Source organism: Pleurodeles waltl, chromosome 9 (genome assembly GCF_031143425.1).
Source record: "Pleurodeles waltl isolate 20211129_DDA chromosome 9, aPleWal1.hap1.20221129, whole genome shotgun sequence".
Taxonomy (NCBI): Eukaryota; Metazoa; Chordata; class Amphibia; order Caudata; family Salamandridae; genus Pleurodeles; species Pleurodeles waltl.
Genome location: NC_090448.1, coordinates 388,375,709 through 388,447,797, shown reverse-complemented (window position 1 = coordinate 388,447,797; position 72,089 = coordinate 388,375,709). Strand labels below are relative to the sequence as shown.

Below are 72,089 nucleotides of genomic sequence, written 5' to 3'. Positions count from 1 at the left end.
CAGGCTGGACATGAAAACTTTCTATCTGCCCTACTGAACTTTGACAACTGCCTGCATTCTGCCACAGATTAGATGACTTAATTGAAACAAAATTCTGATAAAACGATGGATCATGTGAAATGCTTCCTGTCACTGCTTAAGCAATTGGCGGTCATTCAATACTGGCCGTCCTCCTCCTGTGACTACAGTGCAGAACCTTCTTATTTGATCAGTCCTTGAACTTTATTCCTCCAGTAAACAAATATCTTAACTATTGCTTTTATTTGAGAATGTTTAGAAAAATGTTAGCATTTTTTTACATTTTCTTATCAAGTTACAGTTATCTAAGTGGTCAGTGGCTCCCACTTGGACTACGGCACCCCGCTTTGTTCTGGCCTATCTGCATACCTCTTAAATGAAGTCATGCAGACTTCAGCAGTCTGCCTACTGCTTGTTCTTCCTGTCAGACATCTATCTCTGGCCACTTGACTAAGCTCTGTTGGCTCCCTACCGTTCGATGTTCAAATGTCTATTTGGGTGTCACAACGTTGTTAGAGGGTTGGGCCTTACTTTTCTACAGGAACTTTTTCCTTGTATGTTTCACCCAAATATCTCAGACTCTCTGTATCTTGGCTTCTTATGTTTCCTAAAGCTCTTGCATGACCCACTGTGGTAGTCATAGCTTTTCTTCTCAGACTGTCAAACGGTGAAATTCATTGATTAGCTGAGCTTCATACCCATACCAACATTCTTGACTGCTTGTATTCTGCTGGCAACTGAAAACCTAGTTGACTGCTAAATAGTTAGATTTTCTTCAGTGCAGGAACAGCCTTTAAGGGCATTTTCTTGTGTATATATAAAATAGATAAATACATAAATAAGTTAGAAGCTAGAGGGGCAGTGGGAACCCAGGCTATAATGCATTACAGTAGTCCAGAAGGGGTTTGATGGAATCTCTGATTACTGTAGAAAAGTGGTTTTCAGACAATAAGGTAAAGATGAGCTTCAGTTAATGTGTAGCTTTAGGGTGGCATCTTAGGTTTTCAACTTTATTCTGCATGATGAATGGTCAGGCTGAAGGTTTTGGGCAGTGCAACAGATGTTGCTGAAGGCCTGCGTTTCCGTCCAAACATAAGCTCCATCTTTAGGGTACTTAGTTGAAGATATCTAATTAATATCCAATCTTGGATATCCAATAACACGTATTCAAGATCTTACCTAAGTTCGGGATCTGAGAAGACATTAATATATACCTGGATGAGGTTAGAATTGGTTTGAATGGGCACCTGGCATTCCATGTAAAGAGCCAGAAGGGGCATATGAATATTTTAAATACAGTGGGAGACATGGATGAACCCTGACCCAATCCTCAGACTGAAACTACTAGTCTTAGATCTAAATGGCCCACGTTTAACCCACTGAACATGCTTGTTTAGAAATGGCAAAAAATGTTCAAATGTTTCAAATGACACTGAGAGATCCAACATTTTGCAAAAGGAGGCTGGTCATAGGTTGATAAATTGAAGGGTGTCATCGCCAAAGCCTAGAAGGGCTACCTTAGTCTACACTTATATAGAATTGGGCACAGTACTTGATGAATGTCTGGGAAAGAGAGAAATTGCTGAAGAATAAATGTTTCCAGTATCTTGGACTCACAAGATGCCAAAAATTAGACAATTGAAGAACTAGCCTTTTTAACAGAAGAGTGACTAGATCTTGTTTGCAATGGGCCAGACAAAAAGACTGTTTGATGAAGAGGTTAACCGTGTGATAAATGACGGGGCTGAATAGCAAACAATGCTGTTCCATTAGCCAGGCATAAGCTGGGTCAAAGACTGATTCTGTAAGTTTCAGTTTAGACAGAAGGTTTCTTTGGTAGTAGCTTCTTTGAGAGTGAAAAACGATCTGAAGCTTAAGGGCAGAGCTTCCCAAGTCAAAGAACCTGCTTTGTTGAGCTGTGCCCGATTAGCGGTCACACCTATGGATCCCTGAATTATATTTCTATACCTGAATGGTTTATTGTGGTGCATAATTCAGTAGGAGAACAATTACTGCTGCTACTCATTTGAAACTGTCTGCATCTAACTACTAGCTTTATTAATTTCAGACTCCGATAAAGCCTTCTTTGCCACCAGTAAGGCTATTTTTTAAAGGACTTCATGCAGTGACATTCTGTTTAAATTAAATATACCTATGCTTGTGTCAGTTGGACTCTAGCGTGCAATATTTCATTTTATGACCCTTAACTCAGCAGAGAACAAGGAAGCCTTCTGCGATTTTTGCGACTGTTGGTCAATTGCATTAACAAGGCTTTCATCCTGGAGGCAAAGAGATCAAAGGCTTCTTTGTAGTGTGGTCATTGAGTGGCCTGTCCTGATCGTTGGTCCACAAAGAGGCTTGGCGAGGAGAACATCCCATGTTCAAATCTTTTATTAATGGTAACAAATGTAGACAGAGTAAGTGGGAGCATACCTTTGAATCATGAAGCTGAATGCCGTTCTTAAACAATGGAGTTGCCTTTTCCTGATTGATCTGGCCTCCATTACATTCGCTGCACAGGATGACCATGCACCCTTATGTCTCTTTCAGTGGACACCCTCCTGAAAGCAGCATCCTCAAGTGTCTTCCCTGGAGGCGGGACCAACCAGGAGCTGGCTCTGCACCATCTTTCAGAGGCTGGTGGGGACATCCTGGTAAGTTTAGGGAACTCTATTGGAATGTGAAAATGGCGGCCATATTGCATGAGCCTGTAAAGAAGAGGGACTGCAAAGGAGAGGAAAGAGCGGTGCAAGTTGGGATAGACTACATGGTTAATCATTGCATTGAGCCTAGGGTATGTTTCCTAAAACTGAAAGCTTGCGGATGGTTCAGGGCAAAATCAGACGCAGACCCCGAATGTCTAGCACAATTTTTTTTTTGTTTTTTTTTTAAGGTATTTTACAAAGAAGTTGTTCTTAACTTGTTGTCCGGGGACCCTGTGGGTATGCACTGCTCAGAAAATTAAATAATTTTCACAGATGTATAAAGCATTTATAAATTAAGAAGCAAAATGTAAAATTTTACATTTTAAAACGTTCCATATATTTGACACAATTTGAAATTTGGAGGTTAAAAATTTAGTTTGTATCCCAGACTGGTTTGTGGGAGCAGCGCACGTGTATCAAAGAGAATATAATATGGGCAATGGGTGGCCTCAATTCAATTTATAAAAGTGACAACCTTCCCATTAAAATTAAAATGTAGATTTTTTTATATTTGTGATTTAAAGAAAATATTGCATTCTTTGTGTATTTGTTTGATGAAGATTTTTTTCTACTTTTGTGTGTACTGTTTTGTGGTTCAAATCCTCAACATTGGTTAGGCCGGGGCTGCCAGGCTTCCAGTAATGACTCCTTTGGGGTCTTCGGAGTCCAATAATGATTACATGGGGATCAACAGAAGTCAAAATGTTAAAACTCACTGTTATAAAGTGCTTTGTGTTTCATTTTGAACACTTCAGACACACAGTGCAACAACAAAAACTGCAAAAAAAAACAGTGGGGATTAGGGAAAGTCTAAAAAATAAACACTGCATTGCAAGTCACAGGACTGAGACACTTGCTCTGAAAATCTACTTCAAGCATTTGAATACCTCATTCAGAGCAATGGCATGGTTATTTACTGGTAAGATTCATCATGCCTAGTTGCCTCGTCACAGTGCTTACATCCCTCAGGAAAAAAGAATGCGGGCAGGAAATTTAGGACTGTGATCATTAAAACTGTGACTGTGAGTAATGAAGCTTACTGGGGTTACTGGTAACTCCGGCGAGCCGGAGTTACCAAGGGATTATAAGAAGGAGCCCAAGGGTCTCCTTAAAAATGAGATTAAGGACGTTAAGAACTCAAGGACAGAGAAGATCTGTGAATATCTGGTTCAGATTAATTGGTGAAGGAACAGGCCAATTATACAAGCCATGCACATTTTTTAACAGTTCCCGCATGTTGTCAAATATTGAGTGCAAGACCTAGAAGAGAATTCTTGATGGTATGTATTTTTAGTTAAGAAGTTTGTGCCCTTGAGGTTTTTGAGTTTACTGTGAGATTTCAGAGTGTAGCTTGTGCTGTTCACCGTATAAGTATTGGGTGTGATAGGCACAGGACATCGTCCAATTTATTTCCATATATAACCTGGAATTTCATATGTGTTGATATTGTGAAAGATATACTGTTTTTGGTTACTGTGAAAGATATGCTATTTTTGGTCACCTTAATTTTGGTCAGTGGTCTGCCTTTATTCTAGATTCTTGTGGTTAGGCTATGTCCCCTCTCCTGTTAGTAGTGGGATAAATATTCTATTTAGTCTAAAATCCTGGTGATTCTAGGTGGCCCTTGACTTTTGACCCGGCAGGCATAAGACCATCATTACTGGGGCGTGTGCTTTGTTCTGTAATATTGAAAGCATAGCATGAATGTCCTGAACCCTCTGAGGAGTGGGAAAGGCTTGACTTGGTGTGATATCCGGCACTACCCCTATGAATAAGATGTGTTGCGATGCCACCAGGAGGGATTTGAGCTTGTTGATGGAAAAGCCGTGGTTGGACAGTAGAGTTGCTGTGACTTGCTGGTGGTGCAACAACATCTCAGGAGAGCTAGCGTTGAGGAGCCAGTTGTCCAAATAAGGAAATAGTGAGGTTCCTGAGCATCTGAGATGGCAGTAACAAGTGCCATCACCTTCATGAAGGCACCTGGAGCGGAAGTTAAGCCTAATGGAAGGGCGAACAAACTGATCTTCAGATTCTAGCTCAGTCTTCTGCTTCTGGCTCAAGCAACACCTGTGCGAGGGACAACATTATGAACTTCTCCCTGAGGTCTAGGATCAGACAAAGATTGCTGTCCTTCTTTGGGATCAGGAAGCACTTGGAGTAGCAAGGCTGATCTCCTTCCTGCCATGACACCTTCTCCACAGCCCCTTTTTGTATCAAGATCTCTACTTTCTGTTGAAGGATTTGAAGGTGGTCAGCTGGAAGTGAGGAGAAGAAGGAAGAATGGGTGGAGACGCGTGTTGAATGGGTAGGTCATACCTCCTTTTCACAATTTGTTAGATCCATTGGTCTGCAGTGATGGCTCACCAAGCCTATGGAGAGGAGGACACCCATCTGTCCTGTGTTTCAACAAGAGGGAACCATGTCTGCTTCCCTGTGGTGGTTGAGGAAGATGATGAGGAACAGAGTGACAGTAGAGGTAGGGAGCAGCTTCTACACTGTTGGTGTCCCCAATACTGTTTATAAAGTGGGTTGGCTTGCTGGTGCTGCTGAGAAGATTGATTATCTTGTGTGCCTCAAAAGGAAAATCCTCAGTAGAAGCCACAAATGTTTTATACTGATGGCAGTCCTGCTGTTGAGTTTGGAGACAGAGCACCTTTGCTATGGCATTGCTCTCCTTGACATGCTCAAGAGCGCAGTCTGCTTTTGCTCCAAAGAGACATTAACTATCGAATGAGAGATTCATGAGAGTGAATTGCACGTCCTCTGAGAACCCTGAGTTCCCTCAGCCAAGCATCACAACAAAAGGATATGGATGTCGATACCACATTGTATGGCCTGTTGTTTGGTCTGTCTGGTTCTTAATCAGCTTTGTGAAGTGAGGCTAAGGGTGCTCTAGCAAGTTTGGGACTTCTAACTGGGCCACATCTCAGAGAGTGTGGGCATAACATCTTGTGAGGCATGTTGCGTTGAGTGACTTCAGAGCCATGCTACCAGTCCAGAAGCACTTTATTGCAAATACTTCTATTTTCTTGGACTGTATGTCCGTGTGAGTGGCAGGGAATGTTCCTTGAAAAAGTTTGAAAGAGCAGGATGTTTGTACGACAAGGCTGTTCAGCGAGGGGTGTGCACACAGAAAGGCTGGTTTGCCAGGGGATGTCCTGTATATTTTTGCCACTACCTTATTCACAATGGTAGTGGAAGTGGTCTTCTTCTATACAGCTAGACCTTCATTAGACAGTAACAATGGTCCTGCAGTGTAGACTGTAGCATGCAAGACTTCTGTCAGTATGTTTGCCTTGGTTTCTGTGGAGGAAAGTTGAAGGTGTAGGGTTTCAGCCACCATTTTGGTAACAGGTGACATTAGGAGGCAGAATGCTGGTCAGGGAATATAGTTTCACAAGGTGTTTGGGCCACTTCCGACTATTAGCGCTTTCAAGTCTGGGTCCCCAGTGGCAGACTGTACGTCACCCTCCTCAGTATCAGAGTAGGGATCCGCACAAGTTTCAGAATTCCCATAAAAATAGCGTCTTACATCGATGAGAAGCTGTGAATTGCTTCTGGACTTCTGGGCACATGGAGGAAATTCCATCAAAGGCAATGCATGCAACTCTGTGAGCTCTGGCACCGGTGAAGTCAGCTGTGTCGAGTGCAGGTCTGGCACAGAGGTGGAAGAGCTAAAAAGAATAGTGATGGGAGGTTGCATCAGTTGTGATGCGATCCTGAAGGGGGGTGGCATTGGAGCTGGAGCCAGAGCCAGTGTTATAGGAAGCAGAGGAAGGAATGGAGCAAATGGAGCCTACGACTGTGTTGGCAGTGTCCCAAAGTTATACCCCATAGGATCCATTTGGCTCAAAGGTGCTCCAGAGGAGACCAAGGCCCTGCAAAAGATATGAAACATTGCACTTAGGAACAGGGCAGGATTTGCTCCAGGGCTGGGGAAATCGGGCTATTGTTGACTGGGCTTGGACCTTTGCGTCGGCACCACTGGCAGTACCAGGTCCAGGATTGGTGCAGGACCCTTTGGAGGAAGTTCAATAAGCTGTGGTTTCAAAAAGGAGTCTTGAGAAGCATGGCGTATTTCAGTGACTTACCTTTGGAGGAGCAGCATCACTCTGAGTTGTGTCGTCACTTCCTCTTATGTTTTCTCTGGAACAACTTTGATGACAGCAGTAACATCAGAGATCTCGATCTTGGCTGTTCGTTTACTAGATTGTCCCTTCAAGCCTGGGCCTCCCACTCTTTTATAGCCTTGGGGTGTATGCTTCTGTTGGATTGGAGCTGCAGGCTTTGATATCAGGATCTGACCTCAAGCACCAGAGACAGATGGCATGTAGGTCTGTGATGAACATTAGTCCTTCACAGTCCATACAAAGTTTGAAATCTGATTGTTTGGGAGATGACGTCCCTGTACTGCACCTAATTTAAAATTAGATTTCAACAAAAAAGTCAAAGGATTCCCTGAGGTTAGCAAAGCTCTGGATTAACATCGGTGAAATGGAAAAAAGGGAATTGATGTCTGAGTGCTGGTAGGGGAACTCTATGGCTCCAGTGACGTCACAATGCTGCTGCTTTTGGTGCCAAAGTGGAAGAGGTGCACCTCCTGACGTGGATTGATATTGAAACGTTTCCAGATTTAGTCTGATGCGCCTGGGGGTATTCGAAAGGTGAGGTATCTGCAGATAGAAGTAGCCATTAGAATAACTCTTAGCTGAATCCAATCTCTTCTTCAGACATCTTCTGATATTGTAGTTCCCTGTCAAGATCCCATCCCACCACACAAGTTGTTTTTAATCTAGTGGCACCACTGCATTTAAAGCAGCAGTGACAGTTTGGTCTATGAGCTGCTGGAAAACTGTTATGGAAGGAAGATCTGTAAGCACTGCCATATCTTGATCTAACCGGTCTTGTTTTGCTTCTGCTCCAGTTCAGGGGTACCTGCCCTCGCATTTCAGGCTAGACTGTTCTAATTGGAGCAGGGTGAAGACCGATTTGACTATGGCTGAGTCCCAACTGAGGCGGCATGATGTGCAAAATAATGATGGACTGGGATGCGTTCCTGAGTAATTACCAGCGGCTGAAATTAATTCAAGCATTCCATCCATCACTTTTTTGTATACTTTGTCTTGCTCTAAGGCAGAGGATTGTTTAACCTCAATAATATGATTTCTTGTCTTCTTTCCATCCATTTGGCTACACTCAAAATGTGTACTATACTAAACAGCCTGCAAACGTACAAATAAAAAAGTTTCCCTCGTCTGTCACGGTTTCTATAGTGACAAAGCACTGCAGGGCTGCCAGCTCTCTCTAAACTACCGTCCTCATTCGAACAGGCATCATCAACAGTTGGGTTTAAACTAGAGGAGCCACAGGATAGTAAAACAAGAGATCATCTCACCTCTGCTTAGGAGATGAGTGAGCCAAGAAGCTTCCACTGCACTTCAGTAGGGCACAGCCCAAAATCGTCTCCCAATTTTATTAGTGAAAGATTGTATCCCACCAAAAACACATGGGCACTTTAAGACAGAGGAAGGCAGGAAGACTAGGCAGTGGGCACAAACTGCAAACATAAATTGCCTTGTAGGGCAATGTCTTTTCTCAGAGCTGGCTGGAACACAGCCCCTAGGATACCCAAAGGGTAGAAACATTCTTGAAAACAAGCATTTGCAATGCAATTGGTCTCACATTTGCTTGGGTTAGAGTTTTAAAGTGGTAAATTCCTAACTGGACTCTTCTTGCCACTCAAATTGAAAATGAAAAGTAAACAGTTGACATAAGAGACATGATTCAAAGTGCCATGGCCACATGAGCACGAGCGAGGAGGAGAGACACAAAAAGAAAAAGAAGTTTGCTCGCAGTCAAACATATCGGCAATTGTGCAATTATCCATGTAACAGGGGCAGTCTGCAATGCAGTAACAAAACCGCCCCAAGGAGGGACAAATGTACAGCATTCACCAATGATGATAAAGGATTTTTGAAATGCAAGCCCAGGAACGAGTGAAAGTGCTGGCCATGCCGTGGGCGTGGTTAAAAGCCGACAATAGTTAAAACAGGTCAAAGCGCTTGCACGCTTGTCCTAACTATAAATGATCAATAAAAGCTTACCTGAGAAATCCAGCAAGGAAAGGCATGGAGTCGTTCTCACAAGATGTTCTAGGGGTCCAGTTTTACCAGATTCCCTGTGGAAGGAACTATGTTAGGGACCAGTGATATGTTCTATATCTTTTTAATTAAGGCCTGTCCAGGCACAATCTGTCTGTTGGACGAGACAAACTTCACACTAAGGACAGGGTCAAGGAAGCAGGACCAGGACGTAATGTGGCAAGAACATGAAGATGTTCTATCTCTTGTTGATGTATAGAAAATGTTTGGGGTGGGGAGGGGAAATCTGAGTTTAAAAATTAGGAGTAGGCAAGTGTTTCTGAAAACAAAAGTCTAGACTGAGGGCCTCATTACGAGGATGGCGGGCCAACCGCCAGTCCACCAGCCCCGTGGAGAGAAGACTGCCACAGAACTAGTGGTCTCCCCACAGGCCCATTACAAGGTTTCCATTGGGCTGACCAGCGGGAACCTCTGAAATCAGAGGTTTCTGCCAGTCAGCCCAGTGGAAACCGTGTGGCAGCATTGGCCTCAGTTCTTCATGGATTCGAAGGTGATGGGCAGGGGGCCTGCCCTGCCCACGCATGGTTGTGGGTAGTGCAGGGGCCACCCTGTGCCCCCCAAGCACTGGGTTTCCACCAGCCTTTTCACGGTGGAGTCACCACTATGAAAAGGCTGGCGGAAACTGGACTTGTGATCAGTACGGCAACGCTAAACTTAGACCCACCGTGGCTGATTACAATTCTGACTGCTGTCAAGCCTTCGGGAACCATATTCCTGGCAGGGATGGTGGTCCTCTGGCGGGCCGACTGCCAGGATCATAATGTGGCGGCCGGACTGCCTGCAGTGCGGCGGTCCCCGACACCGCAGCATTGGCGGTCCTCAGAGCGCCAATGTTGTAATGAGGCCCTACATTTTTAGTAGGTGGAAGTGTGTTAGCTCTAATCAGATGGGTTTCTCTCTGCAGCTGGTAGAAATTAGCATTATACACAAAATGAGGCTCATCTGGTTGGGTAGTTTTTAAAGTGAAACTGATTTAAAAAAAGCAGGGAGACCGCAACGTCCGTGCAATCCACTGGTGTTGAACCAAAGTAGATCCAAATGTGAATCAAAACCCTTTACAAGGCTATCTTTTAAATTCAATCTCCCCAAGTTCAATTCCTAACTTAGATCACATGTTGAAGCGTGGAATCAAATTACTGCTGCGTCCAAACCTTAGCAGTTTGTTAAAATTAGAAGCGTAAATCACACCTCCATTAAAAACAATGGCAGAGACCTGACCAAAAATACCACAAGCTTTTCCTAACAGACAACCTCTAAATGAAGTAAACACCAGAAACTGGCATTTACTCCAGTATTGGAACTTTCATAGATTCACATGCTTGAATCATTCCCCGTCGTCGAGATGGGAGTCCCCGGTATAATTTACACAAGTAATGTCAAGATATATTAACAGAGAAAAAAGGCCTTAGGCCTCTTCAATTTAACAGTCTATCAGAGTCATTTTGTGAAAAGGACCAAACCTGAGCCTCCACCAATCAGGCGACAGCACCCTTCAGAACCCTCCTGAGAGAAGCTCCAGCACCTCAGATTATTCTACCGCACGTCGTGCTAGGGAGTCTCCTCAGAGCTCTGCTCTGTCTTCACACCTTTTTTCAACTATTTTCTCTCAGAGAAACTGAATTAACTTGATTTGTCAGCTATTTTTCAACTATGTCTGACAAGGAGAAGAAGGGTCTCTTCAGAGACTGCAAGACTTGTGGAAAGAAAAGGCTTCATTCTGAAGACCCTCACCAAGACTGCATTTACTGCCTGTACCCAGATCATTCAGCTAAAGACAAAGATTTGCCGTACTTTTTCTTCTAAAACTTTAAAAGACAGGGAAGGCAGATTATTAATATGGCTGCAGAAACTAAAACATAGGAAGGATCCAGTTTCTGATTCTGAGAGTGAGGAATCATCAACATCTAAGAGATCATCAAAAAGGGCGAGAACACGCTCCAGATCTCCCTCACAACTCTCAAGAAAAGCCCTCAAAAAGACTACTTCAGGGTCTTATAAGGGTTGCAGCCCATCTTCTTCCCCAAAGAAAGTTTCCAGTAAAGAGGGGAAAAGCCATTCTTCCAGTTCTGAGAGGCACAGGAAGTCTTCATCTGTTCCACCATCTGTGCCTTTCAAGAAGCCATCCTCTGTGACTGGAAAAAAGGCTTTGTCGACGGATTCACCGTTGACGGTACCGTCGGTGAGTGCCTTTCCGGCGACGACATCTACTTCTGGGTTTACACCGTCGACGGCATTGTCGACGACAACAAGTACCCCACCGTTGACGAGAACTGCAGGGACAACATCAGCGACGACGACCGTCTATACATCGTCATCGTCGACGGCGCTGATGTCAGTGTCAGCCCTACCGTTGTCGACGACTTCGTCGACGGTAGACACGTCGGCGAGACTTTCTTCTATTAAAATAACTGTGCGTCCAGCGTCGACGCCACGTCCATGACGAAGTCTATTTATACGTTGTGGATGACACCGTCGACGAGGGAAAAACATCTGAAAAGTGTGGAAAAGCTGACGCCAACCCATACATCACCTAGTAAGGTGTCCTCCCTTGTGCCAGTACATCTTTTGGAGGGAGACGAAGACTCAGATGATGAGGGGCCATTTGGAACAGCCCAGAGTCCATCCCAACTGAATGTAAAGTACCAGGAAGAAGAGGACTATGAAGAGGTTTATGATCCCCAGCTTTACTCAGATCAACAACAATACCAACAGGGAGCGTTTATTCCTTCCTCTCTACTAACGGACCTCAGAGCGATGTTAGTTGATTACAACAGACGGTTTCCTCCTCAAGGAGAACAACCTCCTCCATCGCCTATTTCTGGTGTTTCTACTCCGCACCAGAGGCCAACGTCCTTACCTCTCACAAATGTGGCCACTCCGGACATGAGAATTCCTCAGGACACCGACATCTCAGAAGGGGATTAGGAAGAAGGGGAGCTCATGGACACTCACTCAGAGTGGGACGAATACATTATCCCTGCTCCTCTTTCTCCTTCTCAATCGAAGGTGGAATCCCCACCAGAAGACATTGGAGGATTTCACAATCTTCTAGAGAGAGCAGCCAAGCGTTTTGCCTTACCATTACCTACTAAGCAAACAGACTGTTTCCTGTACGATTTTAAAGAGCCCTTTCAGAAGTCTGTACGCTCTATCCCGATGGTAAACTACCTGTAGGAAGAGGGCCTTAAGGTCATGAATAATCCAGCTACAGTTACAGCAGTGCTGCCGCGTCTGGATAAAAAATACAAAGCACCTGACGATGCACCAACATGCTTAACGGGACATCCTCCTCCGGATTCAGTGGTAGCTCAGGCAGCTCAAAGAAGATCGAAGAATCCTTCTGCCCCGATTTCCGCACCCCCAGACAAGGAGGGTTGACGGCTAGATAACATAGGGAAAAGGTTTTCTTCTATGGCTAGCCTAGTAGTTAGAGCTGCCAACTCTAAGGCTATTCTAGCTAGGTTCGACAGACAGCTTTGGGCGGACATTGCACCTTATATTACTCAACTGCCGGAAGATGCGAGATCAGAGGCAAATAAAATGGTACAAGAAGGTCAACGCACGTCTGCAGAGCTTATAGACTGTGCAATGGATATAGCTACCACTGCTTTTAGACAACTCGCAGGTGCAGCTGTGCTAAGAAGGCAAGGCTGGCTTAAAGCCACCTCGTTTCACCCAGAAGTTCAAAATAAAATCTTGGACTTACCTTTTGATGGCCAGGCGCTATTTGGGAAACATGTCGATGAAGCCCTACAATCCATCAAAACGGACACGGCAAGGTCATTAGGGACCCTGCAATATCGAAAATCGTTGTTTCGTCCTAGAGGGCGTGGCCAACCCTCATACAGAGGGGGATATCAACAACACAGGTATTCCGCCTATCCATCCTCTTCACAGCAATATCGTCCATACTACTTGCAAAGGCAGCCGCCGCAGCCAGCCTATAGTAGACCTGGCGGGCGTGGACGTTCAACCCGTCCGGCCAAAGATTCAGCTTGTAGAACCTGATGCTTTCAAGGCTACGGCTACGGCCAGTCCTCCTCCTGTCACTCTGGGCGGGAGGATATCTTTATTCCTCAATCAATGGCAAACTATTACGTCAAACAAGTGGGTCCTACAATTAGTGAAAAGGGGCCATACTTTAGAATTTATCCAGATACCTCCCTCCAACCCCCCCGCAGGACTCCTTCAAGATACCCTCAACAACTCAAAAAAGGAGATCGACAAGATGCTTCTCAAGGGAGCTATAGAGATGGTGCCTCGGGCCCAACGAGGAACAGGATTTTATTCCAGGTTCTTCCTCATTCGGGAAAAGTGGACGGATTGGAGGCCGATCCTCGATTTAAGGGAACTAAGGCCCGTATTTATACTTTTTTTGCGCCGCATTTGCGTCGTTTTGTGACGCAAAAACGGCGCAAACTTGCAAAATGCCATTGTATTTTGTAGGTTTGCGCCGTTTTGCGTCAAAAAGCGGCGCAAAAAAAATTATAAATACGGGCCTAAATGTCTACCTAAAAAAGCAATCATTCCGAATGATCAGATTGCAAGATGTCCTTCTGCGTCTCAATCAGGGAGATTTTATGTCTTCACTAGACCTGAAAGACGCATACTTCCACATACCCATCCACCCTGCCCACAGAAAATACTTGAGATTCACCGTAGCCGGGAGCCATTATCAATGCTGTGTCCTTCCTTTCGGACTGAAATCAGCCCCAAGAATATTCACCAAATGTCTAGCACCAGTCGCAGCCTTTCTCAGAAGGAGAAAGCACCAGGTTTTTCCATACTTAGACGATTGGTTGATAATGGCAAAGACTTACGCAGGAGTGCACAAGTCAACAAAAAAGTGTGTTTCCTTACTAACCAATCTCGGATTCACAATCAACTGGGAGAAGTCCAACCCTCTAGCAGCACGCAATATTACCTTTCTAGGAGCAAGACTGAACACAGAATCCGCCATTGGCATGTCCCACGTTAGAGAGGCAACAAAGATTGCTGACTCTAGTAAGTTCCATACAGAGAAGAGGAAAGGTTACTGTCCGTCTGTTCAAGTCGCTGTTGGGCATGATGTCTTCATGCATACCTCTGGTCCCATTGTGTCGGCTAAAGATGCGCCCCTTACAAGAGCAACTAAATCGTCAGTGGCTCCAAGTATCAGGCACTTTCGAGGACCAGATACAAATAACTCCGATAATGCTCAGAACTCTGAGATGGTGGGCTCAAAGGCATCATCTATCAATCGGCCTTTCGTTTCTACAGCAACCAGCCCCGTGGACCATAACAACGGATGCCTCACTGGAAGGCTGGGGAGCCGAGTCACAGGATCTGCAAATAAGTGGCAAATGGCCACTGCATCTGGCATCAATGCATATCAATTGGCTGGAGCTCAGGGCAGTGCACCTGGCCTTACAAGCATTTCTCCCCAAGATCTCAGGATCGCAAGTGGTAATAAGAACGGACAACACCACTACGATGCACTATCTCAACAAACAAGGAGGCACAAGATCTCTCACTCTCTACAGGGAAGCCCAAGCAATCTGGAACTGGGCCTCGCAACAAAACATCACACTATCAGCGGTGCACTTACCTTGAATAAATAACAAGACAGCAGATGCACTCAGCAGGCAGAAATCGGACTGCCTCGAGTGGGAGTTAGACCAGACAGTATTGAACCATATTTTTTCCCTGTGGGGAACACCAACGGTAGACCTGTTTGCGAACAAAGACAACGCCAAATGCCGGTTCTTCGCAAGTTGGCATCACCAGAAGGGATCTTGGGGGAATGCGTTTTCGTTAGTCTGGTCATACATCTTTGCTTACGCCTTTCCTCCCATTCCGGTGATCCCAAGGGTCCTCACGAAGATGAAAACAGAGCTGTGCACTCTGATAGCTCCGTACTGGCCGCGTCAACATTGGTTCGCGGAACTTCTCCTTCTGTCAATCAAACCTCATATTCCGCTGGAGCCATTACCTCAATTACTGACAATGAACAACGGTCAGGTTTGGCACCCCGATCCGCAGTCAATGCGTTTATCAGCTTGGCTCCTCACCACTGAGAGTGTGCGCATTTGAATATCCCGCAGGACTGCAGGGATATTTTGTCAAAAGCCAGAGCGGATAGCACTAACAAGACGTATCAGTGTAAATGGAAAAGATTCTGTGCCTGGTGTCATCAGCGAAAGATTGACCCACTAGTCTCATCACCAGAGGAAATATTACCGTATCTGTTGCAGCTAGCTCAATCTGGACTATCACACTCGTCCATTAAAGTTCACTTAGCAGCTATAGCTGCATACAGACGTTCAGATGACACACCCTCACTCTTCTCGGCTGATTAAGAGATTTTTGAAGGGGCTTTTCAGAGTTTACCCTCCTTTCAGACCACCACCTCCTTCGTGGAATCTGAATATTGTCTTAGCACAACTGATGAAGCATCCGTTTGAGCCAATCCATCGTGCTTCCCTCAAGTTCTTGTCATGGAAGGTTGCCTTATTGGTAGCTCTTACATCAGCTAGGCGGGTCAGCGAGGTGCAAGCGCTTTCCATCCAAGAGCCATTCCTACAGCTTAAACACGACAGACTGCTAATGCGCACTAACCCGCATTTTATTCCAAAGGTTCCGTCAGACTTTCACATAAACAAACCTTTAGTCTTCAAATCTTTTTTTCCTCATCCATCTACTCTGGCTGAGAGGGCATTACACGACTTAGACGTTAAAAGATGTGTTAAATTTTATTTGGACAGGACTAAATCTTTTCGACGCTATAATCAGTTATTTGTAGCATACAGTGCTCCTAGGAAAGGGTACCCACTATCCAAGCAGAGTATTTCCAGATGGATCGCCTCAGCCATTCGCTTCTGCCTTCAAGCAGCGGGCAAACCTTTGCAATCACCTGTGCATGCTCATTCTACGAGAGCAGTCTCATCGTCAGCGGCACTGTTCGCCGGAGTACCACTACAAGACATTTGTAGGGCAGCAACATGGAAGAGCTGTCATACTTTCATGAGGCACTACTGCTTGGAATCTCTATCTCAGGGAGAGGTAGCAGTAGGCCAGGCGGTTCTCAGGAATCTCTTCAGGTGAAGGTGAGCCATCTCTCCTACATCCCTCCATCCTAGAACAGGTATGCACGTTGTTTATATTTCTAAAAAAAAAAGAAAAAAAAAGAAACAGAAAGGTATACAAAGATAAAAGAACATTATGACAAACACGTAAGTGGTCGGGTTTGAAGAGAACAGTCATGTTACAGTAGTGTCTTATAATAATTTTTTACTGTGTCTCTTGGTATTTCGTCATGTATCTGTACATGTACATATTTATATGTATATATATATATATATATATATATATATATATATATGGGTGTATACTTGTATAGTTGCATATATATGCAGGATGATAATAAGGTTTTGTGTGTCAAAGTGTTTTTCCATTAAAGATGTTGTCATATTACAATGTGCATAGCTACTGCTCTCTACTCTGATTCAAGCATGTGAATCTATGAAAGTTCCAATACTGGAGTAAGAAAATAAGTTACTTACCTGTAACTGTAGTTCTCCAGTATTGGAATCTTTCATAGATTCACATGCGACCAACCCGCCTCCCCGGAGAAGCTCACTTCACCTCTTTCTTTCTTTCTCTGTTTAATATATTGTACGCACTTGTGCTTGGAAAATCTGAGGTGCTGGAGCTTCTCTCAGGAGGGTTCTGAAGGGTGCTGGCGCCTGATTGGTGGAGGCTCAGGTTTTAGTCCTTTTCACAAAATGGCTCTGATAGACTGTTAAATTGAAGAGGCCTAAGGCCTTTTTTCTCTGTTAATATATCTTGACATTACTTGTGTAAATTATACCGGGGACTCCCATCTCGACGACGGGAATGATTCAAGCATGTGAATCTATGAAAGATTCCAATACTGGAGAACTACAGTTACAGGTAAGTAACTTATTTTCTTACTGGAACTCTTCTTCAAAATATATTTGAGACTAAGAGTTTGAAACGGGGGCAATACTGTCCTCATTACACATAAATCATTACTAAGGCAAGATGTCCAACATAACATCTTACCATTAGCCTGCAAAATAGGTTTTCATCATAAGAATTATTCTGTTTCAAATATCAGTGAACATTAAATCTGAAACCCTGATCAACACCCAAAGGAGTGATATACTTGATTTGTGAACTCCTTGAAGATTCTAGTTATTGATTGTAGATTGCAACTGTATTTTCAAGAACGGCAGGACAGTACGTTCATTAATTAACATCCAAGTAATTTTGTCGCTATTTGCCGATATCTACTGCAACAGATGAGTCACCAAAAGGTAGCCCAGTATACCTAGATGAGGAAACCAAAACCCTCACAATTTCAGATACCCTCCCCCAAAGAGGCAGAATAGGTCCCCAGTACCCCATAAAAATAATGAAAACTTTATAAGCAGAAAGGAGATCTCTGGGTGTCCGTGACGTTTCTTTTCTGCTGTTCTCAATGAAATTCTTCTGTTCTTAACATATCTTGATCACAAGATGTCTCTGCCATAATAACTACAACGCCATAGTTAATACATTGATCTGTTCCTGGGGAAGCCACTAAAACAAACGTTTTATTTAGAACCTAGGGAGTCACATATTTTTTGAATACCACAAAGCAAAATTACCTTGCTCAAAATTTAATGATTTAACAGTGCATTATCTTCCAAATCAGTTTCCTCAATTCCCTTTTCAAAAGCTTCACGTGAATTGTTTTTAGATAAGCCTATGTCCTCTCAAGGTCGAAAAAGATTCTAGAGATTTTGAAAGGTCATTAATGACATATTGAAATTATAAGCCATAAGCAAAGGGATAATGAGCTTATTGGTCTTATTCTGTCCCCTGACCCTGCCACAGTTCAAAAGTGTGCACTTCAGTGGTCAGGAAACAGTGCACTTCAAAGCTTCAAGAGAAATACTATGACAGCCAGAAGTCCATGCCACAAGAATACTCAGCGTATGGCCATTTTAAACACATTAAAAAGGACTAGAGCAGTAGAATGTCTCCCACCACGGAGAAGGCCTAACATCCACCAAGCACATTCAGAATTTTAATAAAGACTACTATTAAAATAGCAAAATATTTTGTCAATTTCAGCAGTGGGTTTTGAAAGTAAAATGTGCATGCAAATGGTATTTGAGAGGCCTGTTGGATCCTAATCCAAGCCTGTCTTCTAAAGCCAACAGCTTTACTGCTAGGTGAAAATGAGCCCATGGGAACCTTTTTCCTACTACAGGATTTCAAGAGCTTCTATCAGGGGCCTTCTTCGCCATCCATCTTGACCTCTTCCACAATACATAAATAGTGATTGAAAAAGGAATAATCAATCATATACAGTCAGTATGCACAAGTACAAGCTCATCCAGTTAGAATGTTACCGGCACATATAATTAGTGCTTATAGTGCAGCCATTCATATCTTCTTTCCCATTTGGTCATTAACCAGAAAAGAGAGCCAAGTAGCCCCAATTCTAACATCCCATAGCGACCTACTATAATACAGGGATGGTCAGAACCTATAGAATGCACAAAATTACGCAAAAGTGCAGATGTTCTCAAATTTGATATGTGAGGCTGGCAAAGGACTGTACAATGTGCAAACCTGCGAGTAGTTAAGGAAAGCAGACCTAGTATCCAACCTTGCGGGGTGTGGAGCCAAGTAAGTTGCACTATCCCTGGCATCCTGCCATAATCAAAGTGGATTTCAAAAGCTTCTATCAGGGGCCTTCTTCACTGTCCATCTTAACCTCCTCCTGAGTGTGAGGAACTGCTTTAGCCAGGGATTTAAAAATATCCAGGAACTGTACCAATCAAACGTTAAGCATTTTGTTCCTTGGATCTAATGACTCAATTATAGCTGATCTACAAGACCTGATCCCTAATGTATTGCATTCTTTTTTCAGCATACTTCTTCACTGTTGGCCTAGAACAGGGCAGATACAGATAACATGCTGCAATGTTTCATCTGTCTGATGGCATAAACAGCATTTCCGATAACCCCCCTTAGACCATCATCCCTTCACTTTGGTAAAAAAAAAAATCTAAGGTTGTAATATCGCCAAATCTCAATCTCAGTAATTTCAGTTGAATCTTTAGGGGGTAAGTGTCTTCCAAGAGGAGTAGATCTGTTGAACATTGTAAGATTTCAGTACCAGCAAGCCATGTAACTGCTTGGCCACTCTGCATTTATCGTCCAGCCAGGTTTGCAATTTAATTGATTTATTTACTGCTCCTCTGAAAGCTTCGCCGGATATATTAAGGTTCCATAAATCACCCAACTCAAGCTTTTCAAAGCTTTTTTAAAGGTACTTTTTATATTCTCCATTCCCCCTCCGAAGGTTAATTTCAGACAAGACTAGATTTGCCGGTGACCCCTCAATTACTGACCATAATTTATGACATTTAATAAATGCTGCAGCCCTGGCAAGTGTCTGCTTTATCAATGAATACTCCAGGCCAACTTGGGTGAGCGTTGCAGATGTCAGTAGCTAGGAAACTTGCTTATAAGATCTTATCACGATTTTATCAAGGAGGTTCGCCTCTTCCCCTATCATTATTTCTGTTCCATATGAGAGGGCAGGTAGAAGTTTAGCCTTCATTACAGCAGCCAGTGGCTGGAGAGTAGGCCCCGGAATAGAATTTGTTAGCGTTGAAAAGATGTAGTTAAGAACCTGCGCTGTTGCCTTAATCGCTTCTCTTTGAGGTGCAAACATAGTCCTTCCATCAGTCTTGACTCCTAAGTACACATATGCAAGGGTTTCATCAATTGTGTCTCCATTAAGGTACCTTTAATGTTTGTTTGAAATGTGGTGATTACATGAGATGACTTTCATCTTTTTGTGATTTATTTCAAGTCCATTGTCCTCTGCATATGATCTAATGCAGGTCAATAATCTCTGCAGGCCTATTCTGTTGTTACTAAGCAAGTAATCTGCATACAAGATATTTAACAGTGGCTGGCCACCAAGGCAAGGGCGTGAGACACCTGGCCATCCAATTCCAAGGAGAGATTTGTAATATATAAATTAAAGAGAAGGGGTGCTAAAACACAACCTTGTTTTAATCCGGTTGATGTTTTCACTTCCCTTGACAGGTAGGTACCATCCCTGATCTTAATCTTAACCCACGTGTCCGAGTATAACAGCCAAATAGCCCTCGGGGTGTTGGGCGGGATTCCCCGGTGCTGGAGTTTTGCCCATAGCTTGACGAACAGGACACAGTCAAATGCTGCCTTGAAGTCAATGAAACACATTTAAAGGGGGGTACCTGTGGCCTTTGCTCTACTAAGGATCAGCCCCACTGCCAGAAGATCTGGTAAAGTACCCTGGGGCTTTTTGTAAACCTGGTTTGGTTAAATGGAAGCCTGCTAGTGTCTGATGCCCATGCTTCCAGGTCATTGAGTAGTAATGTAGAGAAGTACTTAAGATCTGCGTCCAAAAGTGCAATTAAGCGGTAGTTGCTTGGAGAGGATGCAGCACCTTCCTTAAAAATGGGATGGATGCTCGAGCCTTTCCAACTTTCCAGTGGTTATTCCTTTTGCTAAAACAGAGTTAAACATTGTAGTCTGAAAGGTAACCCATCTCGATGTTGAGTGTTTGAAAAGCGATTGTGGTATCCCATTAGGGCCTGAGACGCAATCAGACTGAGATTTTTTGATGATCTTGGTTATCTCCACAGGTGTGTATGCTGGGTATACCAAAGGGTCCGTTGCCCAGTGGTCGCACTGGTGCCATTCTAGGCCAGTTGCATCGTAGGTGCTTCCTTTGAAGTGAGACTTCAGATGTTCAACCCAGTTGCCCTCGCTTATATTCATGTTATAAGATGCCCTTTTTCCTTTTTCAATGTTGTTACTAAGTTTCTAGACTGTTTTGGAGTCATTTGACTTTGAGGTATGTAAAAAAATAGCCCACAGCACTTCCTGTTTATTTCTTTTGAAGGCCCTTAGTTCCCTTTTCAGTAGTCTTCTCTCAATACACTGACTCGTAGTAGGTTCTCATCCTCAGAGGTTTGTTGTAGTTGCTTAAGCAACCTGCATGACTATTCCTTTACAATGATTGATTTGACCTTCCTTATTTGCTCCACTAGGTGGATGTTTGTCAATGCTCCTGCAAATGCATTCCATACTGACATCAGGTTGGAGCTCTCTGCGGCCATATTCTCAAAAATGACCACAGCTTCCTCTGCCTGGTCCTTGATCGTCCTTGAGCTCCACTTTAGGCGTTTCAGATTTTCAGTGCCAGGTAGAGCTGTTACAACCTTGTGCTTACGCAAAAGGTTTATACCATGATTACCTGCAGATGATGATCACTCTCCTGGCGATGGAATATCTTAAAATCCTGCACTTGGTTATATAGTGAAAGGTTCACCAATGTGTAATCTATAAAGGAGACTGACTTGCCCGGTGCTCTAGTCCATGCTGGAGAGGTGTTGCCTGATTTGCAGCCATTTTCAATGCAAACAGGCGAACTAACTCACACTCCTTGACTAGCTTTTTTAAAGTCTTATCTTCTCAATTATAATGTGACATATTCTGGAGAGGGAGGGGCCCAAATATGTCTGTGTGTTCCTCATTTGGATAGTGAAATAAATTCACATTAAAATCTCCTAACAGCAGCCAGAATAGTGGGTGGCACATATTTTTTAGATGAAGCATACGTGGGGCAAGCTTGTCTGCAATTACTGTCTTCCTCTTAAGATTAGCATAGACACTTAAGAAAACCAGGGATTCATGCAAATGCTTAGCCCAAGACCAGAAGACATGGCTCATTCATGTAGATTTCTGTGATCTCTGCCGATACATTGGTATTAATGAAATGTTTCGGACGGCTTTCTAAATTTTACATATCCAATCAGTTGGGTACTGGCTTGGGCCCAGGTCTCCTGAATCATTATTAAATCATACATCCCTAGATATTCTACAGCGGCAGGGTCTTCAATTTTTGTCTGTAGACCCTCTATGTTCCAGGAACAATTAGTTAGGCTGTCCTGATCAGGGACGGCCAGATTGGCTGCTGTTCAATCACTGCTGCCTGGGATGTAGCTCTGGGCAACCACACCAGCTATTTTGGAGTTCATGGTTTGTTATGATTCTTCGTTACTCAGGATGCGAACTCTCCTCTGGTTATTTGAACAGTGACATGTTATTGTCGTGATGCACCTGTGTTGTGGCCCATAGTGTGTCACCCCTCTGAATACAGATACGGTGGTATGTGGAATAACTTCTATGCCCCAGAATTTCAGCAACGTTTTCCTCTCTGGAATCTGGGCAGGAAGTTCTGTGGCAGAAAAGGGAACAAGAGGGTGTCTGTGTGCTGCCTCCCTCTTGCTGGAAAAACCTTGATTGCAAGGATATAGACAGATGCTACATGGTCTAGACCTGGTAATGCCTTTATTAGTTTTAGAATACTTGAACAATTTAATACACCCTGTGGACCCCTGGATTTAAATTCAGGGATCCATAATAGCCATGTCCCTGATTGCTATACTCTGTTGAGGGCATATTTGTAGTCACTCAATCGTGGTTGACCAGTAGGCATACCCTTTAATACAAGGAAACTACTGTCAATTTCAGAGCAGTCCCTTCCTGCCTCTTGTTTCTGGGTTGCTGTTCTTGTTTGTCCACTGGAAGACCATCTTCCTGCAACCATGTCTCTGGAAAGGCCTGGTCTATTAAGACTGAGGTTTTAGTTGCTTCTACCTTGAGGCTTCCAGCCTCCCTCGTGAACATCTTTAACTTGCCTAGATCCCCCTACTGCCAGTGTGGATGACTGCGACCATATCTCCAGAGGAGGCTGATCTGTTAGAACTAAGGTTTAAGTTGCTTTCTCCTTGCACTTTCAGCCTCACGGTCTTCCTTACGGGCATCTTTATCTTGCCTGGATACCCCTATTGCCAGTGAAGATTCGCCTGATTTCACTGGGGCCGACTTGATGGAATTAGAGATGAACTCCCTGACTAATGGTTGGAGTCCTACTGTTAGAACAGGCTCAACATCCAGCGCTTTTAATGTGGGCATGGGTTCTATCACCCAGGAGCTATCTCCTGAGATGGCCGCCACCTAATCCTCCTTACCTTCATATGTTGGGAACGAGGGTGCACTTATAGAGCCTGCAAGTCTCAAGCAGGCTTTATTTCTGCCTACATTTCTTCTCCCTTTTTGTCATTTGAGTTGGTGAGAGAATTCCATCATGAAGTGGTCTCAACGTTTGTGCCACCTCATAATGAATGCCAGCATCTCTTCTTTGGCTGACAAAGGTTTCTCTCTGGACTAATCCTGTATCTGCAACCTCTATTGGGGGGGGTAGATTATTCTATCCTGCTCCTCCTGTTTACCTGATTGGCTACTATCAATGCTTCCATCCAGCGGGGTAGTTAGTGATGTCTTAATCTGAGCACCCCCTGAAGCAAGGCCGATTTTAACTTCCCCCAAAATTCATTCCATGTTCACCGGGAGCTGTACCAATCTGTCAACCACCTCCTTACAACAACATATAGTTAAATTGTTGGAGTGGGTTGTTTGAACCCTCGTGATCAAGGAGTTTAATTATTCAAGTTTACCATCAATTCTGGAGATAAAGACTGATTCAGTGATTCAGACAGCTCTTCATGATGAGGGACTCCAAATCGTGATGGCTACCTACAGAGAGAACAAGTGGGGAAGCAATGTACAAACCAACTGCCACTTGCAGCAGAAAGAAATAAGAACTCCCAATTCTTGAGGAGAATTAGGCAAACAGTATATTATTGACCTGCAATGGTGGGACAGGCAAGCAAGCTAATGAATGGTCCATAGTTCAGGCTAGCATTATACACAAGAATCTGGTCTCTTGGTTTAAGTATGCTGGCTGTTGTGTGTACTGTGCCACCTTCTAAGCTTCATCCTCTACATGCAGCAGAACTCATAGTAAATAGGGTTTCAAATACATGAAGAGAGGCAGAGAGCTAGGTTGGCGATACACAAAAAATATAATGATGATACACTTGTGCAATTTCTCTAACCATTCAGACCACAACTACTCCAGTCCATGAAATAAACTTAATGGATACTCTGAAAAACTAAAAATTTTAACAATAAATGATGTAATTGTTGGTAATATAGTATTACATAACACACTATTATAGACACTCTGGTAATGAGTAGCAATGGATACACTTGAACCGCTATGTGGAGGAGACGTCAGGGAGTGGACTGCAAGTTAAATCCAGATAATTATGTTATAGTTCTATATGACTGCAGACCAAAGGTAAACGGAGGTTTGCTACTCGTCCATGTCAGTAGGTTCTCTTTCTCTTTTGGCTTAGGCAACTCTGGAAAGGCTACTGCTGAGGGATCCACGGTGGCCAACTTCCCACCCTTTGGCAGACTACCATTACACAGGTGAGTACAATGGGAGGAATCTGAAGATACCCACTTACATGGCTCTTTGCCACTCATCGCTAACTTGTCAGCAGTCTCATAGCTCACTCACATGTAAAAATACATCAAGATCCAGCACTCTTGCAGCCTTCCTCACATATCTGACAGCAGTCACAGGCATGGGTTCTACTCATCTGGGTGTGCAACACTGACTTCTGTTTTGTCCCATCTCAGGCAGCGATGTTTGGAATCCCCATGAGCGACGTCTTTTCAACCGAGCCTTTACACTGCATAGGAAAGACTTCCACAGCATTCAAAAGATGGTGAGATCAGGCTTCCTCCTTTTTTCCAAGCAATGTGCTGCCCTACACCTTAAGTACAATACAGCACATAGCCTTAAAGAACGTAAGACATGTCCTTCACTTTTGGAGACGCTCAAGCTTTTCTCTCTCTGTCAAAAGGTGAGGACCAGGGATGTGCTACAGTGTGTCGAGTATTATTACTTGCACAAAAAGACGATGCAGCTACAGCGAAAGCGGAATGTGCACTGTGGGGAAGAGAGCATCTGCCAGGAAGGGCACAAAGGAGTGAGTACCAGGAACCACAACTCAGCATCAGTAGGTTCAACCGCATGAGTGTCACACATCAGGTGCAAATATAAAAGTTTTCGCCCATTTACAGCCATACAAAAGTGTGCATCAGTTTCTGTCGCGCAGAGTGCAGATGCATTACACACCATCTGGCACAACTGAATGGGATTTCCTACTACGTGTGGCAGCTGTATTAAAATAACTGCGGAATGTAGTCATGCAAGAATTTATACCCATTTGCTCCCATTTTCCAACCACAAGGGTGTAATATTTGAAGACAACTTCCCTTTCCCCCTACTGCAATCACACAAAAGTCACCTGACCAGATTGGAAGCACTAAGCACTTGAGAGCCTACTCCTCCCCGGGCACTGGGGGGCAATACATTAGATTATGATGTAGCAACAGCACTTATAGAAATCCCACATGTACAATAGGTTTTGTTCCTCCCTGAGCTATGATAGTCCTCTATTGAGAGGGGTGTAGTTGGAGGAGATGGGGTCTCACCTGGCAGCAGTGTACAGTCTCAAGGAGCTGATTCTCTTCTTGTGGTACAGCTCCCAGTCTCAGTCAAGAGGACGAGGCATTCTCCTGGGGAAAGGAAGCTCACAGCCATAGGGTGGGATGATTTGATTTGTCTTCTTTTGAAAGAGTTTATTGATTTCTTCTTCCTTTAGGTCCTTTCCTGTCCCCCGCTCAAAAATTCCCACCACAGGGGAGAGATGATTCGTGCTTCGTCCTGTGCCTCTACAATTGGATGCTTCCCCTGCAAACAATGTGGCAAGTAAGTGTACCTCTCTTCTTGTATAGAAGAGCTTCACAAACGTTTTGTAACCACGATCCAGTTTTTAGAAGAACAAACTTTTGCGACCCACCTGCTTTAATGGATGAGGCGGTGGCAATTTTTAAATGTTTTGTACAATTGATTGTGTATGTTACAACTTTGACCACTCTCTACGATATTGGACTGTAGCCAAGATAATGATCTGCATAAAAGTTGGAGATGTTGAACTGCACCGGAGTTGGAACACTTTTCTGAATGGCGTGCTGGCCGGTGGCATCTGTTCACTAAAAATCACAAGGCTTCTGAAAAATATTGGTGTTGATGCCAGTGTTTTTACCATATCTAGCATATGGGGCAAGGCCTTATATCAATTTCTGTGTTAAAACGAGGCCTAGTGGATATATATATATAAATCAGTTTTATGTTGCGTGAACATAACCCAAGATCATTAGAGTGCTTTATATAAGCACCAGATTGAATTACACAAGGTCAGATTCATTTTATTTTAAGCGCAGAAGATTAAGTAATGTGTCCAGGATCAAAAGATGTTGAGGCAACGCTGGGTTTTGAGCCTGGCCACATCCACATTTCTCAATTAATATGTGAAAGTCACACACAAGCGGGTTGGTTGTGTATGCTCACGTATGGGGAGTACATTTGCTTTTGAAATGGCTTTGTGGAGTAAAAAAAAAAAAACACACCCGCAACAAATAGTGCATCGTTTACCGCTAGTCTTGCTTGTGAGTACTTGGAAGGGTTTGTTTTAAAACTGGCTAAGGGCATAGTTAATCACCTTTGCACTGGTGCATAAACAAGGCTAATCAATTCAATTCAATTCAAAAGAGCTTTATTGCGGCTACAAGAGCCAAAAAAGCGCGAGCAGTAATAAATACAAATAAATACACAATCAAAATTACAGGTAAATATAATGATAAAAAGGGAGTAAAAGATAAGAGAAAATTGAAAAAGTGAAATAAAAGTGGAATAAAAATGGAATAAAATAAAATGCGCTGCGCAGGATGTTGGGACAGTCTTATTTAGAGTCTTTATCCATAAGAGTTTTCCCTCTGACAAGCCAACTAGCTCTGAGGAATTTGGCGATGGCGATCACTAGCGTTGGCCTGGTGTCTGATCTGAGGATTTGCAGGGCTAGCGCAGAGCAGCGGACTCCCAGTAGTCTGCATGCCGGGCCAGCCATTCCCTACGGGGGGCGGTGTACGCGGGGCAAGCAAAAAAAGAGGTGAGGGAGATTCTCGACGGGGGCTTTGCAGGCTGGGCATGCAGTTGATTCATTGTGTGACCAGCTACTGGTGAAAAGTCTTAATCGGAGTGTTCCAATGCAGAGCTGGAAGTACAGTTTCCTTTCCCTTGGGCCGTGATTAGGTCCCAGAAACCTTCGTACTTGCATGACTCTTTTAGGTTGGCAAAGTCACAAGATAGTGTAGTGTGCAGTGCAGCCCTCGTGTCTTCGTGGTTGGCCATTTGCCAGTATAGTTCCTTTAGTTCGCTTTTCAAGGGAAAGACTGACGTGGCTGGTGAGTTCCAGAGATCATCGAGCCCGAGTGAGTACAGTTGATCCTTGATGCATCGTAGCCAGGGGATTCTGTGAAGATGGTCGGCTTTTAGGATGACCTGTAGAGCTTCAGTGAAGATGTCGAGCTCCGGAGTGGTCCAGAGACGCCGCCAGTACAGCAGGGGTCGCAGGCAGGCTTTGTGACCAATGCGTTTGATGCCGAGATCTTTGAAAAGAGGGAACAGTGGGGTGCTTAGCGGAAGGGACACAAGGTTTCTTAGGAAGTTGTTTTCAGCGGTGGTTAAGTCTTGGGTTTTGGTATAGCCCCAAAGTTCAGCCCCGTAAAGCGCTGAGGAAACGGCCTGTGCTTCGTATAACTGTAATGCTGGGCGAATTGGTTTTGTATGTGAGAGGTGGAAATTTTTTAGTAGAGCCCCTGTTGTTTGTCTTAGTTTTAGGGCTTGTTTTCCTATGTGTGGCTTCCAGGACATGTTGTCAGTGAATGTTATGCCCAGGTAGCTGAAAATGCCCACCTTCTCAAGTGAGGAGCCCTCCAGAGTAAACTTCCCTTTAAAAGATCTGTGGGGATTAAGGGTCATTAGTTTTGTTTTCGAGGCGTTGATTTCGAGTCCCTGTGATGAGCAGAAATGCTCGAAGCACGCAAGGAGTTTCCTTAGACCACTAGGGGTCTTGGATATCAGAAGAGTGTCGTCGGCAAAAAGTAAGACTGGGATTTTTTGTGTGCCAAGTGAGGGTGCGTCAGCCTGCAGTCTGAGGAGGGAGGGGACAATTTCATTGATATACAGGGAAAAGAGGGTCGGGGCAAGTACGCACCCTTGCCGCACACCCCGGGAAACGTGGATTCTATCAGTTAGTTGGCCCTTGTTGCCCCACCTGACAAGGCTAATCATTTTGAATATTACTTACAAACCGGGACTTTCATGACCCACCACAAATCGGCTCCCAACCCACAGTTTGGAAACGTTGATGTGAAGGCTAGATGGCAATGGGCTGTTTTGGGTTTGGCCCCCAACTAAGGTGTCTATGTGAAACTGATAAGATGTGTGTACAAGATAAGCATGGTTTGTACAGTGGTGATCCCTAGACTAAGCAAGAACATGTCACCATGTCCTTTAAGCAGCTAAGTTCTGTGACTGAAAGAGCCACATGCCTTGTCTATTTTGAAACCAGTCTTGTAATTTACAGTATAGCGGATCAGCCATTTCTCAGCTACAGTCTCCAAACCTTAACTGTGCCAGATGTAATGGTATACGACTGATTTGTTATCCAAGGCTCACTTTCTTTTCTTTAACTCTAAACTGTGAATTGTAAACTGTGTTAACGGTGGTAGTAATATAGTTTTACGTTGGAACTATTGTTTCCTAGTTTCTCTCACCTACTATGCCAGGGATAATCCGTAACGTGGTGCTTTTATATTCAGTAAAGTGGTTGACTGACAAGATCAACGCTGAAGGCCCCTCCTTAATTTCTATGGAAAAGAGCGTTGAATGACTGAGCAAATTAGGACCATTTCAGTACTGACTTGCCATGCAGCTAACGACAGGTAGACAGTAATCACTGACTGTCGGCACTGGTGAATATGCAATATAAATGCAGTTCATCACAGGCCCACGTGTAATCACATGGAGACGTTCAAGCAAAACGATTCAATGGAAGAGATCACATTGAAACGGTGCGGTAAGGTGCGTCTGGCACTTTTTATCAATTTATCTTCAACAGTTGAGTAGTTCCATTGCTCATTTTTTTAAAGTGAAGTCAGACTAGATGTCATATAAATTAGGAACAAACTGGCCTGAAGCAGCACAAGACAGTCAAACGTATGTACAGTGCTAGAATTCAGCCTTGGGAGAGAAGATTCGAACAGTTTTTAGCACACCATCCTGCCTAATAAATGCTTAAGGGGATGCAGGCTGGATGGGCTTATGGAAACGCGTTTAATGTTGTGCGAGCTTGAAGGTTTTTGACTGCATGTAAGAAGTCTTTGACATTGCCTGCATGGGTTGTGGACATGTTTGCGAAGGGTACATAACTGGCAGCCTAGGTTAGCTAGCACAATCTTTGCTTCCTGGGCTCATACGAGGTTCTGAAGTAGTTGGTTTTGCTGCTGTAGATAAGATGGAGAGAAAGTGATGAAAGTGCAGTGCCTTGTATGAAGGGAAAGTTTCTGCTATGTTAAATTTCTATTACTGAGTTCACAAATTGCCTGTTAGTTTCATAGTGCTAACAGATTACCTTGATTACAGCTCTATATCCCACTGTCAAGGAAATGAGTACAATCTAAGTAAATAGGTTTTCCACCTTTTGCTGAAGATCAGAAAGTTAGTTATCATTTGCAGTTTCCTGAGGATGGCATTCCATACCTGGATGGTTTACACCACGAAGGCTGTATCTCAAGTTCTCACTTTCCTCTATTTAACAATATACGGCATGTCGCATTTTGCAGGCACTGTATCAAATAAGGAGAACCGGCATTCTGTGATCCGATCAAATTTAGAATGTCCAAACCACCCGAGTCCAAGGTGAGAAGTTAAGGAGTAGCAGACTTTTTCTAAATACGCTTGTATTTGAAGTCCACCTTAACTAAATTTTAAATATGAACTTAATACAGTTAATTATCCATCATGAATCACCAACTTTCGAGCAATTGAATGGAAGTGGAGAAGGACCAACTTAAATGCAGCGGATTTTCTGCGGCATTCCTGATTACACTGCAATAAGTGAGGATGATTTCCGTTTTCATGGGGTAGTTTTAAGTAGTGGATCGCCATCCAATAATTAATGCCCCAAATACTTTTTTGAAAGATCATACTACTGGAGTTGCCAGTGGTTTCTGCTCCATTTTGTGAAATTATTTGTACCTTCAGATGCTTATGTTGGGCACTGAACAATCTGGTCTACTGACAAGACTGAGAAAAAACTTTCAAAAGAAACTTTGAAATCCAAACTCAAAAAAACACACTGCATGAAATTATGTATTAATATATATTTTACAACAATGGTGATCAAATAACAACTAACTGATAGGTTAATAATGAAAATAAAGAATGGACATTTAAACTTCAACCCAAACTTGAAGAAAACCCTGTACACCATTTTCATTTTTTTTCACCACAGGAATACCAGGGTTAAATTTTATTCCACATACTTTAATAGCCTAGCTTTATAGAGGCATCCTCTCCTACTCCTGATTTGCACCCCTATCTCAGCCGATCTCCTAGTCCAATTAACCGAATGAGATTCTCCCCCCTTACTCACCTCGGAGAAATCTGTTCATACCAAGAACTATCAGGGTCGCCCCAAATCCCAAAACCAGAATAAGTAGGTAAAACCCAATTAAAGAATCCAACAGCCATCCATGCCACACACCCTATCGCTTGGCAAGAAATTATCAGTTGACAAGACATGAAAGGTGGTGAATGTCTGGAAAGGAGTTTTTTTTCTAAATCAGTTACACCCTTCTGTAGAGCATAAACACTAAATTCCATTAATATGCTAGAACTAATAGTATACAGTTAAAATATCAAAAATAATTATTAAACATTTTGGATAGTTGTTGCGGTTTCAGACAAAACATCATTACTGCTGAATGAGGAAATTACATTCAATCAGTATTTTCTGTGGGTTTTTCTTTCGCTATTTTTGTATTTGAGCCTTGTTTTTCTATATATTAAATAGAAGTGACAGCCATAGCTTTTTGTTGTCTGGAAAAACTAATTGCTATCCTAATGGTTCCCTCTCTTGCAGAATGTTCTACAAGATCAAAAGTCGGAATGCCCACATGAAGATCCATCGCCCTCAGGAGGAATGGAGGCACAACACCCAGTGTCTGCATCCCGCTGCCCGCCCACCAGAGCTGGCATTGACAGCCGATGATTACAGCCTGTGGAACAGTTTAGGACAGTTTGCCGTTGAATCCTCTGCTGAGCCATTAACCGGAGCCTGTTTAATTCCACAATATGCTGATGACACCAAATTGATATACAGGGGAAGATTATTTTCATGAAGTAGTGGAGTGTTGGCAATTCAGCACTGGACAGGTGACAGATGAGTCTCCCTGAAAATTCAGCACCAAGCAGGTGCTGATGGATCAACCAGGTTTAGACACCTGATAAGGCAGGCAGTGAGAGACAATCCCAACATACAAAACCCGGCCAAAGCATGTGCGGCCAGCTAATAATCAGACGGGTGACAAACCTAGCCTGACACAGGGCACCAGGCTAGCACTACCAGACAAACACAGCCAGGGAATCGAGCACTATGAAACTCCCTTAGAAACTGGGCACCATGGATGTACAAGAAAGACAGCCCATGCCTGGATATTTGGCACTAGGAGTGTGCCAATAGACTTATTCAGTCTGGGAATTGTGCACTGGATACAGTAGTGACGAGCCCACATCGCCTTAGAATCTGATGCAAAGTGTGTACCGACAGTGAGACAGGTGACGATATCTGGCACCATGCTGGTACTGAAAGACTAACTCAGACATTCAAATGTTGCACAAATTGAGAATTTAGAGGAAAAATCTTGCCTTGGCACCAGGCGGGTACTGACAGACCAACCTGACCACCAAGCCCTATCTAGGCAGGCAATGACAGATGGGCTAGGAACAGATATCTGGTACAAAGTAAGTGAAACGCAAACAAGACTTCGATTGTTGGTTCTAGGTGGGTTTAGAAATTCAAAGCTGGCCAGATACTGGCACACTAAACAGGCCTGTAAAGCTGGCTAATGGGAGGTGTTCACTGACTGACCCCCAAATGGGAATTTTAGCCTCAGACAGGAACGGAGCACCAAACCTGCAAATACAGCCCTAAAATATGGCACTAGTTGTGTCCTCGCAAACTACCCCAGGCTGACAGTGGGTGCACAGAGAATTACCTTGTAATAAGGCCTCGGACAGGAGCTGACAAAACAACAATATATAAAACCAGCCACAGACAGAAGAATGGCCAATGATTAGTAAGGTGGACAGCTCCTACCTACCCAATATACCCTATTCTGGCTCAAGAAAGGCTGTATCCACAATGCCATCATGCTTAGTCTATTGCACTTCTAAAATTACATATGGCTGCCTTTAGTGTGGTTTGGGAAAACTGGAGGTAGACAAGCTAGGCCTGGGCACTTCCTGAATGCAACAATGTATGGGCACACACTCTTTTAAAGACCAATCTTGCTGGAGCCACAAGGATATGGGGCATATGCCTGCTGGACACAGTTTAAGGGGGAAGCTAAAAAGCCTGTCGAGTAAAGCAAACTGTGGAGTAGCAGAGTTGGCTGTGCAAGCTGCAGTCCGCACTTTAGCGAAAGCCTCACCTGGCAAAGGAGGTGAAAGGATGCGCAGAACCTTCTGTAAATGTGTACTCACTTCTAGCCTACGTCACCAAAGAGAGGAAAAAAGTTGTAATGAGAAACTACCTGGACAAAGACAAGCCTCAAGCACACATGGGCCTGGACGCCTGCATTTTACTGGAATAGGCCCCAAGATACTTCAAGCTATATATGTAAACATGCACTTGTACACTGAAGCAAACCTGCCCTTCATATGCCACGGGGGTTATGATGGATTTGAATGGAAGTGTAGGGGTTAGTACATTCTGAAAAATAATGCAGGCCTAAAAAAAATATAAAACTTTTACTAGACCTGCAGGTTGAGTAACTTCAATAATCTACTCGACCTAATGTAATGTTCTTGACCAGTAAATGGGTCTCAAATTGTGTGATCCTAGGCGAATATTTTAGTTTACAGAGTCGCCTTTTTCTTCATTCTCACATACGAGTGCACTTTAAAATTTGTGAGCTTAGCATTTCTGCTGTACAAAAAGCCTCTTTTGTTTGATTAAATAGACTTATTGTTTGCTCCATGTATATTAAGAATCTAGCCCACACATAGGAGACATATGACCCATGACTTGCCTCTTAGTTTACTAATAACATTGCACCAGGGCAGGAGTGTGTCTCAGTTTGTTTAAACACGCACTTTTGATAAATATATTAGTAAAGCATGATGTGGCAGCACACTCATTTACAGACAGTAAATGTCCTCACAAAATGTTATAAAACCATTCCCCTAACTTGCAGCTTTAATGATAATACTATATAGTGTATTAATAATAATCAGTGAAAATTGAGTTTCAGAAAACATATTTACATATTTATCATTTGCAAATCACCAAGGAAAGTGTTGGGATTTTTTTTCATCCTTTTAAAATATATTTTTCATCACACAGAAATACAAAAATAAGCTTTCACAACTTCTGAATTCCATTTTGAAATGTTTGCACACACAACATTTAAATAACTCTTTGAACAGCAGGTCAGAGAGTTCACCTTACAAAACCCTGGAACTCTGCAGCCAGAAGGAAAATTAATTGTAAGACAAACTGACTTTTGACCTCTGTATCTGAACATAGAGTTAATGTGACAAGATCACAAGATTTAAAGGCATCTTTTCTTACTGAACAGAACACCTGCTCTTTGTCAACTAGCCAGAAGGGGCAAGTAGGCCCTAGAAATAGCTCAACCTCATAAAATATGACTCGCCATAGTGAATGGGCGAGAAGAATTTTCGAGGCCTGTAATGCACATTATAAAGTCATTATAATGACCTGAATAGGACTAAAATTCCTTTGGTGGTGCCAGTCTTTGGGGAAGAGGAGCAGAAGTGGTGCCTGTATAGGGAAACTGGAGCAGTACCGCCTACATGGAAATCTTTCACAGACTAGAGATATCACTTTTCTAATGCCAGCAAAGCTGTCGCTAGGTTTACACAAAATTTTACATCAGACCTCGATTAGTAGAACCGTAATTCAAGTTGCACAGATTTTAGATGAAGCCTCATATACCACATCTCTCAGGTCACACAGATTTTACATCAGACCTCAACTGCAGAGAGATCTGTCTAGTTACAGAGCTATTACAAGCTCAGACTAGTAGTGAGATTGTGGGCAACCTGGCTCAGATAAATAGCAAGCAGCTGACAGAATATGTACAAAGGCATGCAGTTTCAAAACTGCAGCAAATACTTGGTTATCAATCAATCAAATAAACTTTATTCGGTATACAAGAATAGTATAACCATAAAAGCACACATTAAAATGTGTTAAAATCAATCAATCAATCAATAAAAAGAAAGAAATGTTTTCACAGTCTAAGTTCATACATACGATTACTGCTAACAAACACCATAAAATGTGTACCAGAGGAAACCCCAGTCTAAAAAGAAAGAAGTATTAAAAAAACGTGCTTAGTGCAGACAAAAACATAAAGGAGTGGGCTTTACTCCATAAGCAGAATGCCACCCATCCCTGTTAAACAGCTCCAGCTACAGGAAATACTAGATGCAGATATTTACTTCCCCACCAGCTTCCTCCAGCAGGTGGCAGTGGATAAAAATTTGTAAACCATCAGGCAAATAAACTTTGACTGGAGAAACTGTAGATAGCTGAACGCAAATCTACAACTTCTAATATTCAAATGCCTCAATAAGGGAATCAGGAACTGTTTGAAGGACAGTATATAATTTACAGAAGAAGAAAAAATAGAAAAGAGATGTTTGTGAATGGGAAAGAGGAAAAATCAGGTATGGTTCCATGGACATGGTGTTAATGAGAGGTAAAAATGCCATTACCCACTTCTTTCTGGACTTATGCTCTAGCCTTTATTGGGAAATATAGCAAATAAATCATGTTTGAACAGTTTGTTTTGGGATGGACACTATTAAGGATGGGTTAGAGTAACAGTTTTCTCTCCCCCACAGGGGCAGCTGCTCTCTTACAGAGGATAACCAGGGGAGATTCTGTGCTTTGTCTAAAGCCTTGCAGTCATTAAGGGCCGATTAAGCAAAGTTCCATGTTTAATCCATATTGATCTCCACAGTAATAAGGGAGTTGCTTTAACATAATCTACTAACGGAACAAGTCCCAGTTCTTCATGTCACGATGTATAGGAAGACTATTTGGGATAGACAACAATCTTCGTAGAAATCTATTTTCTGATACCCGAAGGGCATCCACATTGCAATAGCCCCAGCCCCCTGTTCCAAATGTTACCAAGGCAAGGCACTGTGCATTATATATATTGACCATGCTAGTCAGAGGCTTATTACATAGCTTCCTCGCAGATCTGAAGACTGCTTCAGTAGATTGTTCAAGTATTTGTTTCCAAATATTAATCAGGTGATTCCATGTGCATTTGTTATCAAAGGGAACACCCAAATATACGGAAGAGGAGATATATGAAAGTTTCTCACCTTTGACATATTGAGGCACAGGAGGAGAGCAAGTCTTCCCAATAGCTATAATATGGGATTTTGTAGTTTTTGTCTTTAGACCTAGATCACTCGAAGAGATGGGGGGGTCAGCTCCCCAAATAGGGGTGCATAGGTCCTCCCCCTGATGCTGTCCTCGTGCCTGACGAAATGCACCACATGCCGAGGGAATGCAAAGGTAAGGCTGCGGGAGGAGACGTGGAGGATGCAGCAGCAGGAAAGTTTCCTCCACGTTGAAAACTTTTGTGACCTAACACCTGTGACCGCTTGCCCCGCCTCATTCTTTGCTTCACTGGGGAGATCTCGCTAAATTTCTTTGTCACCCCCTCTCCAACACTGCAGCTATGACTACTGCGGCCACCGCCGATATCGCTGTTTCTCTCTCCGCCCGCTATCTGCTGCTCTGGAAGCTAAACTAGAACTAACTAGCTCATGTCTACCCAGCACTGAATTAAAACTCAACCAGTGTCAACAATCCCTTCCCAATGCCTCCACTCCCAACTCCCACCTACCCTTCTAAGACAGCTAGAGAGTCAGGCCCCCACTGGTCTCATCAAAACTGACAAAGATCAGCTGCATAGTTCCTCAGGGCTCCTCTCTGTGCCTCCACCCTCTTCAACATTTAAATGGCCCTGCTTGCGAACATTGTCAGTAACCACGGACTTAAGGTCATCTCCTACTCTGACAACACCCAACTGATCCTCTCCCACACCGAGCAACCTAGAACCGCCAAAAGCAACTTACACAAAGGAATTAAGGCAGTCGCCACCTGGACGAAGGACAGCTGCCTGAAACTCAACTCTGACAAAACCGAGGTCCTCATCCTAGGTTCCACCCCCTCTGCCTAGGATGACTCCTGGTGGCACTCAGCACTTGAACCCTCCCCAATGACCATGCACACAACCTCAGCATCATCCTTGACTCCTCGCTCTCAATGAACCACCAAATCAATGCTGTCTCATCCTCCTGTTTCCACACGCTCTGCCTGCTATGAAAGATTTTCAAATGGATCCCCATCGAGTCCAGGAGAACAATCACCCAGGTGCCAGTCAACAGCAAGGTAGACTACTGCAATACACTCTATGCCAGCACCACCCACAAGCTTCAAAAGAAACTGCAGAGAATCCAGAACACCTTGGCCAGACTCATAATGGACATCCCTCAGAGCAGCCACATCAACCCTTACATGAGAGACCTTCACTGGCTCCTGATCAACAAAAGAATCCCCTTCAAGCTCCTCATGTACGCCTACAATGCATTCCACAACATTGGGCCATCATACCTAAACCACCGCCTGTCCTTCTACACGCCAATCAGACACCTACGCTCCACCCAAATGGCCCACACCACAACTCCAAGGATTCGCAAGAACTCAGCTGGAGGAAGATCCTTCTCTTATCTCGGTGCTCAGACTTTGAAGGCTCTTCCGCTACACCTCAGGCAATCACCCTCACTACCTCAATGAAAAGACCCTCAAGACCTGGGTCTTCGACTGAACTGCTACCACCCCTCTCCCCCCATAGCACCTCAAGACCCTTATGGGTGATTAGAAACGCTTTACAAGAACCTTGATTGATTGCTTGAACACCAATTGCTTGCAGCCTGGTCAAATTCTAATAGGCATAAACTTTCATACCACTGAATTATATACTGAAAATACATCATCTAGCTCACATGCCCATCACATTGGTAAGGCAGGTCCTCTTGTTCCCACCTCTGACTCTGACTTAATAACTGCTCCTTCGGTCCTAGTGGTGCCAGTGGTAAATGAGGCATTCAGTGGTGGGACAGTTAATTCAACCAGTTAACCACAGGATGTTTGTCCAGTTGGGTGGCCTAATATTAACCCTGGACAAGAGCTGTTGCCCCCTCAGCCTAACTCCACCATCCTTAATTTACCACCAGACACCGCTCTTTACGTCGCTGTGCTGGGGAATATCCCTCTGCTAAAGCCTGGTACTTCAGAATTTTTCACCCAGTTAAAGAATAAGGTACTACACTGGCTAGATCTAAATTCATCTTGGGACTTCGTTTTGGTGGATGGATCAGTATGGTCCGACGGGTTAACTGGTTGGGCAAAGATGTGAAACTTTTTGATGAAAACTGTGTAGTTATCAATACTTTGTTAAAACGCAGACAGGCTGCAGAGAAGAGTGGTCAAACATAAACTGGTCAAACAACAACACCTTGCCCAGGAAAAGGCATGCTGAGTATCCACGTCTCCGTGCTGGTAGTAGCAGCCTGAGAACAAGCTAAAGAAACAACCGGAGACTTTAAGAAAGTTAACTTTGAAGAAATGAGGGAATGCTTTCAAAGACGACTACTAGAAGACTAGACTATTAATCCTAATTGAATGGAAATGGTATGGATAGAAGCTTCAAACATTTATGCTAGCCAATTAACTACAACAGAGAAGAGGAAATGTAATTAAGAACCTGAGTTATAAATCAGCGGACAGGTAACTCTGTCACAATCTTGATGGATTTCCCGCCCACTGAAATCTAAATCCCATTCTATCCTAAGGGACAGAGATTTCAGCGGACGAGATATCTGTCACTCTGGTGATGGAGTAACCTGTCTGCCAAGTTCTAAATCAAGCTCTAAGTTTCGTAAGACAGGGGTAAAAATGGTAACTTGAAACAATTAGCATTTCAGAATTAAAGTGGAATACCCCATCAGGATAGCCTGGAGGCACGCACAGCTGATAATGTTAGCAATTACTAAAACAAGTAGTAAAAACTATTTTAGGTCATGATGAGGAAAAACAAAAAGTAGAAAATACAAGGAAAACAAATGTCAATGTTTGGGGGCAACAAGCTAGCTGCAGAAGGATGAGTGGAAGAGAGGAAATGGATTATAGCCTACTTCCAATATTATGAGTCCTATAGAGCCTCTGAAATGTAATCAGAGCTGCCAGCATATCACGAACTAGAAAAACGTGTCTATTGCTCTCACTTCCTCATCCGGCACACCATCAACCTCTGCATCCTATAACACGATCACCCGCTTCTAAGAAGTCATCAGGCACAACATGAAAACAATTCCCACAAAGGTTCTAACCACGCAACCCACACAGTACAGGATCAATCTGTGTGGGTAAGTGCTTCAGCAACCCACAAAAGGTGTGGCAGTGCTGTACAAATGCAACAATACACTGCAATGTTTGTGGTGAACAGTAGGTCTAAAACATTCTAGAATCCACAGTCAACTCGCTAGAACGGGAAAAGGTTACAGCACTGGGAAAAGACAAATGTTCTTTCACTCCACAGTTGGAGCACAATGGCAATAAATTATATTATGACATCTGTTTTCAAGTAGTTAGCGAAATCTATTAACAATGAAGATTAAATCAAGCATATTGAAAGGAGCAGTTTATAAACTACACAACAATCTTATACCTGCAACAGAACGTAGCTCCTTACGTGTCAATATGGGAAGTGAACAGACCAGATGGGCCTTGTGGTCTTTTCCATGTGTCACTAATCATGTTTGCATCTGCAGAGTTTACAGCTTCACAAAGCAGAGATTTGGCTCAGCATACCAGGCTACGGCTCCAAATAGCTAAGGATAGTAATTTAATCTACACAGCTATTAGAGGCTCCGGGATCAGACAGCAGAGGTATCCTTCAAGTTGTACAATGCTTACAAGCTCTTATTTTGGTCAGGCAAGCAACTTCGGTTACAAAGATTTTAAAAGATTAGACAGCAGGCACTAGGAGTCCCTTAGGTTAAACAGCTCTGCTTGATTCTATGTAGGCCTTCATTTCTTCCTCTGACTCTCCCTCCCCTATCACTCCATGACCCTCTTCAGAGACCCATTTCTTCCTTCTACTGAGGCCATAGTTACCTCTCTTCTGCACCTTCTTCTCCCTCCTTGACCCACCGCTTACTTTGATCGCTCTGAAGTGCTGCTTGTATGGTGTGGGCTCCTTGTGAAGGTCTATCCTGCCACTCCCTCTAGTGAAGGAGAGCTCCGATATCCTTGAGAAGTAGTTCTTAGTGCTAGGCCCAGTAAAGACTCTTTTCTGACAGAAGTGGTAGCAACTCTGTGACAAACACAAAGAGGACTGGAACGTTTTATTACACATGACATGCAATTCCTGTTGCATCAAGCAACACAGTACAGTGATCACAACACAAAATAGGAGTACAACACAAACATTCTTTTATCTGTGGTATGCAAACACCTGATCATCAGCACCAATATTCATGGGTTTCAGCTGATGACAAACCTTGGAGACTGGAACACATTGAGAATGGTCCATTACGGGTATGCAGGAAACATCCGGAAATAAGTCAAGTCATCGTACACAGTTTCCGCTGCTCAGAGCTTCTCAGTTGTGCATGAATGACAACAGTAAACATCACGCCACAAACCAGACATCCTGCCAGGCCCCTATATGGCAATCAAGCAAAAGCAGAAGGTGACCAGAGAACCAAGCAGGAATATGGTCTGACTTTGCTTTCGGGAACTCAACGAGGCAGAATGCATTTGTGAGTGGGGGAGGTCGGAAGGAACGGAGAACAAGTTTGTTAATAGCTTTCACTCTTGGGGACAAGGAGTGACTCTCAAAGCAACACCCTAAGGACCATCCCTCGATCTCAATGGAGGGGAGACTTAGCCCTCTTGAGAGATCGCCTATATCCAACCAGTGCAATAAATAAATACATAAATAAGGGTCCATTGATGGATGGGCGATCTCTTGACTGTCTCTCGACCCCAAGATCGGAGGTGATCTCTCAGGACACTTGTACCTTGCCTCCTACTCGGGGAAAAACGTTGGTGTGGTCACTGCAGCTCAGCTCTCTGCTGGTGGGGCTACACTTCCACACCAGGGTCAGATCCTATGCCTTGCTTCTGGAGCACGTCCTCCTGCTTCATCTTGGGCTTCTCAGTCCGTGTGTGCCACACCAAGACCTGAAAGAAGTGGAGAATGCATGTAACATTCCTGTCCATAGGAAATGCCATCAAGCTTAAATATGCATGGCCTACAAAACAGATTTTCAACCTGTATAGGTAATCTTTTATAGAGTGGTCATAAAACTTCAGGATGATCACTATTTGCTCTGTTGTCTCAAAACAACACAAAATGTTCCCCGGAATTATTGGATAAAATGATAACTATTATCAGCAGTTAACATGTTGTGGTGGAGCTCTAGGATATCTCTTCTCAGAAATGTGGAAACACCCGACAAGTAATATTTTTCAATTTATTTCAATAAATATACAGTGCAAAACTTTCAGGAGAGAACAGATGTGTCATATTGATAACTGTTCCGTTTTACTTTTTTCTTGCAAGAAACCCAATATTGAAAATGTATAAAACTGTGTGCAGAGGGAAGCTGAAATGATTAAGCAATAATATGAATTGCCCAAGAAATGTTGCAACAAAACTGATGCTCACCATTATAATTTATTTTGTCTCATTAACATATTTAACATTTCAGACACTGTATGATGTCCAATTCCTCCTTTACAACTGAACATAAACATAATTTTGTTTGTAGGAAACACATGAACAGGCTGAAGAAGCGTCAGCCTTTCCACTAGGAGAGGACTTTGCAACTATTTGAAGACCACTGATATATAGTGTGCAAAGTCATCCCTTGTGGAACAGAAGTAAAAAGAAAGACACTCTAAATAATATAAGTTATGATATGGGATGATACCCCTTCCCAGTCAGGATTTAAATGTCACTGAATGAAGTCAGTAAAGTATGTCGCTGTTGCCAATCAGATATAAGCGACTCTCTCAGCTGGCACCATATATCTCCCTCCTTTTTGTTTGGGCAGGTAAGGCTGATCTTCCCAGCTTTAAAGGAAAATATTCAGCCAAACCTCTTCACCCAGCAGGGAGATCTTATCTGAGAGATGTTGTCAGAGAAAGTGACTTTGTAGTGTGTGCCCTTTTGATCCAGAAAAAAAAAAAATCGATGTTCTTACCATGAAGAGGATTGGCTACGAAATACAAGTCTCAAACTGTTCCTGTGACTCAACCAAGTCAAATATTATAACATGTTAGGTAACTGATGAAAGATTCACATTTACTACTGGTGTGAAAAAGGCCTCTTATGGTGCATAATATGTAATTAAAGTGGCAGAAGGTGTGGGGATTCTTCTCAAATGCTAGAATTTCATCTCATACTGTTGTCCAAGAACAGTGCTTACCTTGCTGCAGTTCTCTGCCTTTGGCTCCAGCTCCTCCATGGATACCAATGATTGCAGCAGACTGCTCTCCAGGTATCCCCTTTCCACACGAAGATCAAACTTAGCCTCCCGATTAGCCAGCAGTAACTGCAAGGAGATGGCAAACCCAGCCATGTCCATGGGGAAAGGGCGATTGGGCTTCCAAGCTGTGTAAAAGCCAGTCACCTTTCCATTCTCCACTAGTGGACGCTCAAACCTCAGGCCTCCCACAAGGCCCACTGGCCAGACAGACACACGCTTTGTGTGACGCATCTGAAACAGAACAAGGACAACTTATTACCTCAAGCACATCTAACACAGTTATCTAAAACAAACAAGCTCACCTTCTAATACTACCTAAAGGAATCGTTACTTACCAGTAAATTATATTCAAACTGTCAGGCCGTACCTAGCAGGAACTCACATTTTCAACTACAATTAAAAAAAAGTTTCCCCTTTAAAGCATTTAAAAAAAATATTAAACTGCTGAAAAATCGTATAATTTGCAGCATTCCCAGATAACAGAGGTTTTATCTTTTGAAATGTGTTTCTAGGGCTAGTGGATCTACTTAGGCTCCAAAAGCTCAAACCCAGAGCTGCCATTTTACATTACATGAAAGGAGAATCCGTTAAGTATCGGGAGAAGATACCCTCACTGGTGACTACTGCTACAGATAAGTAACTTTTTCTTTCCAGTAAGGGACACTCTCCAGATTTGTAACCTTAGAATAGATTTCACAGTAGTAATTAAATTCCGGTAAAATATTTGTTTTTCTTAAAGCAAGCTTTAAACGTTCGAGTATCATATGCAACAATAACACTAGTATGCACAGAGTACATGGAACTACCTTCAAGAAATAACTTCACATTATCTGCCATCGGCATTTCATGCAGCACACTGACATTGTATCGTCTTTTCTGCCACGCAAAAAAACAAATGCCCGTTTTATCACTGAAAACGCAGTTGCGCATACATAATAAAATCAATCAAATTTAAAATGTCTCCAGATATTTCCTAAAGGACGTCCTGGAAATTAAAGAGAACAAAAACAGTCCCTAAAAGGAATGCTGCAGAGCCCCCTTCCCTCCTTTGAAGAAGGGGTAATATGTAATTATAAAAAAACACAATCTACCTAAGAAAAAAAAACAAGAAGGCGACTACTGTATACAAGTCACCATCAAGTAAGTGCCTTTGAGCAAAAAGCATGAGCCAAAAACACTTGCTTAAACACCCCCAAGTCACTAAGAAGAAGCTATAATTTTATTACAAGACCGGAGGCTCATATTATGCAGTCTTTTCTTGCTTTAATTTTAACAGCAGCCAAGTAAAAACTACAGTACCCAGAATAAAGAAAACTACAACGATGACATCATAGCTGCAACAGCCAATAGGATAACATGCAGCAATACTAATATCTTAACTGCGAGCAACAAGTCCTCTTTTCTTGCTGCTCGCAGTCAAGATAAGTACCTTCATTGTTTGCTCGATATTTTCATTGTGTTAACTGTCTTCTATGGTTTATAAATGATTATTTAACAGCGCGTTCGTATCTAACCTTAAAACGCGTGTCTTCCTTTCTTGTTGAAGCGCGTCTTTCAACGGTCGTTTTTCGGCCGTTGAAGACGTGCACGCGCGTCCATTCTTTACATTCTTGTCACATCGGCATACCTTCTGGGCAGCGCCCACACCGCGTCAATATTTCCTGGTATTTCTGATAGTTTCGAGCGCATTTCGCTCGTTTCTTCTCCCGACTGCCTTTTTTCTCCTCAGTCAACCGCTCTGACGTCTGGAGTCAATCGGCTTCTGCTTTTCCTGGCAGTACCGCCCCTATTTCCTGGTTCCTGCCCCTTCAGCCACTCCCTCCCACTTTCTTCATATTTAACCCCTGTTTCCCCAGTTTCAGTTTTAGGTTTATTTTATTTTATTTATATATTTATTTTCATATACTTATTTTTAATATATTTTATTGGTTTTCTCATTATGGTTGAGGAAGAAGATTCCCAACTCTTTCAAGAGAATTTAAAGTCCTTTATTAAGGACTCTGTACAACAGGCAGTGACCGTTTCCATGTCAGATATTACAAAGAATTTGGAAGCCTCCTTTTCCAAAATTATGTCCTCTTCCAAGCTGCCTGTTAATAAAGGCAAGAAACGTGCGGCCACCCTCCCAGTGCCGTCCAAAGGCGTTTCCTCTGGTCCTTCCATCCGAGAGGTCACTAAATCGGGTCCCCCTTCTTCTCCAGTGCATGTTTCACAATTGAGAGACACAGATGATGACGATGATGATTCTAGTCATGATGACGACATGGACGGATCGGCAGATCCATTTTTGTGTGGGCCTTTGGAGACGGTGGTGCCGTTCACCCTGTGTCTCATGTTTTGGTTTACCATGCTGGCGAACCCTTATTCGACCCTTCCTTCATGGTTCATCCAAATTCAAAGGAGTGGTATCCATCTGATCATGTGGCTGATTATGTTTCTTTCTTTTTACGCCATCCCCTCGACAAAGCCACTCGCAATAAGCTTAAGTCGGAGTGTCCCCGTCCCTCTCTACCAGATAACATCACGGCAACCCCAGTTATTGATCCCAACATGCTGATGTTTTTTACCAAATTCGGCAAGGATCCCAAGAAGGGCGTTGATAGAGCTTGGTCAGGTTGTCAAGACAAGCTCCTGGATTTGGTGGGTCCTCTCACTAGAATCTTTGACTTGGCGGAAGAGGCTAAAATGGACAACAGTCCTATAGATCCTGAGGTTCTTTCGAACTGGGCGCAACGCGCTATCTGCATGCTGGGGAATGCCAATACTCAGCTATCTATTGAGAGGAGGAAGAGTCTACTTTTGAAAATTGATCCTAAATTAGCCTCCTTAGCCTCTAAGGATGATGGCCCGTTGGCTAAGGGCCAATTATTCGGGGATTCTTTCATTAAAGATCTGGGGAAATATGTGTCCACCTTTGCCTCCCTGGACAAGGCCCAGCTTTCTATGAAAAATATTTTTTCATCTCGGGTTTTTGCCCGGGCCGGCAAAGGCAGGAGTCGCTTTGCCGGCCGCTCCATCAGAGGCCAATACGCCAGCAGAGACTCCTACAGTCAGCAATCCCAGCTTGAGTCCTACACAGGATATAAACCAAGGTTCTATCCCCGTCGGGCAAGAGGCTACCGGCAGAGAGGCTACGCCAACAGAGGAGATCAAACCTCCGGTAAGTGTTTCCGTTTCTGGCCTTCCTCCAATAGGAGGCAGACTGGCTCTGTTCCTCAATTCATGGTTTTCTCTCACCTCAGATCCCTGGGTAATTCAATCCATCCAAGGTTACCTGTTAGAATTTTATCAAACCCCAATTCAATCCAGCGTTCCTCTGCCCCTAGTTTTTTCCCAAGATCAAACCGAGCTTTTGCGCGTCGAAATCCACTCTCTCCTTTCCAAACGCGCGATAGAACCCGTTCAGTTCGACCCTTAGGTTTCCTCAGCACCATCTTCCTCGTCCAAAAGAAAAATCAGAAATTTCGCCTGGTGTTGAACCTAAAGGCTTTCAACAACTTTATAGTTTATCGACACTTCAAGATGGAAACTATTCTCCACCTCAGAGACATTCTGCTTCGGCACGATTGGCTGGTCAGATTAGATCTTCAGGATGCCTACCTCACAGTGCCAATTCATCAATCACACAGGAAATTCCTTCAGTTCCAGTGGCTAGACTCTTTCTACCAATTCAGAGTTCTTCCCTTCGGGCTTTCTTCCGCACCTTGGTGTTTCATCAAAATTCTCAAACCCGTCGCAGCCTTTCTCCGTTCTCACGGGGTTCGTCTAATCCTTTATTTAGATGACTTTTTGTTGATGGCGCAAGACAAACGTCTGCTTCTAAACCATCTTCAACTTTGTCAGAACCTACTTCTCAGCCTAGGTTTTCTTATCAATGTACAGAAGTCGGTCCTAATTCCGACTCAAAAGTTGGAGTTTCTTGGTTTTCTAATAGACACTACTCTGTCGGTGTTGCAACTCCCTCAACACAAAGTATCCCTAATCAAGAAAGAGATTCGTCAATCCCTATCTCTCCCTCATGTCTCCCTCAGGACTCTGGCGCGTCTAGTAGGCCTTTTGGCTTCTTCTATCCAAGCCATCTTCCCAGGTCCTTTACATTACTGCGCCCTTCAGCGGCTCAAAATCCATCATCTTCACAAGGGTCTCGCTTATTCGGATCCCTTGGTTTTAGACGCCGAATCCAAAGAAGAACTTCTGTGGTGGTTGACACACCTAGATGCCTGGAACGGCAGAACTATCTTCTCTGCCGCCCCAGATCTTGTATTAGAATCCGATGCAAGTCGGACTGGTTGGGGCGCACAGGGATGTAGAATTCCTATAGCCCGACGCCCGGGACATCTTGTTTGGGGTCAAGGGCAACAAGTTTTTATGTTTACTTTGTCCTTGGGACAAGTAGGCCCAACCCTGCCTGTTTACAGAGAGTGGAACTCTCTGCAGTTGAGGTAATGTGCTTCCAAAAATTAATGCTGTTCGAACTTGTATTTATGGTTCATTATTTGAAAGCCTTCATTATTAGGATGAGTGCTGTAAATAAATGTTTTAAGGTCACACTTCACTACTGACATTGGTTCCAGTACAAAAAAAATAAAAAAGTGTATGCACATGTTTGAAAAGTTTAGGCTATGAGGCTAAGTATAATGCTCCCAGAATGCTCTCTGATTAGATGCAAATGAAGTGTCATTTAGTAAAATGTGTTGATGCATGCTAGTATTTCCCAAAAATATTTATAATGAAAAATCAGTGTAACCATTTTCAACACGATTATGGGAAGCATGAAAATAAACAAACACTGACAAAGCCAACTGATCTGACATATTTATATAAGTCTTTTAGTTTCATCAATGCGTGTCTTGTTTTGATATGGCTTTTGTAACACTTTATTGTTGTGGGAGCTACCAGGCCCTCAACATTGTAACAAACACTGGCAAAACACCCCAAAAAGTTTTTGAACTCTAAAAGCACACGTTGCCACCAGTGGCATAACAAAGGCCCCGCAGTCGTCTTCCAGGGGGCCCCTTCAGCACAGCACCTGCCCTGAGGGAGTCTGGAGAGGGGGCTCCTCCATGTTCTTTGCAAAGAGGCACCCTCCAGTTTCGTTACGTCACTGATTGCCACCGTAGTTCCTGACACTGAACAAAACTACTTTGTGTGCAATATGCTCCTTGTGGAAGAACAGAATGTGATCACTCACAGTAAAGCCAGCCGAAAGAGAGAGAAATAGAAGTTTAATTAAAACAAAATGTCTTTGTTAACACCAGACCTAATTAGGGACTAAGACCCACATGTAGGTAGCTTTTTGCATGTCGCAAACAGAGACTTTCGCTGTTTGCGACGTGCAAAAAGCACATTGCGGTGCACAAACCCAGTTTTGCGACTCGCAATTAGGAAGGGGTGTTCCCTTGCTAACTGCGACTCGCAGTGCAATGTAGGATTGTTTTGTGATCGCGGGCGCAAACCAATTGCAGTTTGCACCCATTTCAAATGGGTGCTAACACTTTCGCAAAAGGGAAGGCGTCCCCATGGGACCCCTTCCCGATTGTGAATGTCACTGTAAACATTTTTTCAGAGCAGGCAGTGGTCCTGCGGACCACTGCCTGCTCTGAAAAAATAAAACTAAAACGTTTCATTTTTTGTTTTTGTAATGCATCTTTAAGGAAAATGGGCTGCATTACAAAAAAAAAAAAACTGCTTTATTGAAAAGCAGTCACAGACATGGTGGTCTGCTGTCTCCAGCAGGCCACCATCCCTGTGAGGGCCGCCATTCGCAAGGGGGTCGCAAATTGTGACCCACCTCATGATTATTCATGAGGTGGGCATTTGCAAAGCCCTTGCGAATCACAGATGGTGTCAGGGACACCATCCTACATTCGGATTTGCGACTCTCAAATTGCGAGTCGTTCTGACTCGCAATTTGCGGGTCGCAATTCTGAACCTACCTACATGTGGCCCCAAATTCTTAAAGAAAGTCACAAAAATGCACCCATGGTATATGTCGTACCCCTATAAAATATTTGTGAACTGTATTTTAGCATGGGTAAATACGATGTGTAGATTTGCTCATGTGAAAATCTGTTGAGCATTTGCAAGTTCATTTTCCCTCCAGCCACTTTCTTCCCAACCCTGGAAGAAGTTCTAATTCAGCCATTGTCAGGAGTAAATGTCCAACCTTTCTATTATGGGAAAATATTAGAGAGAAGCTGGTGAAAATCTTTCAAACATGTAGGTTAGTAGGTTTGCAGACTCAAAGGCATTCCAGCCCTGGAACTATTGCTTACTGCTTCCTCCAGCCCCAGTATGCAGATCTGCAGAAAGGTGGCAAAGTAAGGAAATTGCTACAATAGGGATTGAAATTGCAAGCATTCAAGCCCTACTATGGTAGTAGCCCTAGCATAATCAGAGAGGCTATTATCAGAGCTCTTACATAATGAGATTGCTGCCATAATTTGTCGCCACCTTACATGGCACCAAAGGGACAAGTAGATCTTTTTACAGGACAAGTAGATTTGAGAAGCAACCGGTCCCCTGGACAAGTAGATATTTTAATAAATTCCACACCCCTGGGCGCAAGATGTGGTCAGTTCTCGACTGGGGGCGCATGGTCTCTGAAGGAGTCCTTCTTGCACATCAACAGTTTAGAGATGCTTGCAGGTTCCTTTGCCATCCGCACTTTTGCAAAAAACAGAGTAAGTTGCACCATCCTCCTCAGGATGGACAATTTGTCCGCGGTCAGGTATATCAACCACCTAGGAGGTACCAAATCCAAGATTCTATCCACTTTGGCGAAGCATCTTTGGGAGTATTGTCTTCCTCGTCGCATCTCGGTCAAGGCAGTGTTTCTGCCAGGCAGGCTGAACACAGTAGCGGATTGGTATTCCAGACATCTTCACGATTCCAGCGATTGGCAATTGCACCCTTCAGTATTCAGGCGTCTTTCTTCCATCTTTGGCGAAATGTACATAGATCTTTTCGCTTCTCGCCTCAACTCTCACCTTCCTTCCTATTTCAGTTGGAGGCCAGATCCGCAGGCTCTAGCCACAGATGCCTTCCTTCAGACTTGGCCGTCTTCCCTTCTTTATGCATTTCCTCCCTTCCTTTTCATTCCCCGGGTTCTGGCTCAAGTACGCAGACAGCTGTCCACTCTGGTGATTGTAACTCCTTTCTGGCAGACCCAACCGTGGTACCCAACTCTCTTGGAGTTGGCAATCGATCGGCCCATCTGGCTTCCTCACTTTCCCGACCTCCTCTTGGATCCCCAAGGCCAACAACATCAGTTAGTTCTCAACGGCTCCTTGTTCCTCATAGCCTGGAGAATTTCGGGCCGTCCTGGAGAACCCCAGGAATTTCGGAAGATGCTGCTAGACTCCTCCAGCAGGCCAGGGCTCCTGGAACCTCCAGAGCCTATAAATCCGCTTGGGCCCTTTGGAGCAGCTGGTGTTTGGACAGGAATTCAGATCCCTTTTCAGCGAATGTAGTTTTAGTTATAAATTTCCTGGCTTCTTTAGCCTCTCAAGGTAAGGCCTATCGCACTATTAACATGTACAGATCTGCCATCTCTGCGGAGCATCAAAGAGTTGATGGTAGGCCAATTGGGGAACATCCTCTCGTCTGCCAATTATTAAAGTGAGTAAGATACGTTTTTCCACCGTCTCCTAAATATAATGTCATGTGGGATGTCAATCTAGTATTACGATTTCTCACCTCTTGGCCTAATAATGATTTCCTATCTCTCAAACAGCTTTCGGCCAAATTAACCATGCTCTTATGTCTGGTTTCTATCAAACGTGTCTCAGACGTTAAAGCGTTGGATGTTTCTTCCTTTTACTTCTCCCCCTTGGTGTTTCTTTCCAGGTCAAGAGACGTACGAAAACTAATTTAGCTTGTGTTAATTATCCATTTTTTCCCTCTCAACCCAAACTACGTGTTGGAAATTGTCTCAAAAGTTATGTGACTCGTACTGCAGATTTGAGATCGTCCTCTGCCTCCCAATTGCTTATTTCCTTTCAGAAACCACATAACCCTGTTTCTTCCCCTACTCTGGCTCGTTGGGTTAAATGGGTCATGTCCTTAGCTGGCATTGATATAAATTCCTTCGGTGCCCATTCGGCCAGGAGTGCTATGGCCTCTCGCGCCTTTTGGGCAGGATCCTCTCTACAGGATATTCTCAAGTCTGCAGACTGGTCGAATGAAAATACGTTTAGAACTTTTTATTGTAAACCAATTTCTCATGTTTCAGATTCAGTCATTGCTATGCTTTGAACATGCATAATATGAGCCTCCGGTCTTGTAATAAAATTGAGATTTTCCTAGCCTTGGTGTCTGAAAGGCTAGATTTTATTAAAGACACGGAGGCGAGTATTATCCCACCACTGTTTTAACCCACCCTGTATCTTTCTTTCAGTGCCAACTCCCTCTTCCAGCGTTGGCTCGACATGATGCACACAAACAACTTTTACCGATTTTGGATTCGCCCGGCAACGTCTATTCCTCCCAGATGGCTCTCCACTTTCACCATATTCGAGATTGTTGTATGGACATTGTGACTTTGGTTTCTATATTCTATGCCGTTTTGTTTGTTACTTCTCCTCTTTAGTTTCACATCAAGAAAAGAGGACTTGTTGCTCGCAGTTAAGATATTAGTATTGCTGCAAGTTATCCTATTGGCTGTTGCAGCTATGATGTCATCGTTGTAGTTTTCTTTATTCTGGGTACTGTAGTTTTTACTTGGCTGCTGTTAAAATTAAAGCAAGAAAAGACTGCATAATACTCGCCTCCGTGTCTTTAATAAAATCTAGCCTTTCAGACACCAAGGCTAGGAAAATCTCAATTATAGTGTATAATAATTCAACATGAACACACGATAAAAGTAAAAAGAACCATTTTCCCCACTCCTGTAGCCAAGTGACGTCCACACCCCAAGAGCATGCTATAGTCCAATACAAAGATAACAGTGCCACTGTTTTCCCATAGAACGGGTAACAGGTGATAAGTGCAGGAAAGATGCCCTGTGAAAAAAAACACAGCCTTCTTCTTTCAAAAGGAGCACCTGCAGGAGATGAATCATTTTTGTTGCAAGGACTTTAAGAAATATTCCACAAGATTAGGAAGTTCTCCAAAGGACGGCACGACAGGCGAAGATCAAGTTATAAAGATGAAACTCCCACAGATTCAGGATAACAGGAAAGGAAAAAACTAATGGTAGTTTCCTGTAAGACACTGGTTTTGGTGCAGTATGTGTGTTCACCCACCTGGAACCATGAGGAACAGCGTAAAAACTTTAGTTCCCCAAGAATAGCATGGCAGCGGTAGAGAAAAAGAGTAAAAACAGCCCTCTCTCGAAAAGAGAGCAGAACACATTCCCCTACAAAGGTCATACTGACACGAAATAGATATGTTCTACTCACTAAAGCTAATTTAGGAAGAGTTCCTTCTAGATGGCTGTGAATCCAACACAGACAATGTTGAGGGGCATCAGTGTAACATACAATTGGCTTTGAATTAAAAAAGAAAAGAAACACAAGACACACTAGTTGCCCATATGCTTCACCTTTATGCATGGCAGGAGCCAGCCCACAAAAGCGAGAGCTTACAAACAACCCTTTAGGTGAAAAAAATTAAAGTTTGATCTCATTTATCCACCTGAAGAAAAAGAGAATAGAATACTCCAACTATGCGGTTTCAAAACCAAGGTTGCTAAAGCTTTGTTCTGCCAAGGTAGAGCTGTAACAAATACCAGAGACTACGTAGGCACCTAACAACACAACAATGACACTGCCAGAAACTACACAGAATCTTTAAAAATCCATCTTCATATGAAATTTCACATGTAACACGTGAAAAGAAATCTGACCAGTGCAGGTAAAAACAACTGAGAGAACAAACTAAAAGGCCAATTGCGGCAAAAGATGGTATTTGCCCAGTGATGTCAATGATGGAGTCATATGTGACACCATCTAGAAGCATGTCCGAAGACATGAGCAGTGCACGGGTGAAAGTAATGGCTAACTGTAACTGGATACATTCAGTTGTTTTCAAATGGAAACAGTAATTCTAATGCAACCTTAACCATGACTTACCTTCAAAAAACATTTTTCCTATGATTTTTTTTATGATATCCTCTATCCATTTTCCATATTGATATAATGTTCTGGGCAATGGGAGAAGGGTCTCACTATTGGCCAGGAAAATGCAGAAGCTGTGTACCATCAGGCCAGCTGTGCACAACATTTCAACATGCACACTGTTTGGTTATAAGATGGAATGTTATGTATGTAATGCTGCTGGGCAACAAAGTGGAGGGAATGTTGATGTGCCTCTGTCCTGGCAGTTGTCCTTTGTATCTGCCAGTGTTGGTAGCATCTCCTTGTCTTAAAATAAAGCTTGGAAAAAAGATGATCTGAATGGCGTCTTTTTAGTGGAAACGAGGATGGGATCCCACATGTGACCAACCCTGGTGGAGTGACACTCCTATGTCATGAAGAAGAAGAGGATCCAGGTGTGTTACGAGTTTGATGTCTCCAGTAGAAGAGTCGCATCGTGTGTCAAAGTTTCCTTGCTATTGGCGATCTACGTGCTGTGTTCAACTCGCACAACTTCTAGGAGATATTCGGCCTGAGGAGGTTCATGGAGAAGGACAACGATTCAGTACGAGGGAGTGCACATTGGTGAAGGAAGTATGTCATAAATAGGAGGTACTGCAGATCGGCCATCGCTATAGTGCTATGTAATTAAGCGCTGTTACAGAGACTGCTCTGAATTAGCATCCATGCGCCGATATTTATTTACTTTATGTGAGCATCGTTATGGAAATTGTATCCTGAATGTGTAGCCCCGCGCTGGATTGTTTACCTTTGAAAGCTGGTTGTTCGGGTACCGGTGCACGCATTGTGTGGATCCGCTCTCGCCTGTCTGCTCTGCCATTGTGACCCGAAGCGGAAGTGCAACCGCGCGCCAAGACTTGCTTACCTTCGAAAACCGGCCATTCAGGGACCTGCGCATGCATACTGGATCTGCTTGCGCCATGTTCTGTGCCGGTGCCAGTGCGAGCCAAGGTGGAAGTAGTCGCGCGCTAGAACCTTCGCGCGTGTGCTGCTATTGACGTTGTTCCAATGCAATCATGTGGTGCGTGTCACGCTGTTTCACGCTACGAAAACAAGGGCAATTGTCTTTTCGGATACAAAAGATTACAAATCTTCTTCGAAATCATCGATGTTGGTGGAGGGAATGTTGAGGTGCCTCTGTCCTGGCAGTTGTCCTTTGTATCTGCCAGGGTTGGTAGCATCTTCTTGTCTTAAAATAAAGCTTGGAAAAAAGAAGATCTGAATGGCGTCTTTTTACACACCATGCTCTCTGCACAGGCTCGTGCTTGTGTCTAGGCCTTGTGACAGACGTAGAACAATAGTTTGCTGTGCACAGCCTTCAGCCATGCACACTGGGATTGGTATGCAGCTAAAGCTTCCACTACACCTCTGCTTGCAGTACAAAAACACAATAGGCCACAATTGCAGCTCCTGGACGCAGGCCAAGCCCTTCAACCAAAGCCCGTGGTGTAAAGCTAAATGCTGTATACAATGCACTTAATGGCAGGAGGGAGGAAAGGCCTAGCCGAAGGGCTAACAAGCACAAGAGTAAGTTTGCCTTTTGTGGTGCTGCTGGACCTGTCAGACACAGGTGGAAGAGCCTATCTTGGTTAGAAAGAATGAGTCTGGGTCTACATAGAGGCCAGGCCTGGCACTCAACACCAGTGCAGAGAGGATTATGTACATATGAGTGTTCAGCACAAGGCTAGGTCTTTAGTTGGGCTCTGCAATTAGTGCAAGGTGGGTTAATCAAACAAGGGTTTAGAAATCAAGGCTGTGGCCCATCCACTTCTATGCATGCAAAGTTCAGTGGAGTGGTGGAAGGTCAAGTACTTAGCTGAAGGTATGGTGATATTTCTTTCTAAATAACACTGCATAACAACACATCAATAAATAACACATATGCAATGATACAATTGTGTATCCACACCAATATCATCCAAGATGTCAAGTTTGAGTGATACGTGATGTAACTGATGATGTAATTTGGAATGTCATCTGTGGCATCATATGATGACACTCAGCTGATCCTCTCGCTGTCAGAAGACCCCACCACTGCCAGAGCTAACTTCCACAGATGTATGGTGAACGTCGCTGATTGGATAAAGGACAACTGTCTCAAGCTCAACACAGACAAGACAAAAGTCCTCATCTTCTGGGACAACACCTCACCACGAAATGATGCAGTGTGGCCTGCAGAACTCAGCACACCCCAGATATTTCAAGAGCATAGTGACTTACTTGAGGGAAATGTGGGTAAACTTGGAGGAAAAATTGGGTTAGGCTGTCCGAAACCATAAAGCACAGGTTGCATTCTGGATCACCTTGCCATTGTCCTTGTCAGGGCGTGTAATGGTTGCTAACATGTGATGTCCCTGCGCCTGTTTTAATATTTTCTAATAATATTTTCTTAACATCCCACTCCATATTTCCCCTAAAACATTTCAAGAGCTTGACATCTTCCTCGTCAATTTGCTCTGGGACATGGGATGCAGGCACGTTAAGCTCTGCAAGATTTAGCTGTCGAAGGGTGATCTGGGAGCCCCTGACTTTCTGGCTTATGATATTTCCAGCCAACTTCAGTGGCTGGTCTATTGGCTGGCAAGATTTCACTTAAGTGAAACAGGCTTCTCCCAAGCACAATTTCAAGGGTGCTCCCCCCTCCCCCAAAAGTGGTTCCCCCTGCTCCTCTACACAGCCCTCAGCTGTTACAAGTGTAATATTTTCATTCTGACGTTTCTGCATCCTTATGCTCCTATCATACTCCTCATGAGCTTGCCCACTTGGAGAAGTTTTCTTGCGACCCGCGATTTTAAATTATGGGGTGAGGCAGTACTTGAAACGGCGGGAGATCTTTTTTTGGACAGAATCTTATACTCCTTTCAAAAGCTGACTGCCCAGTACTCTCTGACAGGTGGAACCGTCCCTTCCGTATGGTGATGGGAGGGTGCCACCCTAGAAACACAGAGAAGTTCAGCATACCAACCCTGAAACAAATGTGTTTCTTCAAACAATATACACTATTGGACATGGAAGGAAGCTAATCACATAGCTCAAGAACGCTGTTCACCAATACACAGCCTTCACACCCGAGACATGGGAGCAAGATACAGGCCACCCTTTTTCAGGTCAAAAAAATCCTAGGACACCCTCATACATTTTCCTGAAATGCAAAGTGCAAGTGTATACAATTTCTCATCCTACATATAAGGCCTACCTCATTCTTTATAGGTTGCACCTCATTTGCACCCCGAAGCTTTTTAAGTTTGTTCTAGGTGCGTTCCTCTAAGGCTGTTTGAATCCATATGCTCTGAGCCTGCCCTTCCTTGAGTTTGTTCTCAACAAAGTGTACTAAGGGGCAGTGCATATTCCAGTTTCCGCACAGATATTAATAGTTCCCTGGCCTGTCTCATCTGGCTTTTCTCCAAGCCAAAAACTAAGAGGTTTACCAAGAGATTGCTGACCTTCCCTTGATTATTGTCAAATGTGCCATAACCGTCAAATGGAAACCTTCCTGGCCACTCTTACTGGCTGCCTGGGGGAGAGAACTTCAGTGGTGTTTGCTGAGGGCACTGCACCCGCAATAAGAAAAAGAGTTGGCCTTCACAGGAGAACTACAGTGGGCAACACTGGTCTTGTCCTCCTGCAGACACTCTTAGAGAGAATCAAGGTAGATAATAGGCCCCCTTGACCACCTCCCTTATACACAGCAGAAGCCCCTTCCTCTGCTTACCTGGAGCTCTGAAGCCCCCAACCTCTTTTCTTTGTCTTGACTCCAGGGTCTCCCCCAATCCCCCACACCCCCTAAACCTCCAGGGACTTTGGCCCCATGGTATGCTCTTAGCTTGGAAATAGTGCCCATGGCCCCCCTAGCCTAGTCAACCCACTCAAGATACCAGCAATGGTCACTTTAGACGTTTTATCTCTACCCCTAACCAGCAATCTTGGTGAGCTTCACACTATTAAGTACCTGCTTCGTTGAGAATCAGGATTCTTCCAATGTAGGGTGGGGGAATATTGGCTCTTTTGCTTTTTTATCTGCTCTTCTTTTTCTTTCATCCAGTTAACAACAGTTTGAAGCCATTGCTGATAGTGCTAATGGTACTTGTCCATAACGCACCTCCCATCTACTAATTCCCCAGTCATTTCCTTGTAACTGTACTATGTATGTTATGTGAGGATCCTCCCTATAATACTGGATGGAGTTACGCTGGACATAATCAATGTGTTTTTGCATAAACCGTAATTTATCAGTGTGATGTAAGTCATTCATGACTCTTTGAAATTAGTGGCAACTGGTTTTTGTTTGAATGGCCAACCCCAATAAAAGATAACTTTAAAATACATAACTTAAGTTTCGGTATTTTTTTACCTGAAAATTGTAACCATTAAATCAGTTTAATTGCGATTTTTAAGTGGACTTCGGTGAACCAGTTCCCTGTCAGATGTTTAGGATATCCACAGCCGAGATATTTACATTTAAGAAACCTAAATACATCTCATTTAAAAAGTCGCAGCTTATCCTAAAGTCAGCCCTCCTAGACGTACATTGACATAAATGTACAAGCCCTTTTCATAACAATCACAGCTACTACGTTTGTGTAGGAAAAGCAAACCACTGTGAACACAGAAAAGGGGGTTCTTTCTGCAGTTATTCTGAATAGCCAGCTCTACTAAATTATTTAAAGAAAAGCCAAGCCACCAAAGTAATTCCTAAGCAGCACGTAAAACAGGATCATCTAGGGTCAATCCTCTATGGCAATGTGGAGAAAATAAATGTATGGTGGCCATTCTGAGCACTAGCAGTGTAGTCAAGAAGAAGCACTTCAAATAAGGTATCCTAAAACAATTACATCTACTAGGGCAATCTAAAATGATCTCCTAAAACAAACGTAGCTACCTTAGTTAGCTACACGAGGTAGATATAATGGAAGCGCATATGCACCCACTAATATGACACACTTCCAACTGCTATGTTCAACAAGCACAAGGGCTAAATAGAAAACATATTCCACGAGTTTCCCGTATGTCGAGATTGTACTGAAAATTGAATTTCAGAAAGCATCTCTACCACCACTACCTAGAATAAACAAATCAACCATCATTTTTCTGGAATCAACACATAAGCCTGATAGCAGGCTTACATAACGTGGCCCTAAAAAATTACAGTATAGGGGATTTTGAATTGTTTCAGGACTAAGTACACACCACTGCAGGCAGAGATTTGTGATATTCCGATAACCATGGGAACATGCAGACACAAAATCTATACCTTTCTTTCCCGCATCATGCTTCTTTGAACTACCTCTCCCACATTTCTTAGAACCAGAATTCTGGTTTGTTTTTCCCCCCAAAGGCGCCGAGCAGGTGGACAGAATTTATTTTGGGTACTGTTTTTAACTTAGCCCAAGACATTTCTATGCATTTTGCATAATGGCTGACTTGGCATCTGATGCTGGCTATTCTAGCTTCCTGTGATTTCTTTGGAGTACATTTCCGGTTATTTTCTAGTTGGTCTCACCATTTCTAACCGCAGAACCATGTCTGTCATTGATAGTCTTTGTGTGCCATACCACTGTCAGCCTTCTTGGGCTTCTGTATGCTCATTGCTTCTCTTCTAATAAGCCTACCGTACAAGCAGTGTGCAGATTGTGTTCTCATTCTACAATAATATATATGTACCACCTACCACCACTATCTCAATGCAATGGAGAGCTACTTATCATTTATGCCTATACCTTGGTTTAAATGTTTATCACCACTATTAACTGGGTTATAAATTTGAAAGTTATCCCTTGGGAAAGATGTTCCTTCTCGGAGTCAAGGTCTCACCTCATCAAAAAGTTTCAGGCTGTAGGTATTGTCATCATCTGCAAAATAGACCACCCCCTCCTCGCTGAGTTCACGGTTCTCCCGCAGCCACTGTAGCCCCAGGTTGCGCTGCTCCACGCCTCGCGGCTTGAGCCAGTTAGGATCGCTCTCCTTTAGCTTGAAGTCCTTTGGGGTCTCCACCTGTAGGTGGGTGTATTTTATCCCACCATGTGCCAGCAGATCTGACACCAGCGGGGTCTTGGCTGCAACATCTTCCACAACAATCCAGTGTAGGTTTTTTACATGAAGTAGAGTCTGTGACAAGCGGATGAGTTCTGCCTTCTGCACCAGCCTAAATGAGAGACAAAATAGATATGACATTTCAAAGCAAGCTTAGCCAGCACTCAAATCAGCTGGTTTCTTTGAGATTTACTTCCAACCGGAATCAGGCGCTTTATTGTGCAGTAAACTGTGCAATAACAGGGGGAAAAAACTCTGAAAGCGCAGGATCTAACTAACTTATGCAAAAAACAAATGCCACCTCATCATCAATACAAAACTAACAGTCTAATAGAAAAGAAACTCTAAAAATTGTCCCATGAGTTCTATAAACATTGTTTATACAAACAAACCTCAAATTTTTAAAGTACAGCTAGTTTACATCAATTTGAACTTGAATCACAATGGACTTCTAAAGTAAAAACTGCACATATATAAAGGGCATTGTCTTGGCCATTCTAAAAGAAGGGATCACTGGACAAACATGTCCTTTCTTTAGGAACTTCTGGACTCACTGCAAAGAACAACTCTGCAGAACAGCTAAAAAGGGTGCATCTCCACAAACAAGCCAATGAGCTAAATAGGGCGAGTCACGAGGTAAAGTGTCTCTCAAGCAATTGTCTCAGCTATGGTGAGGTGTGATTAAGTGTTGTGCTGGATACCAACCTCACGGAAGCATAAAACCCTGACTTCAGTGGAAAGAAGCTTCACAACGCTTTCATAGCACACAGATAATAGCCCCAGACCAAAAACAATCTGCCTGGAATAAATACTCTCACAAAAACTACAGCAAAGGGGTGACATTCAGCACTTTTCACACCACTCTTAGCAACAAATCCAGACAAAGATGGGAGTACAAGACACACACTGAAGACTAAAAAGAGCCTGCTAAGACGAAAAATGATAATAAACCACAAATTCATGGAGCCTAGCCCAGAATGGAAGCCGGTTTTTGCTGGCGAAAAGAAGAAACGTGGTTGTGCCAGTGTGTCACTAAAAAAATAGTATGCCAAACAATGACAGCAAAAACAGCAGTTACGTCAAATGATCTCCACCATCTGTACTTGTCTTAAAGACAGATGGCCAAATAAAGATCAGCCAGGAACAATCAGTGCAGGAGAGTTTGAGGAACAATGTTTTCCGTACTAGGCTAATCAAAGGGTGAGATTTAAAATATTTCACGCAAAGCTGCGTATTGAACACTCACAAACTGCAGGAGAGCTGGGTGAGGTTTGCCTTCAACAGAAACCTGAAAGCGGTATGAATCTATTTCAACTGTAGGTTCAACTGGTCTTCTTATCGAAATCCACCTTTCCTTACACAATACCCACCTGGCAAAGGTTGGCGTGATGATGTAGATGGTGGGCAGTGGCCGAGTCTCTGCCTCCTCTTGCTGCACACGGGCCTGAAGCCGCCGGACCTCATTCTGCAGCTGAGAGATTTTCCGCTCCTTTCCCTGGAGTAGATCCCCTCTCGACTTCAGGTATGGAGAGCAGTCACATGGCTGGCCTGGCGATAAGAAAAATGAGTCATATGTCTGACATGGGAGCAAGGAAAGAGGAAGTTTGAGAAGGGATGGTGAGTGTGAGAGGGAACAGAAAGGGGGCAAAGCGAGGAAAACAAAATATATATCTGTATATACAGACAAGCAAAACAAGGAAGAAACAAGGGAGACCGACAGACGAGCTGCAAAAACTAAGACGGAAAGCAGGTCAATGACCTGACCTGCACGCTAGGAGATGGGAGAAACAGTCAAATGGCTAACAAAAGACAAGAAGATGAAAAGATGAGACGATAAACAGGACTGAATGCAGTAACACAAAAGAGATGGTGGCTGTTGCACGGTTACAACCAATAACAGTAGTTGAACACAAGCAGAATACCTAAAATGTTTGTAAACACAATAAACAATTATTCTTGTAAAAAAAATAAAAAGCCAGTCTTTGTGTATTAAGGTATAAGAAAAAAGAATGGGTCCAAATGTGGTATGAAAAAGTGCAAGGCTTTCGGTACATCCTCAAAAGGTAGGGAATGTCCGCATGGCGTGGCCCTCGTTATAAATTTGGACTGTGAAACCTAGCAATGTCAAGTGATTTTTGCTAATAAGCCTCAAATGGCTAAGGTATCAGACTCACATGGAGCCCGCCCTACCAATCTTTCAGAAGCAGATTAGAGAGACAGTCATTCAAGCAACATAACACAATTTTTTTAATTCGTGATGCAAATTGTGCTTAAGTAAAGTATAGATCAATAAAATTCTATACAAACGACTATCTGTATTTCAGTGCTTTCTTCTATTGAGTGATACAAGTCCTTCCGAGTACATCAAAAGCGAACATGCAGAGGTCAGAAACATGCCATTGACAGCTGACTGGCCTGCAAAAGTTCTAGAAATTCTTGAGACACTGTCACTTCCACATTAAATTAGGCCCTACTCAGTTCGTCTAAATAGGTCAAACCACTCAACCGTCAATAAACCTTCGATAAATATTAGTTGTCTTTACAAGTAGGCAAGAACAATTTGAGACCTGGTGGAACAAGAAATGTCTGGCTGAGGGAATCTACGTACTGTGCACACTGATTGCTATAGAAACCCACAAGCCCTCGGTTGTTTTAATGTGCGGACCTCAGAAAGGAGCAGAGCTAATCTTGCCAATTATTGTCCAGTCTGGCTTCAAGAGCAGACACTGAGCTGCTAGGTGTGGGGGTCAATTGGGCCGCAACAAAAACCTGCAAAGTACATCTTTAGGACTAGGTGATCCACGCAATGTTATTTTATGATCACAGGGACCGCAAACCTTCCCAGCAGAATTGTAAGCACACACACCAAGATACAAAGACGGCTATTATGTGACTATTTTGTGCCACATTGCTGTGCTCCATCGAAGGACAGCCCAGGCATGACTCACTACTCACAATGGAAGGAAAGCAACACCGACCCTGTGGATGTTTATTTAGCCCTATGGACAACTGACCCTGTGCCCTGGACTAGCTGCAGGTAAATGGCTTCACAAGACGGCAGGTCCAAGGAAAAATGAATATCAGCCACACATATGGCAGGGGTTTAATTGGCTCTCAACTAAAAAGGCCAGAGCACTGGACCCTCGCATGCTGCACAAACATGGAGTCATATGGGAGATTCCATTCTGTGGAAATCTACAGAAATTCTTTAAAGACACGGATGGGCAAATATAACCAAAGTATGGACTTACGTGCATACCTACCAAGCTCCCCAGGACTCACCGAGCTGCATCAATGCATAGAGTAGTCCGATGATGGAGACGAGGAAGTACATGACAAAGACATTCTTCAGTTTGATCTTCATGTTCAAATTTGGCCTTGTTACACCGCAGCACCAGGATACAACGTGGAGTACTGGAAGCACAATCACACCTAAGGTAAGTGCTGTGGCATCCTGTGGTAAATGGCAACAACAGGAAACAGATGAAAGTATAAAAGAGAAACTAGATCACCCTGGAGGATCAACAGTGCAATTCTTCCCAACATTGTACTGTCACACTCCATCTAACAGCTCTCTCTTTGATGACAGTGCTGGCGCAGGTATTTTAATAAAAATTATTAATGAGTGTTTAATGAGTTTATTTACAAAATAAAATAACGTAGAAAAATAATGCACACATTTGAAAATGTGATTACGAAGAATTGCCACCAATGTTAACGAAATGTACTAATCAATGATTAAATATTATGAAATGTTGAATATATGTTAGACTAATGCAGTAATATGTGATATTGAGGGTATTTAAGTAAGTTTTAGCTTTATTAATTGTAGGCCAGAACTTAGTGAGTGTCTTGGCCTATTTGCCAGGCCTCATGTAAAGCTGTATTTCTTAGCGTTTAATAAAAATGCTGACCTAGTGAGTTCAACTGTGAAGCTCTGGTGTATTGTTTAAATGTGCTCATAACGGAAGCTTTTCGTGTGAACCTACTGCTAAAGACGATGTTCTTGCTAATGCAACATTTTATGTGTATTGTGTGTGAGACTGACTTTCCCAGGACGAGAACAATGAAGATACTGACTAGAGTAGAGGATGCATCAATATTGTTACCTGACAAGCCGGACGATGAGGACATCGCAAGACGAACCAATCAACAATATGAGAACGTAGAAATATTAGAATTCATAGATTTGGGATATTAGTTTTATTGGACAGTGTGAGAACATACAATTAACTGACCAATAGGGATTTCGGGGGTAGTTTAGGTGACTTTAATTTAACGACACTGTACAGAGGGAAGAGGTTCACTCACTAGCTCATTCTGAGAGAAGACAGTCATTTTGCCATATTTTCCTGACCGGGAGGTTATTATTTTTCTTACGCGTCTTGACTAGAGAAGTGCTTAACTTTAATGCTAAAGACTTTGCCCTTTCTAAAATTCTGATGCTGAATTTGATGCCTTGCTGATTGACTGACGTCCTGAGGATGAAGACTGATTCTGCTTTGCTGATCCACCCGGAGGATAGGTATGCTATATAGCCTGTGATTACAATGTATACTTGCTTTTTCTTTCTAGGTATCAACTGCGCTGTTTTGATAGAGCCATAGTTAGATGTTTTCCAAATTTGTGTTACTAAATTGTTTTGCATGAAGCCCAGCATGCTAATCTGAGGTTAGTTAAGGATTCTCACTAATGACTTACAGTAACAGGGACTAATGACTGATGAATGTCGCTGCTGAATTCTATGTATATTATAACGTTAACACAGTTGACTTTGTTACTGATTTGCACCATAACTTTAGAATGTGTTGTAGTTCAAGCATTGATTAGATTGCGTTTCTTCCGCCGTTACGGTCAACCAATATTGTTTCTGTATGTGTGTCATTTGATTTTGAGATTAGTCTACATGACCTTAGCATTGTTAATATAGGGAAATAAACATTCTAAACTCTTACTAGAGGTGTGGTTATTCATGACTGAAAGGTCATGGTGCTTGACAATTACTGACTCCATTGATTATTGATTACTAATGACTGTTGATTATTGTGTATTGATTATTATGTACTAGATCTATGGTAAGAACATCTTAATTGCGAGTCAAAAGGTTCATCAACCTATTTGCGTCCCCTTGTAAGTTTACTTATTAAGGTCAAACGCGCTAACAACATTGAAAAATGTTTCAAAATGATGCGCCTCACTGTTTTACAGGTTTGGCATGTGTCCATTATTAGACCTTACAGATAGACCCTGCCAAAACGCATGTGCTGTGGAGATACTACAAAAGTGATTAAAGCTTGCTGACTGAAAGGTAAGTTAGAGTATGTACAACAGTAGGTTAGAATATCTGTGGCACCAGTAACATTTCTCCGGCAAAATATTCCACAAAGTGTTATTGCAGTCTGATCTGGTAGTTAATATATACTGGGTATTATGGTCACAGTAATCATCTGACAAGCAAGTTCAGCATCCCCATTAAAAAAGGGACTGCCAACCACTTTTTAAAGTGTTCAATTCGGAAGACGTGGCAAAGCCCCCAGTGGTGCACCACTGAGGAAAGTTCACCTGTGCCCCGAGGAAAGCTCAGCTGAATCAGGAGATTGCATGCTGCCCTCCAAATACGTGAGACAGCGGTCTGGGGGCTCCACACAAAAAAAAACACAAGCTCCTGAAACCTCAAATCGACTTCTGAAGGCCCCCCTTCTCAGCTGCCATAGTAATTGCCAATCCACAAAGCATTTGAGATAGTAAATTAGTGGTCACACCCAATTTAGGAATGGTCACATGATACGGCTGATACGTAATGAATTTGGCGACATTAAATGCCCGTGTGAACTAAGAGGTACACCAAGTGTCTTTGGAAGCGTTGCTTTTCTGGAATATTCCACCATAGCTTACACACATTTTACTTAAATATCAGCCCACGTAGGCTAAGAGCATGTTGCTACAGTGTTAAAGAGTGGCTTGGATAGCGGGAGCAAGCAGGGCGCCAAGAACCATACATAGCACTAGTGGCAAATAGAGTACTGTATGGCATTCTTTGAAGCTGTTGAAACATTTTCATATCTTTATGCACATCCTCTTTACGGAAATCCCCGTGTGGTGTTTTCAACTACAAATCATTGGTGCCATTACTTCAAATTTGCACCACATTAGGGTGACCTGATTTTGAGGAGCAAAAACCGGGACAGGTCAGACAATAAAAAAAGGACTAAAGACTTTACTCTCACTTTTATATCTGGCCTGTACCTTTTTTGTGTAGCTTTGTGAATGTGTGCATATACACTATATATATATATATATATATATATATATATATATATATATATATATATATATATATATATATATATACACACACACACACACACACCTCTCTCTCTGCTCCCCACTCCGACTCTCTGCTGGGAGCAGACAGTGGACTGTGTTGCCTGATAGTAACAGATAAATTACTTTAATTATTTCATATGGTTTACTTATGCTTCCCTACATGATCTGACCTTTGTCCCAAAAACCGGGGCATTTATTAAATGATCTGACCTTTGTCCCAAAAACCGGGACATTTGTTTACAATTAAGAGAAGCGTCGGGACACCCGGACGGTCCTCTAAAAACCAGTACTGTCCGGGGAAATCCGGGACGTCTGGCTACCACATCCACCAGTGAAGATTTTAGTGTGAAATCATCAATCAAGTCGACAATACACAGAACCAGCTACACTAGCTAGGACGGGGCGGCTGGAAATACATAGGAAATTGTGCAGTTCTACCAAGAGCCCCAAGAATTGGAAAGGAATTTCGTGCAACAGCAAACGATGATTAAATACAGGCCATCACCAGAGCCCACGCCAATGACTGGTGAAAATACGTAATTGAGGAAAATAGACTGGGAAGAAGACTTACCTGGAAACGGTTTATTACCCACGTCTAGCAGCCGGGAAAAAGAAAAGAAAGACGAGCGTCAGTAGAAACAGAGAGAGGACAGGGAAGCGAGCATAGACCAAGCCCTGGACGCTCTACCGTGACGCATGCGCGCCAGTGAAGAACCAACCCCCCCCCCCCCCCCCCCCCCCCAAAAAAAAAAAAACAGTACCAAGGAACCAATGGGGAACAAGGGAAGACCTGAAGCTCACAGAACCGCGAGGGATAACCTTGAACCCGCCGTAGAAAACAGGGAGTTGGCAGATTGAAAGAACGAAAGAGGACTGTCGGGGCCTCGTGGAGTGGAGAATGAGGCACCAGCAACGAGCAGGAAAACGTCGTTGAACGCCTTACAGGAGGGAGGGGGGAGACTAATGGGCCCCTCACTCGCTTCTACCCTAGGAGTAGCTTTCGTTGGTGCCACGCCAAGCCTAAATGGTTTATTTTCCCTTCCCCAGGGTACCGGGCCATTGGAGAAAGTGTGAATAAAGGGAACAGAGGGAAAGGCTAACAACTGGACACGAATCGCATAAGAGACCTTGTTTCTGGGGAGAATTTTGTGGCAGTCCCAGATTCCTGGACACGAATCGCGAAAGGAACATAAGAGGAGACCTTTTTTCTGGGGAGAATTTTGTGGCCTTACCAGATTCCTTATAATAAAGGTTAAGAAACCTGCAATAACTAATTGGAGAAGAAACACAGCAAGTGTTGTTTTTTGTGTGTTTTTTTGTGTGCATTGTTGGAAATGGGCCTTTTTGCAGGGTTGTCCATAAACATTTTGCTTCTGATGACATGTTTTTGATCCTGTGCTCAATTTCGTTTTTGCTGCTTTTAGGACACTGGGTACTTTACCACTGCTGCCCTGTGCTAAAGTGTCAATGATCTCTGTCTAAATGGTATTGGTGATTGGTTTATCCATGATTTGCATATTTGATTCACCAGCAAGTCCCTAGTACAGTGCACCATGCGTGCACAGGGCCTGTAAATCAAATGCCACTATTGGGTCTGCAGCACTGATTGTGCCGCCCACACAAATGGCCCTGAAAACATGTCCTGGGCCTGCCATTGCAGTACCTGTGTATGCATTTTTAAACTGCCCTTTCAACCTGGCAAGTGTACCTTCTTGCCAGGCTCAAACCTTCCCTTTTACTACATGTAGGTCACCCCTAAGGTAGGCCCAAGGTTGCCACATGGGCCGGGTTTAGTGCATTTAAAAGGTAGGACATGTACTGATGTGTTTTACATGTCCTGATAGTGAAATACTGCTAAATTTGTTTTTTCACTTTTGCAAGGACCATCTTTCTCATCGGTAACATGGGGATTGCCTTGAAATATCTTTTAAGTGTAATTCCTCATTTGGAGCAGATAGAGGTCTGGGGTCTCTGAACTCACAATTCAAATATACATCTTTTGGTGAAGTTGGTTTTTAAATTGTACGTTTGAAAATGCCACTTTTAGAAAGTAGGCATTTTCTTGATTAACCATTCTGTGCTTCTGCCTTTCTGTGGAATAGACGTCTGGGTCAGGATGACAGTTGAACTGTTTGTGAACTCATTCTAGAAAGTCACAAAAGGAGCTGAAGTGTTCCCTGCATATCCTGATGAGTCTTCCTGAGCTAGAGCGGTGGGAAGAGCTGACACATACACCTGAATAGGGCTGTGCCTGTCCTTACACAAAGTAGTCTCCAACCCCCTGGAGTGTGTCTGCGGCACCCTCAAAGAGTGACATATCACTATCTCATTGCAGAGGATGGTGCCTTACCTCCTGCTGACCTGCCTGTTCTGGATTTTACAGATGAGGTGTTAGACCTGGAATCTTTTGGGTTTTTTTCCCCTGTCTTTTTGCCTTCTAACCTCCTGCTTTTATGGTATGCTGGACTCTGTTTTTGCTGATTTATTGTCCCTGCGCACTTTACCACTGCTGATCAGTGCTAAAGTGTAAGTGCTTCCTATGTAAATTGGATTGGTGATTGCTTTATCCATGATTGGCATATTTGATTTACTGGTACATCCCTAGTCAAGTGCACCAGAGGTGCCCAGGGCCTGTAAATCAAAAGCTACTAGTGGGCCTGCAGCCCCGATTGTGCCACCCACATGAGTAGCCCTGTGAACATGTCTCAGACCTGCCACTGCAGTGTCTGTGTTGCAGTTTTAAACTGCCAATTCGACCTGGCAAGTGTATCCACTTGCCAGGCCCAAACCTTCCCTTTTTATACATGTAAGGCACCCTTAAGGTAGGCCCTAGGTAGCCCCATGGGCAGGGTGCAGTGTATGTTAAAGGTGCGACATGTACTCATGTGTTTTGCATGTCCTAACAGTGAAATACTGTCAGATTTGTTTTTCACTTTTGTAAGGCCTATCTCTCTCATAGGTTAACATCAGGCTGCTTTTAAATAACTTTTAAGTGCAGATTCCCTTTGGGAGCAGATAGAGATGTGGAGTTTGGGGTCTCAGCCCACCCCATTCCGCACCACCATCTTGGGCCTACCAACGACAGCGCTTCAGCAACAAAGACGCTGCTGCCTGCACCATGACTTGGAGACACCACATGTCACATTGCCCCGCTTCACACTGCAGCTGGGTCTCACCGACACCAAGGACTCCGTCACAGAGCCGCTGCCTGCATCTATGCTCTGTGTGCACCGCACTCCACATCGTTCCACTTCACACCGCAGCCCCAACACCATCCACGCCAGCGCTCCTTACTTCGTCATCAGCCCGGAGTTGATTCTGCAAATCCTGTGACTTCAAGGGCCCGACGACCCCTGCACCCACCTCCGGAACAGATGCCTGTGCCATCAGCAACGCCACACTCCGGATCTCATCACGAGGATCACAACACTGTATATTTCCAAGGTACTGTTTGATGGTGTTCCGGACACCATAGCTGGTCCGTGACGCTGCGACCAGCCTGAACTGTTGGAGTTGTTCACGATGCCGTGATATCCCCAGACGGATCTCTCAACTTCAAGGAACTGTAGTTTTAAGTTAATTCTTGCAAAATTCATATCTTTATTACTGTAAGTTGGATTTTTCTCATTGGTCTTGTTTTACATACTGGCTATTTTTCTAAAACTGGTGTGGTGTCCACTGTATTACTGTGTGTTATGTACAGATGCTTTATACATTGCTTCTGTGATAAGCCTGACTGCTTGTGTCAAGCTACCAAGGGGGTGAGCAGGAGTTATTTGAGCTGGGTATGTAACTTTTTCTGTCTAGAGTGAGGGCCCCTACTTGGACAGAGTGCAAACTGACTGCCAACTAGAGACCCCATTTCTAACAACATGGATGACCAGCTGCCGACCATCAATGAAAAGACTCTCCAGGATGTCCTAGGTTCCCTCCAGACACCACCTCCAGTTGCAGGGAGGACACACAGTGTTGCAGGGTCTCCCTGTGACCCACCCAGCTACCAACACACAGTACCAGCCAGTACTGACACAGCTCTGGACTCTGAGGACCCAGACATCACCTTTCAGAGGACAGTGGTAGGAGTCCAGCAGGAGCTGGCCAAGCAGGTGCGTTGGGGATGAAGACCATGGCAGGCAGCTTAAAAGGAGTGCAGAGTTGCCTCAGTCCAAATAAGGACAACTCAGCTGCCATCACCCACTCCCTGCTATGTGGATGTAGGAAAGTACCATCTTGCCTGGCATGTTACCCCCATATTTCACTGTATATATGTTGTTTTAGTTGTATGTGTCACTGGGACCCTGCCAGCCAGGGCCCCAGTGCTCATAAGTGTGCCCTGTATGTGTTACCTGTGTTATGACTAACTTTCTCACTGAGGCTCTGCTAATCAGAACCTCAGTGGTTATGCTCTCTCATTTCTTTCCAAATTGTCACTAACAGGCTAGTGACCAATTTTACCAATTTACATTGGCATACTAGAACACTCTTATAATTCCCTAGTATATGGTACTGAGGTACCCAGGGTATTGGGGTTCCAGGAGATCCCTATGGGCTGCAGCATTTCTTTTGCCACCCATAGGGAGCTCTGACAATTCTTACAAAGGCCTGCCACTGCAGCCTGAGTGAAATAACGTCCACGTTATTTCACAGCCATTTAACACTGCACTTAAGTAACTTATAAGTCACCTATATGTCTAACCTTTACCTGGTAAAGGTTGGGTGCTAAGTTACTTAGTGTGTGGGCACCCTGGCACTAGCCAATGTGCCCCCACATTGTTCAGGGCCAATTCCCTGGACTTTGTGAGTGCGGGGACACCATTACACGCGTGCACTACACATAGGTCACTACCTATGTGTAGCTTCACAATGGTAACTCCTAACATGGCCATGTAACATGTCTAAGATCATGGAATTGCCCCCCCCCCAATGCCATCCTGGTATTGGGGAGACAATCCCATAATTCCCTGGGTCTCTAGCACAGACCCGGGTACTGCCAAACTGCCTTTTCAGGGGTTTCACTGCAGCTGCTGCTGCTGCCAACCCCTCAGACAGGTTTCTGCCCTCCTGGGGTCCAGCCAGGCTTGGCCCAGGAAGGCAGAACAAAGGACTTCCTCAGAGAGAGTGTGGCACACCCTCTCCCTTTGGAAAAAGGTGTTAAGGCAGGGGAGGAGTAGCCTCCCCCAGCCTCTGGAAATGCTTTCATGGGCACAGATGGTGCCCATTTCTGCATAAGCCAGTCTACACCGGTTCAGGGATCCCCCAGCCCTGCTCTGGCGCGAAACTGGACAAAGGAAAGGGGAGTGACCACTCCCCTGACCTGCACCTCCCCTGGGAGGTGCCCAGAGCTCCTCCAGTGTGCTCCAGACCTCTGCCATCTTGGAAACAGAGGTGCTGCTGGCACACTGGACTGCTCTGAGTGGCCAGGGCCAGCAGGTGACGTCAGAGACTCCTTCTGATAGGCTCTTACCTGTGTTGCTAGCCTATCCTCTCACCTAGGTAGCCAAACCTCCTTTTCTGGCTATTTAGGGTCTCTGCTTTGGGGAATTCTTTAGATAAGGATATGCAAGAGCTTATCAGAGTTCCTCTGCATCTCTCTCTTCACCTTCTGCCAAGGAATCGACTGCTGACCGTGCTGGAAGCCTGCAAAACTGCAACAAAGTAGCAAAGACGACTACTGCGACCTTGTAACGCTGATCCTGCCGCCTTCTCGACAGTTTTCCTGGTGGTGCATGCTGTGGGGGTAGTCTGCCTCCTCTCTGCACTAGAAGCTCCGAAGAAATCTCCCGTGGGTCGACGGAATCTTCCCCCTGCAACCGCAGGCACCAAAGAACTGCTTCACCGGTCCTCTGGGTCTCCTCTCAGCACGACGAGCGAGGTCCCTTGAACTCAGCAACTCTGTCCAAGTGACTCCCACAGTCCAGTGACTCTTCAGTCCAAGTTTTGTGGAGGTAAGTCCTTGCCTGCCTACGCTAGACTGCATTGCTGGGAACCGCGTGTTTTGCAGCTGCTCCGGCTCCTGTGCACTCTTCCAGGATTTCCTTTGTGCACAGCCAAGCCTGGGTCCCCGGCACTCTAACCTGCAGTGCACAACCTCCTTAGTTGTCCTCCGGCGTCGTGGGACTCTCTTTCGTGACTTCGGGTGAGCTCAGGTTCACTCCACTGCGTAGTGCCTGTTCCGGCACTGCTGCGGGTGCTGCTTGCTTCTGAGTGGGCTCTTTGTCTTGCTGGACGCCCCCTCTGTCTCCTCACGCAATTGGTGACATCCTGGTCCCTCCTGGGCCACAGCAGCATCCAAAAACCCTAACCGCGACCCTTGCAGCTAGCAAGGCTTGTTTGCGGTCTTTCTGCACAGAAACACTTCTGCACGACTCTTCACGACGTGGGACATCCATCCTCCAAAGAGGAAGTTTCTAGCCCTTGTCGTTCTTGCAGAATCCACAGCTTCTACCATCCGGTGGCAGCTTCTTTGCACCCACAGCTGGCATTTCCTGGGCATCTGCCCACTCACGACTTGATCGTGACTCTTGGACTTGGTCCCCTTGTTCCACAGGTACCCTCGTCAGGAAATCCATCGTTGTTGCATTGCTGGTGTTGCTGTTTCTTGCAGAATTCCCCTATCACGACTTCTGTGCTATTTGGGGAACTTAGGTGCACTTTGCACCCACTTTTCAGGGTCTTGGGGTGGGCTATTTTTCTAACCCTCACTGTTTTCTTACAGTCCCAGCGACCCTCTACGAGGTCACATAGGTTTGGGGTCCATTCGTGGTTCGCATTCCACTTCTAGAGTATATGGTTTGTGTTGCCCCTATCCCTATGTGCCCCCATTGCATTCTATTGTGACTATACATTGTTTGCACTGTTTTCTATTGCTGTTACTGCATATTTTGGTATTGTGTACATATATCTTGTGTATATTTGCTATCCTCATACTGAGGGTATTCACTGAGATACTTTGGCATATTGTCATAAAAATAAAGTACCTTTATTTTTAGTATATCTGTGTATTGTGTTTTCTTATGATATTGTGCAAGTGACACTAGTGGTACTGTAGGAGCTTCACTCGTCTCCTAGTTCAGCCTAAGCTGCTCTGCTAAGCTACCTTTTCTATCAGCCTAAGCTGCTAGACACCCCTCTACACTAATAAGGGATAACTGGACCTGGTGCAAGGTGTAAGTACCCCTTGGTACTCACTACAAGCCAGGCCAGCCTCCTACAGTGGACTCCAGCAGTCCCTGGCTGACAGCTGCTGTCATGAGGCAGAGGCTACAACAATTGCCCTCCCAAAGTGGCAGCAGCATGGTAGACAACAGACTGGGGCTATACAGAATACCCTGGCACATATACAGCTAGAAGTGGCTTCCCTCAGGGAAAACATGGCTGCCTACCACCGTCATGTTGCTGCGATGTTCAGAAATCAGCAGTTCCTCCTTGCAGCAGTGATGCCTTATGTGTTCCCACAAATGGCAGCTGCCGAGAGCTTTGACTCCACATCTCTATCCCCTGATGTGTGTGTGGCCCTCTCAACCACCGCACCACCCATGGTACAGGAGGCACCACACACATCTGAGGATGTGGAAGGAACTACATTCACACGGACAACAACCCGGAAGCACCAGTCTGTGCCACATGGACAGTATCTCCTTAGTTCTGTGCTTAATATCATGCTAGTATTGTGACAGCTGGCAATGTGCCCTCTTCACTCAACCACTATTGACTTGGCTGCTATGTACTGTCATTGTCTCAATTCATGCCTATTAGCAATTTGGACACCTCACTAATGCATACTTCTCCTAACCATGTCTCATAACGTCCCTCAATCATGGAATCTGAATGTACAACAAATGGCTCAGGATCTCTCATGGGGTCTGTGAACTGGACATTGTATTGGACTGGAAAATACACTTGCACCTGTAAATAAATCTCCTTGTTCACATGTAAAATGTCAACGTTTACTGTGATCCATCAACTCAGCTAA

The 72,089-nt window shown here is 43.8% G+C and overlaps 1 protein-coding gene across 2 annotated transcripts; it reads right to left on the bottom strand.

The window, feature by feature from the left end:
- Positions 1-39,495: 39,495 nt before the first annotated feature.
- B3GAT3 (beta-1,3-glucuronyltransferase 3) lies at positions 39,496-64,825 on the bottom strand. 2 transcript variants are annotated; one of them, XM_069207040.1, is made up of 6 exons: positions 64,689-64,825; positions 61,073-61,204; positions 59,161-59,338; positions 57,572-57,902; positions 41,604-41,894; positions 39,496-40,353 (listed from the first exon to the last, which is right to left on the bottom strand). In XM_069207040.1, the coding sequence occupies exons 2-6, from the start codon at positions 61,152-61,154 to the stop codon at positions 40,255-40,257; spliced, it is 981 nt and encodes a 326-aa protein (XP_069063141.1). In that variant the 5' UTR covers positions 61,155-61,204; positions 64,689-64,825; the 3' UTR covers positions 39,496-40,254. The 2 variants fall into 2 exon arrangements, with proteins under 2 accessions (XP_069063141.1, XP_069063140.1); XM_069207039.1 differs by having other exon boundaries at positions 61,073-61,244; positions 64,689-64,811.
- Between the last annotated feature and the right edge of the window lie 7,264 nt (positions 64,826-72,089).

Coding starts and splice junctions, on each gene's coding strand:
- B3GAT3 (XM_069207040.1), bottom strand. CDS start 61,154: ATGAAGATCAAACTGAAGAATGTCTTTGTCATGTACTTCCTCGTCTCC. Junction 57,903..59,160: donor ATCACGCCAACCTTTGCCAG/GTGGGTATTGTG, acceptor TCTCTCATTTAG/GCTGGTGCAGAAGGCAGAAC. Junction 40,354..41,603: donor AGGCAGAGAACTGCAGCAAG/GTAAGCACTGTT, acceptor CACTTCTTTCAG/GTCTTGGTGTGGCACACACG.